Source organism: Salmo trutta, chromosome 18 (assembly GCF_901001165.1).
Source record: "Salmo trutta chromosome 18, fSalTru1.1, whole genome shotgun sequence".
NCBI classification, from domain to species: domain Eukaryota; kingdom Metazoa; phylum Chordata; class Actinopteri; order Salmoniformes; family Salmonidae; genus Salmo; species Salmo trutta.
In genome coordinates this window covers 28,604,104-28,675,405 of record NC_042974.1, presented here as the reverse complement: position 1 = coordinate 28,675,405, position 71,302 = coordinate 28,604,104, and the positions used below count along the sequence as shown (strand labels likewise).

Here is a 71,302-nt window from a genome sequence, read left to right as displayed (position 1 = left end):
AATTTGTATTTGGATATCAGCTTTTAGCCAATAAGTTAATAATGCGTAAGCAAGCAATTTAACACAGTCTAATTTTGTTAAACAATGTGCTAAAATCTAGGCTAATCATTATTGACTAAACGTGGTCAAATGAATCCAGAAGACATTCACTTTGTGTCAAAATGTGATGTAGGCCTCAAGGCCTGTACGTGTAGGCCTCAAGGCCTGTACGTATACGACGCAGCCTGTTTTGGATATCATTTCCCTCTGACGCCTCACAGTGTCTCTCTTGTGTCTCCGGTGTTCCAGGCGCCAGACAGCGGAAGAGAGAGAAGCAGAGCGACAGCAAGCCAACCGGATCCTCATGCAACTCCAACAGGAGGCTTTTCAGAAAACGATAAACCAACCGGCAAACCCGGACCCGCTCTGCCTGCATAACAGCTCCCTGTTTGCGCTTCAGAACCTCCAGCCGTGGACTGAAAACACCGCCAAAATCAGCAGCGTGTCCGCCTGCGAATAACAAACTCTGACCGCTTTTATTTTCTCTCATTAAAGTGATTGTAGTAATATAGTGAACAACTTTTTAAGATCATGAAGAGGACTTGAAAAAATATGACTCACGAGGACCGGATTAATCTGACACTGCCTCGAAAAAAGTGTAGGTTGATAGTGTCAGTGAATTTAAGCCACGACATGAGCTCAATAGCAACGGGCTTTTGAGTTTCAGTTTATCTGCCTGTTTTTACGTGATTTAATTTCAGAAGTTTTTATTTAAAATTTTCAGTAAAACATAATCCAGTCCTAATTATGGACTAAGCCTATATATATATATATATATATATATATACCTTGATATAAGTCAATAATAAGTGAGCACTTATTTTAGCACTTTCTCTAACAGGAAAACGTATAGATATTCATACCTGATCATTTGAGGAACAGGCCTAATTCAAGAAAAATGTATCGATTCGGTGGAATACATTCAGTAGCCTATCTGTGTCTCATAACAATGTTGATATTGATAACAATGGTTATAAATTAGGTTTTAGCAGTTGACTAGACGCAACCCCCTTCTCTCTGTGCAGGGAAGAAGAAGCAGTGACAATATTTGACAATTTACCATCTCATCAAGTTTCTCTCTTATAAATTAGTAATTATCTTTTACCACATCACTCAAGCACTTATTCATTTGGATGAAACGTTATTGCAGTCTGCTATTTACCTGGTATTTGCTTAGAAATTAGTTAGCTACATACTTTACTAATTAATTATCCAATATTAGTTCTTGTTTTTATCTTTCAAACAAGCACGATGGTAGAAATATTAATATTGCCTTGAGTTTGTTGAAGTGAAAATGTTTTATTTTTTGTTAGGTAGCCTATCCAGTGTTACTATTAGCCTATAATTTCTTAATAAAAATCAGGTAAACAGCTGAATTATGCCTGTAAAATAAGATGTTATTTGTTAAATTTTCTTGTACATTAGGCTATAGTCCTCTAATAATTTCAGTTCTGGTGATCCATTTATATATATGATGACAGGCTAGAATTATAAGGCCATATAAAATCTTTTAAAATAATTAATACAGCAGTGTTGTTCTTTGTGTTTTTGTCATATTTTGTTATAAACCAATGGTCATCATGCATTTTGGAGTGCATGGAAGCAACTACATTGCTGTGTCTGGGACAACTGATGGCCAGAACCTTCTTCGACTATAGGAACCATCCCTCGTATATCTGCCCTATTAGTCAATACCAGACCTTTATAATGGGTGTTTCCAGCAAGTGATTGACACTGGTTGCATGATAATGATGAATGTGAATCTACAGTATGGAGTATGCGGCTCTGTACTTGTGTGTTAGTGTAACACTCATATTGCAACTGTAAAGTGTGTGTGTGATGCTGATCTTATGCAGCTGTGTGTGTGTGTGTGTGTGTGTGTGTGTGTGTGAGTTAGTCCAGGGCCTCTCTCCCCATGGTCAAAAAGGAATGTAGGGTAGAATTTCACCATCTACTCAGAAATATCAGCACTGCAGCATCACTTAAGTGGCTTTTCCAAAACTCCTGAAATTCCTAAACCAAGCAAGCATGCTGGCTTTCAGTTGTTTCAAAGCCCTCAAGGGAAAAAGGTGGTCAAAATGGCTGATAAGTTAAAAGAAGTGGACAAGCCCAGTGAGCGGCAGATTAGAGTGAGGGCTTAGGCAACACCTTGCATTTCTTTTGTGTCCTCAGTCTTCTCATTTTTTTTTTTTTTTTATCAGTATTCTTATTTGTTTTTTTCATTAAATGAAAATTATTCAGGCTTGGTTTATGCAATCAAATACATTTCCTTTGTGCATTTCAGAACTGACTAACCATGTTATTGCATTTTGACCAAGTGAGCATTTACTGCTTGTTTTCTCTGCCACAATTCCACGTTGTAACTACAAACAAACAATACTAGAGACACAGCCACAAATATTCCTCAATTCTTATTTTGCTATTATTCTGCAACCTTTTTGTAACATACTGTATGAAGTATGGATATTTCTAAACATGTCCTCTGTTTGATTTTATTTTGCTTTGCTTCTCTATAATCTGTAATGTTGCAATGCATTCATCACTACACACTCCCAATGAGCGTTAACCCTGAGTTACAGCTTAGTCTCCTGTTTATACTACAGTAATGTATAACTCAGCCACAGTGAGTCACTGAAGCCCATGCATTTTTCATTCACCACCAGGGAAACAAAGCAGCATATCCTGAACATCATCAATTAAGAAGTTGAAACATAAATTGCAATAAACCGATCTGTGTCATGTCCTTCATGAACATTGCTACAATTCATTTGCAATAAATCCTATTGATTTATGAATAGGACTGTATGAGTCAAATTAGCTACAGTATAATCTCTTGTCGTCTAGACCCAGATGAATCACTGTACCATGCAAAGCCATAAATCATTGTGTAGCCTATGTCTCTGAATTTAAAATGTATGAATGGAGCAAGGTTCTTTTTCATTTCGAACTGCATGTAAAATAAGTAGTTTATTGCAGACGTTATCCTGCAATCATTGTTTAATCATAGTCATGAACAGAATAGGGCAATTTGTATGTTACAAATTTGTATTAAATGATTTTGTATCATTTGTAGTATTTGTCTTCATGGTTTTGTATTTGAAAAATGTTTGGATCTTCTAACCCATTAGTTTTTTTTTTAAATATAAGAAGAGACTAAATATTGTCCATAAAAGGATACCAAAGCTGTATCCCAATTTCTAACAAGGCTTTATTTTCTCATCTCCTCTGGACCACTAATTGGTGTAACCTATCAATCCACCATACTTCTTCCACACTTCACTGTTTTTAGTGATAAAGGATCCAAGGAAAGCAAGAAAACCCATGGGAAACATCAATCTGTGTGTGTCACAAATAGTCATGCCAACAAAAATATACTTTTTCCTCATATGCACACATGCATACAATTTATAAGGAGAAGAACATAGACCCATGACTTCTCCCACAGACATTCATAATGATGTTATATCCCGTTCTGCATCCAGAAGACATGATGATGAAAGCACTTACACAGGGACATACCGGTGGTGCTAGGTTGTGTTGTGTACAAGGCTGCATCTTATCCCAATGCCTGATTGATGGTTGGTGCTATCCGGGATCCTTAGGACGTCCCAACTCTGACCCAATTGAAGTTAACATTTTAAATGGTTAAGGTTAGAGTTAGGTAAGGGGTAGGGTAAGAGTAGAGGTCAAGGTTAGGATTTAGGGTATGGACGTCCCAAGGATTCTCATTTGCACTGCATCCTGATTGACTCACACCTTTTACTTTGGCTCGCCCTAGTGTCCATACGTAGTTACTGCAGAGTTCATTTTGTCGCAATATGATGACGTTCCAGACGTCATTAATGCTTGCCAAAACACCATAAAGTTGTGTAAAGGACTGTTTGACCTTTCTTAACAAGCCAGTGTATCTAGCTAACGGCAAGGAACATGTCTCTTCTACGCGTATGTGCTTCTACATCGATGTTTCGTGCGACCCAAGGGTTATTCATGGAGTCTGCTTTTACAGGTGCGTGTCTTAACTCGAAGAGTGTCGTTTCTCAAAGCGACTACCCACAATGTGCGCATGCTTGCTAGCTAGAAAGGTAAACAACATCAACGTTTATTTGTCACGTGCAAAATATACAGCAGGTGTAATTAGTACAGTGAAACGCTTATTTGCAAGCTCTTCCTCAGCAATGTAGGACAGTGTGTGTGCGTGAAGCGGCCTAAGGCACTGCATCTCAGTGCTAGAGGCGTCACTACAGACCTTCCCAATTTTGCCAGTGTAAGCACATGCGACCGACCGGCTCGATTCGGTCTTTTGTAGTAACATTTAAAACTTTTTTTTTTACATTGGATAAAAGTAGAGACTCAGAGCTAGAAAATAGTATATCATACACAACAGTTGAGCTACAATTGTTAAGTAATTCTGCTTTGAAAGCTGATCAAATTTTGAGAAAATGAAAAACTCACGTTTGAGAAAATGGCCCTTTAATGTTTTGGTATCTACTGGAGAGGTCTTTGTCTACACCCATTCAGCATCTTTCACACAAGTTTTCGCCCCACCAATTTCTTAACTAAAATCTGGTTTATACTACGGGTGGGTTTGTAAATTTAATCTGGAGTGTTCATAAACACAGAACGTTGTCAGCTTGACCACTTGTAAATTCAGAGCATTTCCCCCTCGGAACGTTTTGGACACTGGCTGAAAAGTAGGGTTGATCTGAGCGTTTTGACCTAACAGCAGACAAGTACCCAAGCTAATGTTGGCTAGCTACTTCCAGACACAAATGAGAGAACAGCTCACTCTGACCATTTTACTCACCCTAGCAGAGCTGGTTAGGCTGTTCTTTTATGTATCCAAAGCGTTGGTGACTGCAGTTGTGCTGCTGGCAACAATTTAATTATGCTTTTTTGCCAATGTTTACTGACACCGGGTGAAGCGTTCGTAAATTCGTCAGTTATTCTGCACTCTGGCACACTCAGACGAGAGTGCTCTGAAATTAGAGTAGATTGCCAGAGCAAATTTACCAGCTACATCTATCGATAATTGTCGCAGTGACATCATAACATTCTATTGAAATAGTTACTTGCACAGCGAAGTCTTTTGTTTAGACATGTAGCTAGCAAGCTTAACAATGAACCATAATCCCAACTCATAACGTTACTAACCTGCATGAATCTGCAGGTAGCTAACCAACCATGTTCAATGTTAGCTAGCTAACATTAGACTAACTAGAAATGCAAATGGCTCTTAGATACGAATAATATTACTACACAGATCATACACCTAACGTTAGCTAGCTAGCCAGCCGGCTAACATTAGCTAGCTAGCTAGCTAACAGTACACTTGAAATGGAAATTACTTTCTGACAAAATTAGAAATGTGTAATATCTAAAAATGTAGCTAGCTAGACTCTTACGGATGACATGGTTGCCCTTAGTTTGAAGATGTAATCTGGAGACAGGTGTTTTCAACAGCCTTCTGTGTGTTCTACTTTTGACTCAGTCTGCATATTTGCAATCAAATGTCAACATTTTCTCCATCTCCTTAGCTATCATATTCTAATTACACTGATTTCAAAAATCGGCCCTCTAGAAAGTGGAGAGCAACACTTATACAGATTTACTAGGTGATATCTTTAAAAAAAAGTGTTGGAAAGGATTACCTACACATACTGACCAGCTCATATTATAGCCAGAAGCATGCTACATGGCAGACCGATCCGAACTCATCTCTCGGCATGTCCAGCCCACTCATTATCTCAGCCAATCATAGCTAGAGGGATGGTTTCTTTCTTTTTCTTTGGCTAAACCAATTAGGCTCGTAATTTAACCATTTTATTTGTATTTACAGATGGCATACAAGTTTGTTATTAAGGCACATGAAAGCTCAAATGTTCCAGAAGGCATTTCTGTCAAAGAAGCATTTTGATTAAGAAAAAAGCGTTTACGTTCAAATGTCTCTCCTGTGAAGTAGTGATGCAAGACATGCATCTAGTTTCCTGAAAAAAGTCACATATTTAAAATCATATATGCCTACTTGGGGTCTTTGAAAATGAATTATGAGGCTATATATTTTTGCAGCCATTCATGGACAGTTTTGAATATCATACAAATAAGCATTGGATATTAAATATTGAAATATAGGAATCAAATATCATCTGACATTTCAGTATTGTGCACATGCTCGGCAGAGATGGTAGGGGTACTCACAACTCATAAATACATTATATTTTGTCTATGTAGAGTAGGGTTGCACATTTTGGGGAATATTCAGAGGTGGAAACTTTCCGTGGGAGTTAACGGGAATATATGGGAAATGTATGCAAATTAATATTAATACCATTTAAATGTAATGTTTTTTGCAATGGATATATTTACCATATCATATTGAGACTGAAACATAAACCTTTTACCTTATCATAAGTAGACATAATTGCAAATTATTAAATCCTTCCAATATCAATTTTAAAAAACAATTGAATTACGAATTTAACTTGAGTTGACTCTTCACATGGGATAATTCCACTGAACAACAAATGGGAATATTGAATGATCCCCAATGATCCATCGCATCTCCCAAAAACGTTTTCAACATACATCTGTAAAATGATAGTCTAGAAACTAAAGCTTTGGTTGTCTTCCTCTGAATTCCATGTCTTCTCCCTGGACTTCCACAATGTCCACCTCTTGAACATCAGATTCTGAGGCCTCATCTACACTGTCTCTTTCCAACCTTGTTGAGGATGGCTCGTTGTCAGGCTCAAAAAGCCAAAAATTTGCCCGGATGGTCACCAACTTTTCAAGCCTTGTATTGCTCAGCCTGTTGCGTGCTTTGGTGTGTGTGTTCCCAAACAAGGACCAGTTGCGCTCTGAGGCGACTGATGTTGGTGGGATTTGGAGGATGATGGAGGCAACAGGGGAAAGAGCCTCAGATCCACAAAGTCCCTTCCACCAGGTGGCTGATGAGATATGTTGGCATGACTGCCATTTTGTATCTCTATCCCAAAGCCCTTGCTTGGAAGTGTACTTTGCCAGACTGCCAAGAACCTTGCCCTCATCCAGGCCAAGGTGGTGAGACACGGTACTGATGACACCATTGTTGATCTCTGCACCAGACATGATGCTCTTGCCAGCATACTTGGGGTCCAACATGTACGCTGCAGTGTGTATGGACTTCAGGCAGAAGTCATCACGCTTTTTGATACATTTCAGAACTGCAGTTTCCTCTGCTTGGAGCAACAGTGAAGTGGGCAGGACAGTATGGATGTATTCTCTTACATCTGCAAGCAGAGTCTAACATCAGACAGGATGGCATTGTCTCCCTCAATCTGTGCATCGGTTTCAGGGTGCTTACCACTCTCTCCCAAAATACATCATCCAGGAGGATCCTCTTGATGGGGCTGTGCATGTCGGCAGACTGTGATATGGCCGTTTCTTGGAGAGACTCCTTTCCCCCAGGAGACTGATGACAACACCATCCCAACTGGTGTTGCTGGACAGCTTCAATGTGGTGCTCTTATGCTTCTCACTTTGCTTAGTGAGGTAGATTGCTGCGCTAACTTGATGACCCTTCACATACCTAACCTTTTCCTTGGCGCTCTTGTTTACAGTGCTATGATGTCCTTGAGGAGCAGATTCAATGCATGAGCAGCACAGCTAATGGGTGTGATGTGAGGGTAGGACTCCTCCACTTTAGACCAGCAGCCTTCGTGTTCGTAGCATTGTCTCTCACCAGTGCAAATACCTTCTGTGGTCCAAGGTCACTGACTGGCTTCAGCTCATCTGCAATGTAGAGACTGGTGTGTCTGTTGTCTCTTGTGTCTGTGCTCTTGTAGAATTATAATTATTTTTATTCTTATTTTTTTCACCTTTATTTATCCAGGTAGTTAAATAAATTGTTCTCATTTATAACTGCGACCTGGCCAAGATAAAGCAAAGCAGTGCAACACAAACAACAACACAGAGTTACACATGGAATAAACAAAACATACAGTCAAAAACACAATAGATAAAAAGTCTATATACAGTGTGGTTGAGAATACTGGTTGACCGGTGGAGATGATGTAGTTAATTATTCCTTGCACACGAACATTCGACCACCCATCAGAGATGATTGCAAAAGAGTCTGCTTTCTCTATGATTTACTTGACCTTCACTTGAACTCTGAACTCTGCATCCAGCAAATGAGTAGATAAAGCATGTCTGGTTGGAGGGGTGTATGCTGGGCGGAGAACATTCAGAAATCTCTTCCAATACACATTGCCTGTGAGCATCAGAGGTGTACCAGTTACATACACAGCTCGAGCAAGACATTCATCAGAATTTCTCTGACTACGTTCCTCCAATGAGTAAAAAAAAACTTTGATTCCAGGAGGACCGTGAGCTGTTAATATTGATAAGGTGTCTGCTTCATCATTTTCACCTCAAATAGAAGTAGAGGGACTTTTGTCAGAGGTTGTGAGTGCTGAGGGAACTTTATGCACTTGGCCAGATGATTCTGGATCTTTGTTGCATTCTTCACATATGATTTGGCACAGTATTTGCAAATGTACTCAGCTTTTCCTTCTACGTTAGCTGCAGTGAAATGTCTCCATACATCATATTGTGCCCATGGCAAAAATGAGTTTAAAAAATCCTAATACAATTCCATGTACAGGTAAATAGTTAAGCAGTTAGATTAAACAACTCCTTTGTAAGAAATATTTAAAAATTAAACATGTATGGAAACAGGTGGCAAAAACTAACTAGCAGAAATTGTTAACACGTTAGAAATGATTTAAACACACTTTGCTGTAGGCTACTATTTACTAGTTAACAAAAAATCATGTATGTTAAATGAAATATATTCACCCCAACCAGGTAGTAATCAAAACTTACCAGAAAGCAGGTAGTCCTTGGCTCAGACAATGTAGTAGTGTGGGCTCAATATTATCTCATTAGTGTGCAAGATCTTGAGAATCAGCTGTACATGTGATGGAAGAATGTACTGTGTATGCAGAGGGTTGCAATTCCATTGAATTGTGGATAGTTTAACCAAAATATGCCACGAGACCTATAATTGCCTTATGTGCATCCCACAAAAAAAGGTTCACTGTTATAAGCTAACTTTTTTTTGATGAATTTAAGCGAAATTACCCAAATTCCCTGGCTTAACATACCAAGGAAAATATTCTGAAAAATTCCCGGAAATTTACCGGAAGGTTTCCGACCCTTTGCAACCCTAATTTAGAGTAAGATAATGGCAAGGATCTTCAACTAGTAGGCATAAACCTTCTGAATATTGGTATTCATTGGATTTTTCTTGAAGGTTGGGTGCTTTTTGAGAAATGAATTGTTGTAACAAGGAGGATGCCAACCCTTCTGGAGAGCAAGCAGGATTTTCTTCCAGATCTATTTTTAAAGGGAGAGTTCACCCAAATTTTAAAAATTGTGTCCATACCTTGAAAGCAGTCTATGGACAAGGAGACTGCAATCTGATTTGGTTACCCACTGCCATTGACATTAAAATGTTACTTTAAATTTCATCCCCCAAAGATCTCAAAGTAGCAGTCATTGAATTGTGTGTGTTCATTTAATGTTCAAAGCATCCTGAATACACCTGACCTGTTTTTTATTTTTTTTAAATTCCACCCTGGTTCTGCGCCTAAGCCATGTCACAATACGTAGAATTGCAGGAAATTAGCTTTAAAACAGTAACATTTTCCATCTAGGGGTTGTGCCAGCGGGCAATGAAATTCACATGGCAAATCTCACTGCAAGCTTTTTTCAAAAGTAGTCAGCCCTGGTACAATGATTCTCTATGCTATACTTACTTGTTTTGTCACAAACTGAAATTAGGTAAACTGTTTTAAGTCAGGAAATGGTTCCTACACTCACATACATAATTTGTTTAGAAAATCTACACCAAGCGATTGATACCCTTCAAGCCACCTGTTACAAATGATCATCTCATCTTGATTTGTAAAAATATCAACACAAATGTATCTTCTAGGTTAGGTATGAAGTGGTTAATGCCTAAGCTGTAATGTGGTTCTCTTGTGTAAAGGATGCTTGCGGACAGCAAGTGGAGCAGCGAAGGACAAGGAGCCACTGCGCAAGGCCAAAACCCCCCAGGGCCGCTTTGACATGAACGATGAGAAGACAAAGGATCCCCTTGAAAGTAGGACAAATACACTGTTTTTGTGTATATTAATACAACAATTTCAAAGATTTTAATGAGTTACAGTTCATATAAGGAAAGCAGTCAATTGAAATGAATTCATTAGGTCCTAAACTATGGATTTCACATAACTAGGAATACAGGTATGCATCTGATGGTCACAGATACCTTAATACATTTTAAAAAAGGTAGGAGTGTGCATCAGTGAACAGTCAGAATCGGTGACCATCTGGTGTCACCACCACGTGGTCTGCGGTTATGAGGCTGGTTGGATGTATTGCCAAATTCTCTAAAATGACAGAGTCTAATGTTCGCTGGCAGCTTCATTAAATAGTACGTGCAAAACACCAGTCTCAACGTCAACAGTGAAGAGGCGACACCGGGATGCTGGCCTTCTAGGCCGAGTTGCAAAGAAAAAGCCATATCTCAGACTGCCCAATAAAAATGAAAGATTAAGATGGGCAAAAGAACAGACACTGGACAGAGGAACTCTGCTTAGAAGGCCAGCATCCTGGGGTCGCCTCTTCACTGTTGATGTTGAGACTGGTGTTTTGTGGGTACTTTTTAATGAAGCTGCCAGTTGAGGACTTGTGAGGTGTCTGTTTCTCAAACTAGACAGTCTAATGTACTTGTCCTCTTGCTCAGTTGTGCACCGGGGCCTCCCACTCCTCTTTCTATGCTGATGCTCCAGATACTCAACTAGTCTAAAGAAGGACAGTTTTATTGCTTCTTTAATCAGAATAACAGTTTTCATCTGTGCTAACATAATGGCAAAAGGGTTTTCTAATGATCAATTAGCCTTTTAAAATGATAAACTTGGATTAGATAACACAACGTGCCATTGGAACACAGGAGTGATGGTTGCTGATAATGGGCCTCTGTACGCCTATGTAGATTTTCCATTAGAAATCAGCCATTTCCAGCTACAATAGTCATTTACAACATTAACAATGTCTACACTGTATTTCTGATCAATTTGATGTTATTTTAATGGACAAGAAATGTGCTTTTCTTTCAAAAACAAGGACATTTCTAAGTGACCCCAAACTTTTGAACTTTTGAACGGTAGTGTATGTAAATGTGATATTTCAGTTTTTACAAAATGTGGAAAAAGTCAGGGGGTCTGAATACTTTCCGACTGCACTGTATATTCACTATGTCACAGATAAGGCAAAAGGTTGCAGATACCTTCTAGGATGCTAGCCTTACCTCTCACACTAATCGTTCCCCATTGATTTACCAGAGTTCCCTGATGATGTGAACCCAGCCACTAAGGAGCAGGGGGGGCCCCGAGGCCCAGAACCCACGCGCTACGGGGACTGGGAGAGGAAGGGCCGCTGTGTCGACTTCTAGTTTCCATTCCTGGTATATTACACATGCGATGTGGACATACCTTAGCTATAACTTATGCATTTATGTCTGAGGATTGTTGTGCAAGAGACCAGGAATAGTGCACCATACTGAATCAGGCTGGACTATTTCCACATGAACCATACAATCTGATTGGTATTTCACATTTATACACATGTAGTCTGTAGAAGAGTCTCGCTTACGTTTTATGGTGCAATACTCACTTTGCACACTGATATTGTCTTTGTTGACATTGATGATGATGATCTAGTGAACAGTAGAGGCTGCTGAGGGAGGATGGCTCATAATGGCTGAAATGAAGTGAATGGAATGACCCCCCCCCCCCCCCCCCCCCCCCCCCAAAAAAGCTGTTTGATTCCATTCTGAGCAATTTTATGAGCCGTCCTCCCCTCAGCAGACTCCACTGCAGTGGCGGTTCTAGACCATTTCAACTGGGGGGGGGCCAAGCTGGGGCCAGTTGTACTGTTAGAGGGGCCAGTTACATTAGACGTTATTGTTGTCATATCGTTTTCTTCACTGCATTGCAGGCATTAGCAGGTAAAAGACTATGTTCCGCGTTGCCACTGTCTAATAACGGATGTAAAAAAAGAATGATAGCAAAAATTTGTTATGTAAAAATGATTTCATACTCCACATTTAGGGGGGCCACAAGGGGGTCAAATTGTCACAGGGGCACTCCCTGGCCCCCCCCCCCCAGAACCGCTAGTGTTCCACTGATAGTGAACGATTGTCATGCAAGGTTATTGCTTCCTGTACAGAGATGTCAATGTTGTGAATAAATGCAATGTAAAAAATTCTGGAGATTACTCTGGCATGTTATCGCTTTTTGATGTATGCTCATGATATTGAGTCATCTACAATGCCTCTGATCGTCAGTATTCCTACATTAGGCCATGTCTCTTTTCACTCTACTCCCTTTCTCTTTCCTGTCTCTCGGTTGTTTGTTGATTCTATGCGTACTGTACAATGAAGGGAAGCGCTCCTGCTCAGCGACCCTCAACAGGCAACCACCTGACGTCCTGACCTGAACTGCTCTTCTACGTCTTATCTGACTGGCACGCCCTTACCCTGTAACATGTACTGAACAAATATATAAACGCAACATGCAACAATTTCAAAGATTTGAGTTACAGTTCATTGAAGGAAATCGGTCAATTGAAATTTTGTTATTTTGATTTCCGAGTCAAACCACAGAATGGAAAATTTAATCACATTTTCGTTTTTTGTTTTTGAATTGTAAAATCGGAAATTTACTTGTATCCTCATTTATTGTCAAAATTGGATATGGAATAACGGAAAACAAACGTTTATTCAATTTTATTTTTTCGTTTTGTTCATACTCTGAAGTACACACAAACTCATTATTCAGGGTGTTTAGGGGGTGTGTTTTACAGCCATGGTTGGCACAACAAAGAAAGGATTAGATTGTGCGAGTGTGATAGGAAGATAGAAAATACTGTTAGCTATGATGCAGAACTTAGCATATCAATATAACAAACTCAACCACAACTGAACGAAGTTGGCTAGCGCTGGCTACTGGTTTATAGTCATGCTAGCTAGTGGAAGTAAATTAGTCCCTCAACCTGTTACAAGATGAAGCTGCCCGGCCAGAGCTACCTGCCGCAGAAAGGTCAAATTTCTTAATTACTTTCTGTAGCTAACTTTGCTAGATCTTTTGACGGTTGCTGGTGTTTATTGACTGAGTAATAATGAACAGCAGTTACTTCAAATGGTTACCTAGCTATGGAAAGTGCCAGATAACTTAGCTATTGCTTACACATACAACAATATCCAGTTAAACTGTAGTCAGTGCTGATGTGTATCTATTTGTGTGTGAGTTCTGAATCTATGGCATCGCAGCAGATCATCAGCCATTACAGTAAGTTAAAATAAGCCTTTTTATTGGTATGAGTTTACTTCGCCAACATCCTTTCCTGCTCACTGAAGAAAGGCAGACATAGGCTAGACTCTTTAGTTGGTGGCACCAATCTCATGCTGCCAGGCCTTACTTTACCCACCCCATGCTAAACTTGTCTCACTCTTGTTCAGCTGCCCTTTGATTAAATCGGTTTCATTTAATGTTTATATTTGCTTCAAGTGTAGTTTTTAGTGAAAGTTGAAAGATGGAACTTGTATGGAGGGATATGGGTGTGGGACAAGAGTGGATAGATGGGTGTAGATGGGTTTGGTTGAAGAAACTCCCAATCCCCTACCTCCCTTCTCTTTTCAAGAAAATACAAGGGAATGTAATTGCTGCATTTTATCTCTGATATAAAATCAAATATTTTATAATAAGGTCTGTGGTAAAATATGAATAATAATATTTTACAGAATTATATTTCATGATATTACTTTGTCTTTACCAGGGTTGGGGAGTAACGGATTACAAAAAAATGGTACGTTACCAGCAAAAATACTGTGATCAGATACTTTTGAAAAACTAGATGATTACTTCTAGGATTACTTTTAAACTCAGGATGTTTCCGAAAAATCTTTGACACTTCTCTGTTTTCTCAATGACATTCAAATCAGCATTGAAAAAAGGAGCAAGTTTAAGTTTGTTCCACCTGAGCGAGTCTGACCACAAGTCAGAGACCACTATGATGACACAACAAATGTGTTTGATGGATCGCGGGAAAAGAGCAGGAATAGGCTTTTGTAGGCTACAGTCCAAGCTACAGTATGTCTACCAATGATGAGACTGCTGTCGACATGCAAAGATTATCCAACTTGAATAAACGCTTGGTAAGGAGGACAGCAATGGTTTAGTCTACGGTGATACAGATCTCACTTGTTATTGATATCCACATAGTGCATTGATGTGAATCACACTGCTGCTCTATCATTTAGCTATTTGCGCCTTACGGATTGTGGTTGTTGTGGATTGCTGTTCACAAATCTAAATGTGTATTTGAACCCAATAATGGTTGAATTCATGAAGTTTAAGCTGCCTATCAATCATTGTTTTGAAACCAGTGGACAGACAGTGAAAAATTTGCTTTTGCAACAGCTGCACAGTGCGGATCCAAGCCTATGGAATACAAGTGGGGCTTTTTTTTTCTTCAGTAGTGCTCAAAGCATGCCATTCCATGAGCGCAGCATTTATTTTTCAACTCGAATCAATGAGCCCAATCAGTCCTCCATGACAACAAAATCAGAAACAACAGACTAGGGCTGGCTAATACCTTAGTTTTGGGGTCATGCTCAGGTAAAACAATTTGGATAATCTATACTTCCATATTTCCAAGTTCTATTCTTGAAGATCAAGGGGTATAACATTTATTGGAATGACTGCAATTCTGATAGACTTTGGTTTTTAATGTAAAGATAGAATTCAATTGTATTACTATATGTAGTAGAAAGTGATGGGTTAGAAGAAGCCTACATAACCAACCCATAAAGTAAAATGTAACATCCATATATGGCCAGCTATGTAAAATTTGACATTGATTTATTCTGCAATAGATGTCGCGCCACAAAAGCCGCGGCCCTTGCAACGCAAGGGGAAACCCTACTTCAAGTCTCAGAGCGAGTGACGTCACTGATTGAAACGCTATTAGCACGCACCACCGCTAACTAACTAGCCATTTCACATCGGTTACACTAGCACTGCCTTAGACCACTGCGCCACCCGGGAGGCCTCCATTAAATATCTTAAACATATTCAGTTGGTGTGGTCTGTGACTTGTAAATATTTCCTTTTGATTGCACAAATATTCCCATTTGTTCTCTCTACTATAAAATATAAATGTGTTTTTCAGAATTACTGCCATAGACATATACTGTATGTTAAATACTCAGGCCTGGTCGGTCATTTGTTAGTGGGCTAGAGCCTCAGGTCTTTGCCTCTCAATTCTCTGACCCCTCCACTCTTTTCTAATATGCGAGTGTCTGACTATTTAACATATGTCTGTGGCAGTAATTCTGAAAAAACATCTTTATTTTAAATCTGAGAGAACAAATGGGAATATTTGTGCAATCAAAAGGGAATATTCACAAGGTACAGACCACACCTTCACATGTATATGTTTAAGATATGTAATTGATTCAGTGACAGGCAGGATTTGGGGGCTCAACATGACCCACTTTGTATGACACTTGAACTTTGCCAAGTCAACTGCTTGGCAATGATGTTGGTGCCAACAACAAAACAACTTCCCCTAATGTATCCTGGAGAGAGAGCGAGAGATTACCACACAACATGAGATAAATGGAGAGACACACTTTGAGAGCATCATGCCTTAAAGGAAGTGTAAAGAAGGGTTCTTTCCTTGAAGGACTGGGAAGGAGAGGAGGGTCTCAGCTGAAGTCCAAGAATTCTGATATGTTCTGTCCTGTTGTCCCTCAAACAGGCCTGCAGGTGGCGTCAACCAGCCTACATACCATACCATCTGAGAATGAACTGTAAAGATTGTCAAGCGAAAAGGGAGAGAGTTAACTGTTAATTTGTGATTGTTTATTCCACCTGCTTTGGCAATGTTAACATATGTTTCCCATGCCAATAAAGCCCCTTTGTATTGAATTGAGAGAGAGAGATAATCACTGTTGAGCATTCCATTTAAAATAGTGTAAATCTGTTCTAGAGTCATATTGTCTCAGCACAGTAGGTACAGCAGGGTTAGAGAGTTACGCACACTTATTGTACAGTCATGGGGCCAGGTTTATTGCTTCTCATTGGGGTTTTGTAGGAGGAGTAGTGCAGGACCTTGAGAGCATCATCCATAGGACTGAACTGTGTGAATGGTCCTATCGGTGTGTGAGCAAGAGAAAGAGGAAGATTGTGGGGGGAAGGGATCATTAACCAAGCAATATTAGACTGGTTCCGTATCATTGATCATCAACCCCCCTCCCCACAGGGTGTATGTATAGATGTAGGGTCATAATATTTACAATTTTCTCAAAGCAGGAAAATAATCCTGCAGCAACAGAAAATGTTAATTATTGTGTGGATTATAATTAATTGACATTTCTGAGAGGGTTGAAGCATTTTTAGTTAGGACAAATCAAGTCTGACATTTTAAAGTGGAAATTACAAACTATAGAAGCCACCTTAATCTTGTAGCAGGTTGAGGGACTATTTTAACTAGCCTGCTAGCTAGTCAATAGTCAGCTAGTGCAAGCCAACTTTGTTCAGTTGTTGAGTTTTTCTATTGGCATGCAAATTTCATAATAAGTTTATTTAGTTTATTATTATTATTTATTAAGATGATTTATTTCTGCTAATTTTCATAAGTCATGCATTTTAGCAAGCATGAGTATTTTTATACTCCTGTCACACTCATACAGTCTAAACCTTTCTTTGTGCTTCCAACCTAGGCTGTAAACACACACCCTAAGCCCAGTGAATATTCTACGATGAGACATGTACTTCCATGTATGAACAAAAACTACAATCAAAAATTGAATCCGTTTTATTTATTTTCTGTTATTCCATGTCCAATTTTGACACAATAAATTAGAAAACAAGTCGATTTCCGATTTTTCTTTTTCAAATTCAGAAATGAAAAACGGAACATTTACCGTTTTCCGTTTTTTTCATTCTCAGTTTTCAGTCAGAAATCTTAACTAAATGTACACAGACCCCCTCCACCCCCCAAGCCCTGCACTGGTATTTTTTTTCTCAATTGACTGATCTTTGACTTGTACTTTGTGTAGACCCATGCAATCATTTAAAGTTACTAGGACCTACGTAGCGAATCACAGTTAAAATATTAGGAACCATAAATTATTGTAAACTCGAGGCTATTTTGTTTGAGCCTGGCAACCATAGTTGTTTGTTTTTCACACAAAGATGGGATTTTTGAAAGACCTGGAAGGCTCTTAGGAATTTTATTTGACACATTAGATTGACAATGAAGAACTTTCTTTACAAACGAGATTAGGAAATGTAGGCCAAACTAACCAAGAAATAGGTGACGGGGACCATTTTGGACAGTGAGCAAGCTTTATTCACCCAGGATCGCTGCTTTGTTTTGTTCATTTGTTTGGAATCACTGGGTTTACCTTTGGCGCCCAGTGAGATCTGTGTATTTTTTCAGCCCCCTAAAAAACATTGCCTGTCAGAAGAGTAGTCAGCATCCTAAAACATTAGAGGGTTTTCTCACAGAGCAAAGCTTCTGTATCATTGTCCTCATTTAAAACTATGCTATTTAACTAAATGTGCGTATTAAGTCCATACTATAGTACAGTGTCACAGTGCACAACCCTAGTTAGTGTTGAGGTGTCAAATTACCTGCATATCTCTGAAAGTTAGGCTCTCTTAATAATATAAATACATATACAAGAAAACTAATCCTGTTCCCAGAAATGTCTGTAAGTCTGGCAAGCATGGTTACAAGAAGACTCATTGGCTCTTTAACAACAATATCAGTTATTCACTGTGCATTGCTCTGCCATGTGTGATTAAAGGCAAACGAGTTGTTGCTAAGCCAGTATTCACAACTGTTCTCCCTCAAATGAAAGTAACAAAGAAGCACCGGGGACCGAAATGATTTGATCACAGTGGCAGCTTCAACAGAGAGGTAAGAAATTAACTTAGATTAAATTGATGTGTATTTGTTTGTATTCAGACATAATACAGTAGGATATTTCAAGTCGGGTAAGCATAAAGGTAACAACTAAGGAAATGGGGCAGACTGAGTGTTCTGTCAGTCTTTGTTCTGTAGTAGGCTTTGATTGACAACGCCATAGAGATCCTATTAAATTACTAGAGGGTAGAGGGGCTATGTCATAAACCCTCAGTTCCATAATGGGGCAAAAATGGCAGCCATCTTGGTCTGGGAGAAATCCAAAACCAGTCTAATTGGATTGAATGACAGTAGAGGCAAAGGTGTTGCATTTCCTGCTTTTACTTATGCAGGAAAGTAAAAGTAAGGTATGCAATATACTGAACAAAAATATTAACGCAACATGCAACATTTCTACCATTTTACAGAGTTACAGTTCATATTTGGAAATCAGTCAATTTAAATAAATTCATAAGGCCCTAAACTATGGATTTCACAAAACTGGGAATACAGATATGCATCTGTTGGTCAGAGATAGCTTAAAAAAAGGTAGGGGCGTGGATCAGAAAACCAGTAAGTATTTGGTGGCACCACCATTTGCCCCATGCAGCGTGACACATTTCCTTCATTGTTGATTGTGGCCTGTGGAATGTTGTCCCACTCCTCTTCAATGGCTCTGCGAAGTTGCTGGATATTGGCGGGAACTGGAACACGCCATCGTACACATCAATCCAGAGCATCCCAAACATGCTTAATGGGTGACATGTCTGGTGATTATGCAGGCCATGGAAGAACTGGGACATTTTCAGCTTCCAGGAATTATTTACAGATCCTTGCGACATGAGGCCGTGCATTATCATGCTGAAACATGAGGTGATGGCGGAGGATGAATGGCACGACAATGGGCCTCAGGATCTCGTCTTGGTATTTCTGTGCATTCAAATTGCCATCGATAAAATGCAATTCGTTGTCTGTAGCTTATGCCTGCATACCATAACCCACTGCCAACATGGGGCACTCTGTTCACAATGTTGACATCAGCAAACCGCTCGCCCACACAACGCCATACGGTTGTGAGCCCGGTTGGACGTACTGCCAAATTTTCTAAAACAACGTTGAAGGCAGCTTATGGTAGAAAGATAAACATTCAATTCTCTGGCAACAGCTCTGGTGAACATTCCTGCAGTCAGCATTCCAATTGCACGTTCCCTCAACTTGAGACATCTGTGGCATTTTGTTGTGAGACACAACTGCACATTTTAGAGTGGCCTTTTATTGCCCCCAGCACAAGGTGCACCTGTGTAATGACCGTGCTGTTTAATCAGCTTCTTGATATGGAAACACCTGTCAGGTGGATGGATTATGTTGGCAAAGGACAAATTCTCACTAACAGATGTAAACACATTTGTGCACAAAATGTGAGATAAATAAGCTATTTGTGCGTATGTAAAATGTCTGGGATCTTTTACTTCATCTCATGAAACATGGGACCAACACTTTAAATGTTGCGTTTATATTTTTGTTCCGTGTATATCGGAAATGGTGTAATGGAATTATAGTCAAACTACGATATTGCCATATAATTACAAATACATTTTATACAGGTTTTATACACTTTCTGTATAAATAGCCTCTAAAATATATGTAAACAGACCATACATGTTCTTGGAAAGATGTGAGTCCCTATTATTTAATACAATATCAGTACCTGTTGCATTTACAACTTGTCTAAGTCCTATCATCAACTGATTTGAAACAGTGTACGGCTGTGGATTGACAGCATTGTTTGAACGGAATGTTTGCATATTGGCAGTTCATTATAAAAATGTATGGAATCATTCCTCTAAAACTGTCTGGCTAGTTAGCTAACACAGAAAATGCTGATAAATTCTTCATATTCCTTGTTTTAAACAGTATCTTATCACAGCACTGGCAAACCATGGTTGACCAACTCCCTGACCAACATGGCTGGCCTTGTTGGTCAGCCCACTCTAGCATAGGGCTGTTATGGTGACCGTATTACCGCCACACCGGCGTTCACAAGTCAAGATGGCAGTGAAATTTCACGTGAACATTTAGTCACGGTAATTAGGCTTCTCCATGCTCTGATGCTGCTGATGGTCATTAGTAGCCAGGTACTTAGCACTCTTACTAACTACTCAGCACTCTATTGTCTCTCTTATCACTCTGATGTCAATGCAAATGTATTGAAAATCAAACACTTCATGAGCTCATGTTACGCAACATTTCTATAGGCTATGCATTTGCGTGAGAGAACAGAGTGATGGCTTCTATTAAAAAGAGCAGGATCTCATCAGCTTTCTATAGGCTAGGCCTACTATATTTATTTCTCAACTTTCCTAATATTAAGTACTTTGTTTCTCTTTACAACAGGAGTATAGACTACCAGGCTGGCATGAAAATGAACCAGGGGAAAAGCGTCCTCCATTAGCTATTTAAGTGCATAGATGACGTGTATTGTTTTCCCCTGCCCCTGTTTAGAGACAGGTGCATGATAATGGTCCATTCTAAATCAAAACAAATGTCACACATATATTGTTTAGAATATGTAAAGACAAGATTAAATCAAGAATAGTCTGATGGGTGACAATATTAGCCTATCACTAGTGAATGATAAATGATCACTTGTGAATGCTGCCCAGCTTGTGTGCAGTATGGCTTTTTCCAATCATAGTTGCACACCTCATGTAGCCTAGCCCACAGGCCAATATGTTTGTATCACAACTAAAGTGGCCAAACAACTTCTTAAAATTAAGCACATGAATCCGTTTTTCAACGGGTGTGGAGCCTAACTGGCGTCCATAAGCAGCGTGTGAGTTTCAAGTTTTGGGAAGATTATTTTTACCATAAAAATGCACATTTTATAATAAAAGCATTACATGCATAATCACATTTGCGGTCATTTTTGAGAATGGTGTTTTCCCGCTAATTGATATTGGAACATTTGCGTTTATAGTCTACTGCCGTATGCGCAATGATGCGTTTATAATGTGAAGAAATAGCCTAAAAGTTTATCAACATTTTAAGATAAACGTTCTGATCTGTTGAATCAGCCTCATTGCTTAAATTTTTTTGATACTAGTAGTTGTATTAATTTGCAATTTATCACATCCCACAACTGTCCCAGACGGTTTAGAATATTTATTTATCGCAAAAATAGAATAGGTCAACTTTTGTACTATGGGGGATAGTAGATTGACATAGGCTAGTGCTTTTGCTGCTCATTAGGCCTACTCATCTCGTTGGCTGACAAAAAGTAAATGTGGACAGTTCTTCCAATATCTTCAATATGCGCCTCGGAATTGGATAAGGATGCACGCAGTTGCCTCCCCGATGTGTCTGTCTTCACTTGTAGCCTGTGAGAAAAATCTAATTACGTGATGGGCATTGGCTAATAAGAATTGAGATATCTGAGAGAGCCATGTGAGTGAGAGATGCTTCGGAGCACGCAGATGGGAGAAGGGAATAATTAATATTATATTCAGGGCATAACGGCCACTGGCCACTAAAGGCATGGATTTTTTTAGGGGGCATTACGGCCACACAAAGTGGATGCCGCCAGTAAATTGGAGGCATTATCAAGTGCTTGTCAAATTGTGAATGAGAGACTATTTGAGTGTGTACAGCCTGCACAAAAACAAAGCAGAGCCCATGCCTTTCATGTGACTTTTTTTCAAATCATCATTAGAGTCGCATCACGCAGCCTTACAATGTATTAAAAATCGTTTGGAGAAAATAACCTTTCTATTTTATTCAGCTTTGTTTAATTGTATTCTTCATACTATAAAATTATTTTAAATTATTGCCACAGAATTCTAAGAAAATCTTGTCTGCTAAATGAACTAGCGTAGCCCACAACCATTTGGCCTAGCCAGATCAGGGCCTAACATAAGGGCAACTCAGAGTATGCTATTCTGTACTTCTGAAATAGACATTTTCTTCATGTCATGTTTCTTTAGAAATAAATAATTGATTTATTGTGATGGTGTGGGCTATATATATTACATGGATTTATTAGACTTCAAATGTAGATGTTCGAAAGGTCTGCGTCAGTGGCTTGTAGGCTATGTGTGGAAGCCAGGAGATGCTACATATGTTAATATTCATTAACAGTCAATAACCGTGAGACCGGCAGTTATTTGCTGGACAATAATCAGCTGACAAAAATATTTGAATTCCTAATTCTATGGTCACCACCCTCATGATCTGCCTTCTAGAGAGCCACTCTTTAGTCGTTGCCATGGGAACAGGACATACTCACACCTGCAGGAAGGATGCTAGAGGGAGCGCAACACCCCAGACACAAAGAGCATTAGCTGTCTGTTTAAAGAAAAACTGACTGTGACGTGCTGTTGTATTTACAACAAAAATGTTGTGTTCCTAATGTGTGAGTCTAGAATGGATTCTTACTGTCATTAAATATAATGGAGCTTATCGGAGATATTCAACTTCCTGATGAATACAGATAGGGTAATTCTCAAGGAAACCACTTTGTCACCAACAGTGGTGTGTATTCATGTGTATTTAATCATTTTCCTTTAATTGGCAAGAGGCTGAATGTATCTCACTGGAGAAAGCATCTGAGCGGATGCTCTGTCTCGGTATGTGTAGCTCATCTATCTGATGCAGTCTGATCAAAAAGAGTATGACATTGTTGCCACCCGTAGCATAGAATGCAAAGCCAGCTAGTATTTGACCTCCCTACAATAATAGCCAATCAGCATTGAGCTAAACTGAGTGAGCTCAACTGTGAATGTTCCTGGCGAACCAAAAAAAAAGTGTCAAGTGAAACTAGTTTGGATTTTGCTTCTCACCAATCACATCACATCAAAATCAAAACTTCATTGACAGAAAACTTGAATTGTTGCATCTTGTTGTGTTGTCCACCGATCCCTAGCTAGCTAGCTAAAATAGTCCCTTTCCTAAATTTGTCATGGGTGGAGATAAGGATGTGGACTTGTGTTTTGACTTAATTCTCCCTACTGGCCAATGATTGTAACGACGATTTTTATACAACCATAAATTCATACATTGTGCACCTGACCTGAGAGGATGGAAGTTCAATACGTAGCTAGACGTAGACTAGTGAGCAAGCATTTTAGCCAAGTAAATCAAATCAAATCAAAATCAAATAACATTTTATTGGTTACATACACATGGTTAGCAAATGTTAATGCGAGTGTAGCGAAATGCTTGTAATTCTAGTTCCGACAATGCAGTGATATCTAACAATTCTAATACACACAAATCTAGGGGTGAATGAGAATATGTCCATATAAGTATATGGATGAGCGATGGCCGAGCGGCATAGGCAAGGTGCAATATAGATGGTATAAAATACAGTATATACATGTGACATGAGTAATGTAGGGTATGTAAACATTATTAAAGTGGCATTATTTAAAGCGGCATTTTTTAAAGGGACTAGTGATCCATTTATTAAAGTGTCCAGTGATTGGGTCTCAATGTAGGCAGCAGCCTCTCTGAGTTAGTGATTGCTATTTAGCAGTCTGATGGCCTTGAGATAGAAGCTGTTTCTCAATCTCTCGGTCCCAGCTTTGATGCACCAGTACTGACCTCGCCTTCTGGATGATAATGGTGTGAGCAGGCAGTGGCTCGGGTGGTTGTTGTCCTTGATGATCTTTTTGGCCTTCCTGTGACATCGGGTGCTGTTGGTGTCATGGAGGGCAGGTAGTTTGCCCCCGGTGATGCATTGTGCAGACCGCACCACCCTCTGGAGAGCCTTGCGGTTGAGGGCAGTGCAGTTGCCGTACCAGGCTGTGATACAGGCCGACAGGATGCTCTCGATTGTGCATCTGTAAAAGTTTGTCAGGGTTTTTTGGTGACAAGCCAAATTTCTTCAGCCTCCTGAGGTTGAACAGGTGCTGTTGTGCCTTCTTCACCACACTGTCTGTGTGGGTGGACCATTTCAGTTGGTTCAGGTGTTCTAGAACTTTTGACCGGTAGTGTACAGTCGTGGCCAAAAGTTTTGAGAATGACACAAATATACATTTTCACAAAGTTTGCTGCTTCAGTGTCTTTAGATATTTTTGTCAGATGTTACTATGGAATACTGAAGTATAATTACAAGCATTTCATAAGTGTCAAAGGCTTGTATTGACAATTACATTAAGTTGATGCAGAGTCAAAATTTGCAGTGTTGACCCTTCTTTTTCAAGACCTCTGCAATCCACCCTGGCATGCTGTCAATTAACTTCTGGGCCACATCCTGACTGATGGCAGCCCATTCTTGCATAATCCATGCTTGGAGTTTGTCAGAATTTGTGGGTTTTTGTTTGTCCACCCGCCTTGTTTGTTCACCCGAGGATTGACCACAAGTTCTCAATGGGATTAAGGTCTGGGGAGTTTCCTGGCCATGGACCCAAAATATCACCGTTTTGTTCCCCGAGCCACTTAGTTATCACTTTTGCCTTATGGCAAGGTGCTCCATCATGCTGGAAAAGGCATTGTTCGTCGCCAAACTGTTCCTGGATGGTTGGGAGAAGTTGCTCTCGGAGGATGTGTTGGTACCATTCTTTAATCATGGCTGTGTTCTTAGGCCAAATTGTGAGTGAGCCCACTCCCTTGGCTGAGAAGCAACCCCACACATGAATGGTCTCAGGATGCTTTACTGTTGGCATGACACAGAACTGATGGTAGCGCTCACCTTGTCTTCTCCGGACAAGCTTTTTCCGGATGCCCCAAACAATCAGAAAGAGGATTCATCAGAGAAAATGACTTTACCCCAATCCTCAGCAGTCCAATCCCTGCACCTTTTGCAGAATATCAGTCTGTCCCTGATGTTTTTCCTGGAGAGAAGTGGCTTCTTTGCTGCCCATCTTGACACCAGACCATCCTCCAAAAGTCTTCGCCTCACTGTGCGTGCAGATGCACTCACACCTGCCTGCTGCCATTCCTGAGCAAGCTCTGTACTGGTGGTGCCCCGATCCCGCAGCTGAATCAACTTTAGGAGATGGTCCTGGCGCTTGCTGGACTTTCTTGGGCGTCCTGAAGCCTTCTTCACAACAATTGAACCGCTCTCCTTGAAGATCTTGATGATCCGATAAATGGTTTGATTTAGGTGCAGTCTTACTGGCAGCAATATCCTTGCCTGTGAAGCCCGTTTTGTGCAAAGCAATGATGACGGCACGTGTTTCCTTTTAGGTAACCATGGTGACAGAGGAAGAACAATGATTCCAAGCACCACCCTCCTTTTGAAGTTTCCAGTCTGTTATTCAAACTCAATCAGCATGGCAGAGTGATCTCCAGCCTTGTCCTCATCAACACTCACACCTGTGTTAACGAGAGAATCACTGACATGATGTCAGCTGGTCCTTTTGTGGCAGGGCTGAAATGCAGTGGAAATGTTTTTTGGGGATTCAGTTCATATGCATGGCAAAGAGGGACTTTGCAATTAATTGCAATTCATCTGATCACTCTTCATAACATTCTGGAGTATATGAAAATTGCTATCATACAAACTGAGGCAGCAGACTTCGTGAAAATTAATATTTGTGTCATTCTCAAAACGTTTGGCCACGACTGTACACTACCTGTCAAAAGTTCTAGAACACCTACTCATTCAAGTGTTTTTCTTTATTTTTACTATTTTCTACATTGTAGTGACATCAAAACTATTAAATAACACATATGAAATAATATAGTAACCAAAAATGTGTTAAACAAATCAGAATATATGTTATATTTGAGATTCTTCAAAGTAGCCACCCTTTGCCTTGATGACAGCTTTGCACAATCTTGGCATTCTCTCAACCATCTTCAACTGGTTGAAATGCTCCGCATTTGTGGGAACTCCTTCAAGACTGTTGGAAAAGCATTCGAGTTGAAGAGTGTGCAAAGCTGTCATCAAGGCAAATGGTGGCTACTTTGAAAAATATCTGTGCCTCAACACAATCATGGCTTGGTTTTTGCTCTGATATGCACTGTAAACTGTGGGACCTTATATAGACAGGTGTGTGCCTTTCCATATCATGCCCAATCAATTGAATTTATCACAGGTGAACACCCATTCAAATGAGCGGATTTGGTTATTTCAGCCACACCCGTTACTGGCAGGTTTATAAAATCGAGCACACAGCCAAACAATCTCCATAGACAAACATTGCCAGTAGAATGGCCTTACTGAAGAGCTCAGTGACTTTCAACGAGGCACTGTCATAGGATGCCACTTTTCCAACAAGTCAGTTCATCAAAGAATGGCAGTCCGACAGACGAATCTGGGTTTGGCGGGTGCCAGGAGAACACTACCTGCTCGAATGCATAGAGCCAACTGTAAAGTTTGGTGAAGAAGGAATAATGGTCTGGGGCAGTTTTTCATGGTTCAGGATAGGCCCCTTAGTTCCAGTGAAGGGAAATCTTAAAACTTTTATCATACAATGACATTCTAGACGATTCTGTGCTTCAAACTTTGTGGGCAACAGTTTGGGGAAGGCCTGTCCTGTTCCAGCATGACAATGCCCCCTTGCACAAAGCGAGGTCCATTCAGAAATGGTTTGTCGCGATCAGTGGGATGAATTGGAACGCCGACTGCGAGCCAGGCCTAATCGCCCAACATCAGTGCCCAACCTCACTAATTATTTTGTGGCTGAATGGAAGCAAGTCCATGCAGCAATGTTCCAACATCTAGTGGAAAGCCTTCCCAGAAACGTGGAGACTGATATAACAGCAAAGGGGGGACCAACTCCATATTAATGCCCATTATTTTGGAATGAGATGTTCGACGAGCAGGTGTTCACATACTTTTGGTCTTTTAGTGTATATACCATTAGAGGAGCCTTACTACAAATAAACCACTTGTTACCGCACGTTACCCTAATATGGTGGTTTACATTGCCATATCAGCATGACCTGTCAGGCGGCTCTAGTTGGATGGATGCTAAATGTTTGTGTGTTTATATGGTTGGTCTGTCTGGTTGTAGCTACGTTACTGCAGGTACACTGCAGAAGTGGACAAAGGGCAGTGTTCTTTCTCCTGGTCCAGTGAACACTGGCAAGGCAAGCCTGAGCATGCAGACTTAATGAGCTCAGTGAGGCGAGTCAGGCAGGCAGGAGGAAACATATGATATCATTCCACTCACATGGACCCAATAAGCGCCCTCATACGTATCTGTGCTGCCAACCCTGACTATGCAACCAGTCTTTGTTTTACATCGCAACAACTGTTCACAGACTGAAATGTAAATTTGTTTGCTGTCAAATTCAGCGGTTGCCTTGGACACATGAGCGTCTCTGGGCCTTTCCTTGTAACCATGGAGCTGGGAGTTGACAGGGCCTTCCCAGCATACGTCTCTCCGATGGAGTCCAGGGGCTGCAGTGGGCGACAGAAGACCCGGATTCCAGAGTTTATCCAGAGGAGTGGGACATGCAGAACAACAACCCAACATTCCAAAGACAAAGACGAGGAGAGGAGGAAAGAGGACAGCGGTGGTTCCAGGAACAATGCTACCATGGCACCCACCTCCGGTTATATGAGTGACAGGAGGCAGTACTCTATAAGGGCACCGGTGGTCACCACCACAGAGCAGCAGACCTCCATCCTAAAGAAATCATACCTACAGGAGCACCCAGAAAACGTGAGATGGGAGCGTATATGCTTTGTAACATGCATTGACTGCTACAATTGTATGACTTCTGAGAAGTAGAAAGAACACGTTAAATTTAGATGACGTGATTTATTTTGCTTTGAAACTAATTACATTTACATTTACATTTAAGTCATTTAGCAGACGCTCTTATCCAGAGCGACTTACAAATTGGTGCATTCACCTATAATATCCAGTAGAACAACCACTTTACAATAGTGCATCTAAATATTTTAAAGGGGGGGTTAGAAGTAATTCTACTTCTACTATACAAATAATAACAATGAATTCTACAGTGTATGTTAGCTGTACCTACTCCTACTCTATCCCTCACCATAGGAGCGACAGTGGGAAGGTAGCAGTAATGAAGCAGACCATCACAGAGTGTTTGACTTCCAGCTCAGACGGGCTGAACAGGATTCCCCAGACAACCTCAACCCCTCTCAGGCTGACATCTCACCCTGCTCAGCTTCCAAAGAGGACCTCAACACCTCCCTGGGGGTGTCAGACCTCAGGACCAGGCTGTCACACGAAGAACCCACCTTCAGGTCATTATACCTGGGCAGCAGGCCCGGCCGACACAGCCTCTCCAGCCGACCCCTGGAGGTCCATAGCTTCTCTACTCCACTCAGACCCAAGTGGACCTCCACTCTGCTATCCTCCCTCTCGCCTTCCTACATCCCCCATTTGCGCCCCTCCAGACAGAGATGGACAGAGCTGAGAATGGATGCAGGTGAAGTTTATCAATCACGTGAAGGGGGAGGGGAAACGTATCTAAACGTAGGCCCTTCAGTGGGCGACTCCAAGGGTCGCTCCAACCCTGCGCTCCACACCATGTCCCCCCACCAGGCCAACTGCTGGCCCTGTATCATTTCCAGCTCCCTGCCCCACTCCCCAGACCGACACTCTTCAAGCTGGGACCCTGATAAGGAGTATCAGACCCTCCTGGACTACACCTACCCCCTCAGGCCAGGTAGGGTGGTGGATGGATGGGATACCTCAGAGCTCGGGGGTGGGTCTCTCATCCAGACAGACCCAGGCCTCCTGGATTCGGGGGTAGAACTGGACCGCCTCTGCAGCTCCATCAGCCTATCAGCTTTGGACTTTTCCCTAAGTGTCATGGCAGGGGTGGGCACTAGTAGGGCCAGGGAGATGGGAATGCTGGGTATAGGTCAGAGGTCATCTGAGCTGCGTGGGTTCTCACACTCCAAGTCCTCTGATGGTCGCCTCTCCACTAGCCCCTTCTTCTCTGCGGACCCTATTGGTCTATCAGTAGAGAGTCTGGACTATAGTGGAAGTGGTGGTGGTCTGAACCATTCACATCATAGCGGGGGAGGTCACTACCGCCAACATGGCAGCTCCTCCTCCTCTTCCACCACGTTCATCCGCACAACCAGTATCCTTCCCCGGCCAGGGTACCTCGGAGAGTGGGATTGGGACGAGGAGTTCTGGCCTCTCCCGGAGCAGTTGGAGGAGCTCCAGGGTTTGTCCCAGCAGGTCAGGGAGGTGACGGCCCAACTCAGCCAGTCTGTCACAGCCAATTGGGACTCCCTGGAGAGGGGGAACACCTCCGTCCAGTCCTGCATGACCATGGCAGAGAAACAGGAGGCAGAGGAGGAGAGAGAAGAACAGGAGCAGAATAAGGAGGAAGAAAGGAAGGATCAGAAGGAGAAAGAAAAAGTGTCCATTTCTGAAGCACTTCAATACTTCAATAAAGGTATGTGTTGGTGGCAGCATTTTAGTAGGCTCTATTATTTTATGGTATTTTATAGTATTTGTAATAGTTTTTAATTTAGCACGTGTTTGACTTCAAATACTTTCCGCCTCTGAAGCGATCCATTGTTGGGAGTCCTTCCAGGCAGCCAGAGGCTCTGGTTTTAGGATGGAGGCTGGGGTAGTAGGCAGGGGAGTGAGAAGGGCCAGTCTGAGGGAGGCGGCAGGCATGGTGGACCAGCTGAGTGGACTAACCCTGCCTGAGTTCCAGACGGGGAGCCAGGGGGAGCAGGAGCAAAGGGAGTCCCTCATGCAGCACATCCAGGTTCGGACAGAGAGCTACTGTAAGATGATCACTGTATTTTGTGGAATATAATAACAAGCATATGCCACTTCCAGCAATACAATGCCGCGTAATGCAATATGATACACGGCACAATGAGATACAATACACATTACACAATCAGTGCAAGGTGTTGATAATGGTATATTGCATAATACATGTGCAGTACATAGGTACATCTCTCTTAAAGGTGCTACACACAGGATATATATATACATTTTTTCATTGCCAATTTTGTCATTTCAGAACATTTCCATAATAGATTGAGTGTATAAAACATTAGGAACACCTTAATATTGAGTGGCATCTCCTTTTTGCTCTCAGAACAGCCTCAATTTGTCGGGGCATGGACTCTACAAGGTATCGAAAGCGTTCCACAGTTGGCTGGATTTCCTTTGTGTGGTGGACCGTTCTTGATACACACGGGAAACTGTTGAGCATGAAAAACCCAGCAGCGTTGCAATTCTTGACACAAACCGGTGTGCCTGGCACCTACTACCATACCCCGTTCAAAGGCACTTAAATCTTTCGTCTTGATCATTCACCCTCTGAATGGTACACATACACAATCCATGTCTCAATTGTCTCAAGGCTTACAAATCCTTCTTTAACCTGTCCTCTCCCCTTCATCTACACTGATTTAAGTGGATTTAATAGGTGACATCAATAAAGGATCATAGCTTTCACCTGGATTCACCTGGTCAGTCTATGTCATGGAAAGAGCAGGTGTTCCTAATGTTTTGTACACTCAGTGTATCTGGCGCTAATAGCTGAATGATGGTGTTTCACAGTATTACTGTGATTGGCTGTGATATTTGCAAAAATTCTATACTGTTCGATCAATTTCAGTTTATGTGAGAAAACTAGCACTGAATAGCGTAGGGAGTCATTGTACCATCTAAATCGCTGTGAAACATCTTTTCAATACGAAAAAATATTCTTACTTTCGGTTTTAGTTCACCAGCTTCAAACAGCCGTAAAAACAATTTTTTTTGTGGCTGGAAATATATTTCTCAGCGATTTAGATGATACAATGATTCCCTACACTATTCAGTACTTGTTCTCTCACAGAAACTAAAACACATTGAAACACAGCCACAAAGTCAGAACAGCTGCCGCTCCGGCGGGAGAAATCAATTGGCGAATATCACAGCCAATCACAACACTGGCTGTCACGTTTGTCGTATGATGGAGACCAAGGCGCAGCATGTGTATCGTTCCACATTTTATTTAAACTGTGAAACTATGCAAGACATCCAAATAAACTACTAAACAAAATCACAAACCGTGACAAAGAGGTGCAACATACACTACCTCAAAATAATCTCCCACACAACCTAGTGGGAAAAACAACAACTTAAATATGATCCCCAATTAGAGACAACGATAACCAGCTGCCTCTAATTGGGAATCATACAAAAACCCCAACATAGAAAAAAGAAACTAGAACAACATAGAAATACATAAACTAGACAAAACCCAACATAGAAAAAAGAAACTAGAACCAACATAGAAATACATAAACTAGACAAAACCCCCAACATAGAAAAAAGAAACTAGAACCAACATAGAAATAAATAAACTAGACAAAACCCCCTGTCACGCCCTGACCTACTCTACCATAGAAAATAAAAGCTTTCTATGGTCAGGACGTGACACTGGCGGGTAAGTAATACTGTGAAACACTACCATTCCACTATTACTACAGATATATTATGATCATTTTCTGAAATTACAATGCACAAATTCAACAACAACACAAATCCTATGTGTAGCACCTTTAAATATTACTATATTCAAATCCACAAACAAGCTGTTGTGGGGCAATTTGATATTAATTCTGCGACTTACGACCTGTTTACCCATCAGACCTTCTGTTCTAACCTGGAGGAGCTCATCCAATGGCTGTACACGGTGGTGGAGAGGATGGAGGTGTTGGAGCCGCCCACTGTGGACATCAAGAGTGTCAAGTCATCCCTGGCGAATTATAAGGTCATTGGTGCACATACACAGACACTTTAAATTATCATATAAATCAATTCTATATTTAATTATTTGGGTGTACACTACGCGTCTTCTCAGCTTTATAGCTTGGGGAAATTGATTAATCAACCCACTCTGCCCCCTTCTCTCTCTCTCTTAATATTTCTATATGCCTCTTTCTCCCCACTCCCTCTGTTTTTCCCTTTGTCTTCTTCACCCCATCTCTCTTTCCTCCCCCCTCCCTTTCTCCCTCCACAGAGGTTTCAGAGAGAAGTAAACGCCCACCAGCCGCTGACCACCTCTGTTCTGCAAACTGGAGAGCTTCTCCTGGGTTGTTTGACCTCCACTTCTCCCGGTGAACCTTCCATCACTGACAAGTTACTCTTTGCCTGCAGCTATTTAATTGATACCTACTGTATCTCAGGTGTCACCCACCACCTGATAATTAGGACAGGTTTAGAAATTAGGCTGCCTTCAAACAGGAATGATCCTGCTCTCAACTCAAGCGGATCAGCCTGTCAGACCAGACTTCTTCTTCTTAGTAAAGGGTGTGGAAGTGTTTTACCGGAAGAAGATGTCGTGTCTTTGGCTATGCCGGATTAAGTGATATGACATGCTAATTTATAAAATTATTTCTCTGTAATTAATATTACCTGATTAAGCTAATCATGTAAATGTAATTAACTAGAAAGTCGGGGCACCGCAGAAGAACGTTTATAGAGCTGTTATCTTCCGAATAAACTCTTAAAATACTTTGTAATATTTTACATCGATAGCAGTCAATATTAACCCTTATCTTATTTTCAGTCTCATAATGAAAGTTGTCAATTCTTGGTTATCTTCACTAACCCTGGCTAACAAGTTGAATCAGCAATACAAAATTGGGTTTAATTATTTATTTACTAAATACCTAACTAATCACACAGAATTACAAATACACAGAATACAAATGATGTCATACAGAAAACGCCCTGGTGAACGGAGCCTGTATCATGGCTGGTTACACAAAGGAAAGGGGGTTGGGCTTGAATGAAAGGGCGGGAAGACTTAGGAACACAGAAACAGCAGCTATGCTATCGTAAATACATTATCTTATGCATTCTAAATTACCGCCCATTTGGAAAAGGAAAATGCAATAAATATTTACTCTGAGCTGCGCTTCGGTAGATTGGTCGTAGATGCTGGCCGGGTTGGCCAACAGATCTTCCTGTAGTGGAAGAATGTCTCTAGTGGTAATTGATACGTGGTGGTATCTTCGTCTGGTTGTTAGACTGGATCCGTCGTCCGTCCTTTCCTAGCCCACGTTAGCAGCGGCTAACTCAATGGCTAGGAAGTATCACTTCTGTAGTGAATAAGCTCAAAGTTCATACCAGTTCATACCATAGCTCACGCCGAGGTTGGCTTAGTTCTGTCCTTGATATGTGTCTGTCCTTCTAACGTAGGGGCTGCAGACCTCCCGTACTGGAACATACTGGTTATCTTTTCGTCAAAGGCTTATATAGTGGAGAGGGGGAAAGGAGGTGTTTCATCGTTTATAACCCCATGTCTCTTCACAGGGTTGGGCCACTGATCGGGCAGGGCACTTTCCTTATGAAAACCCAATTCTCTCATTCGGAAGCTAAAATTACATTTAATCTCCTAACAAACAATTTCAATATCAAACATTTCAATTGCATAACAATTCCATGTGACTCTGATAACTAGAGGGTGTATACTTTCTCAGGTACAGTTTATGTCGTCCTGTCATCAATCATAATGTCCCAGATAACAATGAAATGACATACATACTCATTACATTATCAAGCATATTTCCAACTGGTTTTATTATCAAAAGATGGTTCCTTTCCCCATTTGTTTGATGTTCCCAGACTCTCTATATTTAACAGGACAGCAGTCCTTCAGTAGGGTCAGTAAGAGAGGGGAAGGGAGAAAGGTATTTATGGGGGGGTCATAAACCTTACCCACAGGCCAACGTCATGACAGTCCCCCCATGTTGGGTTCAATCTTGCGATTAAACTGCATGTTGTAAACCAACATAAAAATGAACGTGGGTTGTCCTGGTTGTGGATCATCGTTGTGGTCCCCATCTGGCGGTCGACCCGGGTAGGGTATCTGCAAATGAAGAAGTCCGCTCCAAGGCTGGGCAGCAGATGTCCAGTTGGTGGTTGCTATTGCAGTCCCCCCTCTGGTGGTCGACCCGGGTAGGGTCTCTGCAAATGAAGATGTCCGTTCCATGACTCGGCAGCGGATGTCCGGATTGGGATCGCCGTTCCGGACCCGTCGTCTGGTCGTCCAGACTGGAATATCTGGGCAGTAACTTAGGCAGAGGTTAACAACGCACACACACTCATGAAATATATCATTACATTTCCTCCCAAATGAGCGGCGTTGTGGCACTAACTGATGGTTGTATGGGGGAGTTGTTTATGGCTCTATCACTTTCTATGTGCCAAAGAAAATGAAACAAAATTAATGAAAGCATAAACAAAACAAAATAGTTATGCCACCTTAATCATCTAATTGGACTGTATTCTATCTACGTCCATGGTCTTGGCAAAATGACCCTATCATGGCATTGTCTAATGTCATATCTAGGGCTTTCCTAATTTGCGGGGTGGCGCTTAGGGTACTATCCTAAGTTGACAACTATATGATAAGTCTACAGCTGTAAGGCACTAGTTTTGGGCAGTCTACAGTGATGACCTATGGACTTCTGGTTAGAAAACTGGTGAGTGCTGTAGAGTCAAAGGCATAGAAGTAAATGTTCAACTTTACTAAGGCTGGTATTTTGCTTGGACCCTTAAGTGATCCTAGCATAAATCCTAATTGGATGTTCCGTTGTGCATGTGCGTTTATGCTTACACAATCGCGCATGTCAAGGGAAGAAAACCAAGTATCCTGGCAGATTACAACTTGTTCAGAATGAGTCTGACGTAGTCAGGTAATTTTCAGGTCAATGCCTGGAGGTCAGTCAGAATTGGTGTCAAGGGAGTCTGTAGTAGTTTTCTACAAGTCACGGTGTCTTCCACTATTGTAGTGGCGGTAGATATGAAGTCTATTTCATAGCTATGTTATCCACGGAGGAGCTAACCTCACGACGGAAGTACTCTAAGTATTAGACCAGTCGTATGTGGTGTGATCATGGTTCATGACTTCTAATAACTTTTCTCCTGAACGGAGGGTTCTATTTATTAGTGGCATGTGTTAACCATTGGAAGAGTGCAATGGAGATTCCCTTCCCCGTGTTGCACTCTGAGTGACTCCTATGTCGCTATTATCAATAGCAATTTAACTTGTGAGGTTACTAATCCTCTTACTGAGTGTTGCTGGACTGACTGTGGTATTGGTACTGGTATTCAAGGGGTCCAGTTGTCCTACCGATTTATTCTGAAATATTATCTACCGGAACACATGATTGGAGCATATTACTAGTTGTATTGTAGTTGAACCTACACATGGCAAGGAATGATTATTGTTGCCTTTTGTTTTGGAGGTGGACAAGTCCACTGGACTTCCTTTACGACCAGTGTGGTACACCTCAGAACTATCTTAGATGTGTTCTAAGATAATCCCCGTCTAGGGGCCTGTCTGCTCCTCACTGTTCTCATAGGGGAGTTTACAACTAGATTTGATTTATGCTCTGGCGGTCTCGTACGGTGTTGTCTGTAGTCTCGACCCCCCCACCGGCCTCGATGAGGCTCATCATGGGTCTGGGCTACTATTCCCCCCCTTTGTTTCTCGGGACCCCCCCACCAGCGGGTGGTGTTGGTGTCCGAGGCGCAAACGAAAAGGTTGGACCCTATGTACGAGTTGTCAGTGGCCGCGTTATTATGAGAATGGCTGTAACCTTTCAACCAAATCTCCTGGTGTTTGTGCTTCAACACCCTCAGTGGCTGTCGAGGTCTGTCAGTCACCACCGCGTCCGCGTGTGGCAACCTCTTCAGTACCTGCAAACTGAGACGAGGATATCGGTCTGTGATATCGCAAAGTGTTTCACCAGTGGGAGTCATCGGGTCAGTTGCTGGACTGACGCCATTAGTGTCATTGTAAGGGGTGACAGTCCCCAACAAAGCAGAAGGTGTATCATCGGAAGCAGAGTGTACTCTGCGCATCAATGTTTTTCTTGCTGAGACGGCCGCAGTGCTTGCGGAAGTGTCCGAAGAGCAAGAGAAGTTCATCTCAACTACCGTATTGCACAACTGCAAGGAGGAGGGAAGTTGCTCATTCACAGAGACAGCTGGCTCGAAATCATGAAAAGAATGGTCAATCAGATTGGCTGATGGAATGTGTCGAGATATCGTAATATCTCCTTGGATCGGATTCTGCACCAAGAGGTTTCTAAACGTCTTTTTCCCAAGGGGTGCTTTCGACAGATACCCCTCGTGAATGACTGCGTTGCAGCTAGCGTTAGGGGAAGACAGTGTGGTCAGTGGAGAAGGCACTGTGGCCTGTGACCATACCTGGTTGGTTTTCCAATCCATCAATGGGAGTAACCGATCCATCAAGTCTGCTCCAAGTAGCAGGGTTACAGTTTTGAGGCTGGTAACATACACAGGGTGAACGAGCGATACGTCCTGGAAGTGTAGTTTCAGCATGACTCTCAATGTGAGAGGCGAGGTAGTCTGAGTGACCCCTCGAAGTGTAGTGTCGCATCGTTCCACTTTTAACCAACGTTTAGTTGGCTTCAAAGCCCTTTTGAGATCATCAAACAATGTTTGAGAGATGAGTGATATTGTCGCACCCGAATCAATTAGCGCATGACAAGCTAAGCAGTCCTCCAGGACTGTTTCCAGGTATGGCCGTTTAGATTCGTGGTTAGTGGACATATTCCCCACAAAGTGGAGTGGTCGTTCGCCACGACGTGATGTGCCATGTCTGTTCAAGATGGAAGCAGATTGACTTTTCCGATTTTGAGTGGGCTTGGCTTTAACGAAGCGTTTGACCTTTTTCTTCACAACTTTTGTATCAGAGTCTATAGACAGAGCCCGGGGGCTTGTTTCTTGATCAAGCGGGCCCTGGATAGGGTCTTGAATGAGAGCGGGAGAAATTTGAACTTTAACGTCCTTGCTATGGGTGTTAATTCCTGCGGACCTGGTGTCCGGTAATTCCCCATCTAGTCCTTGTGACTTATCTTTTACCCTTTTCTCAAATTGTTCTCGCTTAAGTTCTTCCCATAGTGGGACTTCTGGAGAACATTGGTCTACGTTTTGATCGTCCTTCAACCCTTTGTTACCCTTGTGCTCTGACACTTTTTGTGGGTTGGGTGCAGGAACGTAGCGAACGGGTCGATTGTAGCGGTAGTCATGTTGATGGCTACGTACTTTACAGTTATTTCGACCGTGGAGGTTATTGGAATCATGGTTTCGTGGTAGAAACTGTTGTTGTGCGTCATCTCTCGACGCTCCAATACCTGATAATGCACCCTCTAACTGGAGTGAGTGCTCCTGGTTAAACTTCAAAACCGAGTGGTCAGGGCTCTTAGCGTTGTGAACTTTTAATGCCTCAAAAGCTGTGCTTGCAAGCTCTCTGAGTTGTAAGATAGGCAAGCCAACGTGGGCTGCAGGGCCCAAGTAGGTAATGAAGGTGGGATACATGTTCGACAGGAACATTTGTTTGAATGGTAACAGCTCTTCCATTCCTGTTTCCGTGAGTAGGCCAAAGTAAGCTGAACGAAGCCTATGATAGAAAGCTTGTGGGTGTTCGTTTCAAGCCAGTGAGCTATCGTGTTTGCGAGTCGCAGAACCACTGAATTCTAATTTCAAAGCTGTGGCAAGTTTAGCGTAGTCATTTAGCACGTGTTGCTATTGTAGGCGAATGAACCTCGTCACGTGTCTATTCGACGTTCGCTTCAACAGGTAAACCCTGTCAGAACCCGTAGCGTTCGGGTAGCCACCCAACGCGTCCTCTATGTCAGCTAGGAACGTCTCAGTATCGTTTGGCTGACCTGGAACGGGGTCAAAGGTGGGGAAATTCTTGACGAGTTTGTCAAGGTATTCCGCGCCAAGCGGGCGGAGAGGGTTGGCTTCATCCTGTGGAGAAATTGGGGCCGAAAGGCCAAGAGGAGAAGCCAAGCTTTGGCTTTGTTGGCCAAGAGGCTCCATATTACTCAGTGCCGAATGGCCAAGAGGAGAAGACTGAGGGACACATGATGGATGCAATGTCTGAAACCTATCGTCTTCACTCCTTTGAGTACCGGACTCCGGTTGCTTGGATGGGTAGTCATGCTGTAGAGCGTGACCATTCTGCATTTCCTCCAGATGGTACCTAAGGGTGGTCTTCTGCTGCATTGCAGAGTCCACTTGAGCGCTTAGAGTACCAATTTTGGACACGTGAGTGTCACACCTCCTCCTTTCGGTCTCAAACTTATCTGTCATGGTTTGCAGATAGAGGTCTCGAGTACGGAGCGAGAGATTCAGTGATAAGATTTCCTCTGCTTGCTTAGAAATCAATATTTCCATCCTCATCACCTGAGTTCTCTCATCATTCATTTGGTCAGCAACTTCAATAAGTTCTGCTGATTTATCATCCAACTTTGTCACTGTGTTCATTAACTGATCGTCTTTGGTCTGCAGCGCTTTGAGGAGCACCGTGTTATTTTGAGTAACATTCAACAAAACAGCATGCATGTTGTCCAGTTGAGCGCTCCTGTTTGTAGATAACTCTTCAGATTTATCTAGTTTGGCGAGGACATCATCGTATTTAGTTTTGGCTAAATCGAGTTGTTCCTGCAGATGACGATTTTGTTCAAGAGTTTGTGCTCGTTCATCGTCATAAGTATTTGCAATTACTTTTAATTGTTCCGATTTCAAACGCAGTTCCTCGACTAGCAGAATGTTTTCATTTCCTGCTTTTGTCAATAGTTGCTCAGTTCTCTCCACCTGTGCCCTCATGTTAGCCATGTCTTGCGCATGCTTCAGCTGTGCACTGTGGTATTGGACCGATGCCAACCTTTGATGGCGATACATAAGTGCTAAAGTGGAGAGAACCGTCACAAAGCCTGTGTTTGATGGTTGATTTTGGACAGTGTTCGCAATTTTGGCTGTTGTTTTTCTAATGGCATAATTAGGGTTGGTATCGCTGCTGAGGTCAGAGATCAATCCTTTTATGGGTGGAGGTTCACTAATTAGCGGAGGAGTGGTGACCACCTCCTTTGGTAGCTTGCACATTATTAGAAAAATTTAGAGGAAAGATTTTCCTATTTTTTTTTCAATGTTTGGGTTTGGAATTCATTGGAAGCTGCAAAGACAAGTTTAATCTATTTATAGATGTTGACGAACCATCAGTACTGTACCAGTAATGTGGAAGTTGGATGTGAATGAATTTGCAAAAGCAAATTGAATGAATTAATCAATGCCAATGATTACTCATACCTGGGTAGGCTATCTGGGTATTAAACTTGAATTAACCTGAGATTGCTTCATCCAGGTTAATATGGGAAGTTTAAAAGTGTCTCATTTGATTGCAAGAACATTAAGGTATGTTCAACAATTTAACTTATTAAATTGAATGAGATGATAATCCATACAATCTCCAGTGATTGGATATCATAAGTGTTAACAGTAGATCAAATGTTGGGAACACTCCCCCCTATGGTACACTTCTTCCTTGGGATTCCCGCTGGGGCGGGACTTCTGTCAGTACTGGATTACTGAATGGGTTTTGCAAAAACCAAATTTTACTGATTGATCAATTTTAATGATAAATCAAACCTGTATAGGCTATTTGGGATTTAAACTTTAATTAACCTGAGAGGTTTATTCATCTAGGTTAATGTGGAAAAAAAGATTACAATGTCTCATTTAGAAAACTCATCAATTTGGATATTTTTTTTAAAAAGATCCACTTGAGAATGTAAATCTGGCAATTTCACTTATTAGTTCAATTGAATAAGACATCGATATCCGTCTGGATATCATGAGTAACGACTTGAGTGTCACCTGACTAATTATTTGAAGTACAGTACTGGAGACTCTTCAGAGGTCCCTACTGGCACACACTGAAATCAACCGGAAGTACCCAGGGCAGGACTTTCGTTTCGCAAGTCGGATGAATTACAATGTGGCACAAACAAAATGGCTGTTTTCCCTTTTGTTAGCTTAGCATCTCAAGCAAGCTAATGCTACTTGATGCCTGAAAAATGCTCACATAGGATTCCCTTGGCAAGGGAAAGGTTTTACTTATAACGTATTATGTTCAAACCCTTTTCGGCGATATTTGACGATGTTTTAACCGGAACTCGCGGTAAACAACAAAATGCACCGTGGTCTCCTCGCATCGAAACGCGAGAGACAGACAGAGAGATACTTATAAACTGGTCAAGCTAATCTCTCCTAAATTTCAATCGGCTGGCTCTTTGTCCTCGCTCGAGAAATTAATAATGACCTAGCCAACACGCGTCTGAAACGCGCGAGGCAGAAATAGCCCAGCGTTTGGCCAAACGCGCTATTTATCAGATAGCTTTATCAGTCCTCCTACAGAACTGTATAGCTTATGCTCGCCACTGACTACCTCAGAGCACAACACGGAGGCGATTCTCCAGAGCACACACGCACCAATAATTCCTATCTACAATTCCCATAATGTATATAATCAACTTGGTATATTATGTAATCTGCTTTTCAATTTTATATAGGCTGAATCAAAATGAAAGCTCCATCCTATTTTAGATTCCTCGCACGGGGGCTCCATTATGTTATTATCACATTGACCCAACGTGCGTCTTAGTTTTAGAGTCCTCTCAGGGGGCGCCATAAATGTCTGTTCAGACCCTTTTCGGATCATTGAACAATGTTAAATTCTTAGGAAGCAGAGTATACTCTGGGCTAACAGTGGAGAAGGCACTGTAAAATTTGGTTTAATTATTTATTTACTAAATTCCTAACTAATCACACAGAATTACAAATACACAGAATACAATGATGTCATACAGAATTCACCCCTGGTGAACAGAACCTGTATGAAAGCTGGTTACACAAAGAAAGGGGGTTGGGCTTGAATGAAAGGGCGGGAAGACTTAGGAACAAAGAAACAGCAGCTATGCTATCGTAAATACATTATCTTATGCATTCTAAATTACCGCCCATTTGGAAAAGGAAAATGCAATAAATATTTACTCTGAGCTGCGCTTCGGTAGATTGGTCGTAGATGCTGGCCGGGTTGGCCAACAGATCTTCCTGTAGTGGAAGAATGTCAATGGTGGTAAATTGGATACGTGGTGGTATCTTCGTCTGGTTGTTAGACTGGATCCGTCGTCCGTCCTTTCCTAGCCCACGTTAGCAGCGGCTAACTCAACGGCTAGGAATTATCACTTCTGTAGTGAATAAGCTCAAAGTTCATACCAGTTCATACCATAGCTCACGCCGAGGTTGGCTTAGTTCTGTCCTTGATATGTGTCTGTCCTTCTAACGTAGAGGCTGCAGACCTCCCGTACTGGAACATACTGGTTATCTTTTCGTCAAAGGCTTATATAGTGGAGAGGGGGAAAGGAGGTGTTTCATCGTTTATAACCCCATGTCTCTTCACAGGGTTGGGCCACTGATCGGGCAGGGCACTTTCCTTATGAAAACCCAATTCTCTCATTCGGAAGCTAAAATTACATTTAATCTCCTAACAAACAATTTCAATATCAAACATTTCAATTGCATAACAATTCCATGTGACTCTGATAACTAGAGGGTGTATACTTTCTCAGGTACAGTTTATGTCGTCCTGTCATCAATCATAATGTCTCAGATGACAATGAACTGACATACATACTCATTACGTTATCAAGCATATTTCCAACTGGTTTTATTATCAAAAGATGGTTCCTTTCCCCATTTGTTTGATGTTCCCAGACTCTCTATATTTAACAGGACAGCAGTCCTTTAGTAGGGTCAGTAAGAGAGGGGAAGGGAGAAAGGTATTTATGGGGGGGGTCATAAACCTTACCCACAGGCCAACGTCATGACAAAGACGATGAGGCCAACACACCACCCTACACTATTTCCCTATGTGAATTCTGAAATACACTTGTGCTCCTTTACTAACTGAAGCGTAAAATGAATTGCATGACACAGCAACAACATCTGAGACTATTGAAGTGGGCCCTGCCTGTGTTTTAAAGGGCTCCAAATTACAAATGACAAATGAGTTTACTTGTTTGTGTGAAAGCTACCTTGATCAAAGGGTAGAATTTCTTGTCTGCTAACAGTGGTGAGCTTGACTATTTGTTTCAGGTCCCATATAGTTCAGTTCAACATCTAACACTGGCATACTGTCGATTTGTTCTGGTGGTCAGGCGTAATTCTATACACACAGTCCTCTCCTCTGACAGAAGCAGGAAATGCTGTGTGAGGAGAATGCGGCCATGCATGACTAAGAGTTTTGGGGCTCTGTTTTCTTCTCTTTCTCTTAATCCAAGTTGTTACATGTCACAGGCAAACAAAAAGGAATCTTAGTGAGTTGAATGTGAAATGTACCACTACAGTTTCCCATTTCTCTTCTGTTTTCTATACTCATCTCTATACTACTCTCTCTTCTCTCTTCCCCTGTCTCTCCTCCCTCTCTCTCTTCCTCTTCTTATGTCCCCCAGTTCTGAAAGAGACCCTCTGTCTTATTGAGAGGCAGTCCAAGGCGCTGGAGACCCACTCAGAGCACCTCTTCTCCTCTATTATCTCGGCCATGGACAGACTGACCCAGCCCAGGGAGCCCAGTGGGAGAGAGGAGACCCAGGCATGGGTCCCGGATAGGATGGCGGTCCAGAGGACAGCTCAGTGAAGGCTCCATTCAAGGCACGGATAGTATGTTTCTACGGTTATGTAGAGATTGGGATATGCTTACTCTATAGCACCCTCTAGTGACATGTTATCAGTTTTATTATTTAATCATCATAAGAAGTCAGTTTTCTCCTATTGTCTTTCAGTAATGAAGAATGAGTGTGGATTGGTGGAGCAGGCTTGATGAGGGGGAGGAGCTTCTTCCCTTTGACATGCCTTAAAGGATTGGTTCACACTTTTTTTCACCAAATGTCAATTTATTTTTATGTCAATGGCATGTTTTGAGAAACTTAGACCACTCGCAATAGACTTCCTCGTTGCTTGTTCTGCAGTATGGGGGCTATGGAAAAACATTAACAAAGGCTAGTAGGGGAAACTGATCGAGTTGCGCCAAAATGGAATAATATAATGTTGCGGATAAAGTTTGGAATTTCATGTGTACAACATCTAATGACCTGTATCACTAAAATAACGTATTTGGGTGTTTTTGGAGTCTTTGTCTTTCCGTAGCCCCCATACTGCAGAGCATGCAATGAGGAAGTCTATTGCGGGTGGTCGAAGTTTCTCAAAACCAAGTGAAATCGCCAAAAAAGTGTCTGCACCCTTCTGTAGCATGCAATTTATATCACAAATAGACATTTGGTTAAAAAAATAGTGGAATGGACCTTGTTGTGTTGGAAAGAGACCACCTGACTGTTGTCATGCTTTTGATTCATTATTTTGTTAAGTGCTTTTTAAATTTACTGTGCCTTCAGAAAGAATTCTCACCCCTTGACTTTTTCCACATTTTTGTTGTTACAGCCTGAATTGAAAATTGATTAAATTTATATTTTGTGTCACTGATCTACACACGATACCTCACAATGTGAAAGTGGAATTAATTTTTCAGAAATGTTTACATATTAATTAAAAATGAAAAGCTAGGGCCTCCCAAGCGGCGCAGCAATCTAAGGCACTGCATCGAAGTGCTTGAGGTGTCACTACAGACCCGGGTTCGATCCTAGGTTGTGTTACAGCCAGACGCAACCGGGAGACCCATGAAGCGGCGTTTAATTGGCCCAGCGTTGTCCGGGTTTGGGAGGGTTTTGCTGGCCATGATGTCCTTGTCCCATTGTGCTCTAGCGTTTCCTTGTGATGGGCCGGGCGCATGCACACTGACTTCGGTCGGCAGTTAGTTGTACGGTGTTTCCTCTGACACATTGGTGCGGCTGGCTTCTGGGTTAAGTGAGCAGTGTGTCAAGAAGCAGTGCAGCTTGGCAGGGTTGTTTTTCGGAGGACGCATGGCTCTCGACCTTTGCCTCTCCCGAATCCGTATGGGAGTTGCAGCGATGGAAAAGACTGTAACTACCAATTTGATATCACAAAATTGGGGAGAAAAGCTGAAATAAGTATTCAACCCCTTTGTTATGACACGCCTAAATAAGTTTAGGAGTAAAGATTTGCTTAACAAATCACATAAGTTGCATGGACTCATTCTGTGTTCAATAATAGTAGGTAACATTATTTTTGACTGACTACTCCATCTCTGTACCCAACACATACAATTATCTGTAAGATCCCTCAATCAACTAGTGCAGTTCAAGCACAGATTCAATCACAAAGACCAGATGTTTTTCAATGCCTCATAAAGGGCACCGATTGGTAGTGTACAAATATAAAAAAGTAGACGCTGAATCTCCCTTTGAGCATGGTGAAGTTATTAATTAGGCTCAATACACCCAGTCACAACAAAGATACAGGTGTCCTTCCTAATTCGGTTACCGGAGAGGAAAGAAACTGCTCAGGGATTTCACCATGAGGCCAATGGTGATTTTAAAACAGTTACAGACTTTGGTTGTGATATGAGAAAACAACATTGTAGTTACTCCACATTACTAACCTAAATGACAGAGGGAAAAAATGTAAGCCTGTACAGAACAAAAATATTCAAAAAAATGCATCCTGCACCCTTTCTACTGACTCTGAAAAACACCAAAAGAAAGATGCCCAGGGTCCCTGCTCATCTGCGTGAACTTGCCTTAGGCATGCTGCAAGGAGGCATGAGGACTGCAGATGTGGCCAGGGCAATAAATTGCAATGTTCGTACTGTGAGACGCCTAAGACAGTGCTACAGGGAGACAGGACGGACAGCTGATTGTCCTCACAGTGGCAGACCACGTGTAACAACACCTGTACAGGATCGGTACATCCGAATATCACACCTGCGGGACAGGTACAGGACGGCAACAACAACTGCCCAAGTTACACCAGGAACGCACAATCCCTCCATCAGTGCTCAGACTGTCCGCAATAGACAGAGAGGCTGGATTGAGGTCTTATAGGCCTGTTGTAAGGCAGGTCCTTACCAGACATCACCGGCAACAACGCCACCTATGGGCACAAACCCACCGTCACTGGACCAAACAGGACTGGCAAAAAGTGCTTTCACTGATGAGTCGCGGTTCTGTCTCACCAGGGGTGATGGTCGGATTAGCATTTACCGTTGAAGGAATGAGCGTTACACCGAGGCCTGTACTCTGGAGAGGGATCGGTTTGGAGGTAGAGGGTCCGTCGTGGTCTGGGGTGGTGTGCTACAGCGTCATAGGACTGAGCTTGTTGTCATTGCAGGCAATCTCAACGCTGTGCGTTACAGGAAAGACATCCTCCTCCCTCATGTGGTACCCTTCCTGCAGGCTCCTCCTGACATGACCCTCCAGCATGGCAATGCCACCAGCCATACTGCTCGTTCTGTGCGTGATTTCCTGCAAGACAGGAATGTCAGTGTTCTGCCATGGCCAGCGAAGAGCCCGGATCTCAATGCCATTGAGCACGTCTGGGACCTGTTGGATCGGAGGGTGAGGGCTAGGGCCATTCCCCCCTGAAATGTCTGGGAACTTGCAGGTGCCTTGGTGGAAGAGTGGGGTAACATCTCACAGCAAGAACTGGCAAATCTGGTGCAGGGACACATTATTCCATTTCTGTTAGTCACATGTCTGTGGAACTTGTTCAGTTTATATCTCAGTTGTTGAATCTTATGTTCATGCAGATATTTACACATGTTAAGTTTGCTGAAAATCAACGCAGTTGACAGTGAGAGGACGTTTCTTTTTTTGCTAAGTTGATGTGCATTCAAATTGCCATCTATAAAAAATGCAGGTGTGTTCGTTGTCCGTAGCTTAAGCCTGCCCATACCATAACCCCACCACCACCATGGGGCACTCTGTTCACAACGACGCCACACACGTGGTCTGCAGTTGTGAGGCCAGTTGGATGTTCTGCTAAATTCTCTAAAACTACATTGTAGATGGCTCATGGTAGAGAAATTAACATTCAATGCTCTGGCAACAGCTCTGGTGGACATTCCTGCAGTCAGCATGCCAATTACATGCTCCCTCAACTTGAGACATCTGTGGCATTGTGTTATGTGACAAAACTGCACATTTTAGAGTGGCCTTGTCCCCAGCACAAGGTGCACCTGTGTAATGATCATGCTGTTTAATCAGCTTATTGATATGCACACTAGCAGGGATGTAAACAACTGTGTGCTCAGAATTTGAGAGAAATAAGCTTTTGTGCGTATGGAACATTTGTGGGATCTTTTATTTCAGCTCATGAAACATGGGAGCATCCCTTTGCATGTTGTATTCATATTTTTGTTCAGGGTTGCAATGATAAACAACCAACTTGACAGAGCTTGAAGAATAAAAAAAACAATTATGGGCAAATTTTGTTCATCCAGGTGTGCAAAGCTCTTAGAGACTTACACAAAAAGACTCACAGCTGTAATCGCTGCCAAAGCTGTTTCTAACATGTATTTTGTCAGGGGGGTGAATACTTATCTAATCAAGGTACAGAACATGACCAAAAGTATGCGGGGACACCTGCTCGTTGAACCTCTCATTCCAAAATCATTGGCATTAATATGGAGTTGCTCCCCCCTTTGCTGCTATAACAGCCTCCATTCTTATGGGAAGGCTTTTCACTAGATGTTGGAACATTGCTGTGGGGAATTGCTTCCATTCAGCCATAAGAGCATTAGTGAGGTTGGACACTGATGTTGGGCGATTAGGCCTGGTTCGCAATCGGTGTGCCAATTCATCTATAAGGTGTTCGATGGGGTTGAGGTCAGGGCTTTGTGCAGGCAGTCAAATTCTTCCACACGATCTCGACAAACCATTTCTGTATGGACCTCGCTTTGAGCAATGGGGCATTGTTATGCTGAAACAGGACCTTCTCCAAACTGTTGCCACAAAGTTGGAACCACAGAATCGTCTAGAATGTCATTGTATGCTGTAGAGTTAAGATTTCCCTTCACTGGAACTAAGGGACCTAGACTAAACTATGAAAAAAGCTCCAGACCATTATTTCTCATCCACCAGAATTTACAGTTAGCACTATGCATTCGGGCAGGTAGTGTTCTCCTGGCATCCACCAAAGCCAGATTCATCCATCGGACTGCCAGATGGTGAAGCGTTACTCATCACTCTATATTAGAATGTGGTCTGCACTAATCATTGTAGATTTGTAATGTAGGATGTTGGACCATTCAGTGGCCTTAGGGCTGCAGGTAGCCTAGCATGGAAAACCTGGATGAAAAGTGCATTAAGACATACAGTACCTAAAGCCTTTAATGTGCAACATGTTTTTAACCAGCGTCTTTGTTACTGTAGTAATCAATTGTGAATGTTATGAGGGTAATGTGCACTTCAAACAATAACTTTTTAATGCCATGGAAAACTTTGTTCTTCCCACTGTTGTAATCCTCTTTCACAGAATAAACCTGGTGAAAACTACACTACTTGTTCCTACTGAGTAAACCTCATACTGTATGGCCACTAGATTTTTATGTATAATCAGTGTAGAGCTCAAGTGTAATAATTAGAATGTGTCTGAATTTAGCAGTAGGTGTACTGTGGGGACTCCAGAGGAAAACTCATGAGAATGGGATACAGTGGGTTAGGGTTTGACTTTAGTTTGATTTTACCACAGAATGCTATCTGGACATACAACAGACCACTGTGCTATAGCACAAATCTAGCTGGACACACCTATCCATATAGCAAACACATCGAACTAGGTAAACAGTGCTAGAGAAATGGTTGAGCTCTTTTAAAACTGTATTCAGTTGCCTTTATTATGAAAAAAGAACATAGTGTTTTATATATGCAATTCTGTACTGAGATATTCCACAGGTAATGGCTAATTTGCATACAGAGTCTAAGTTACTGGTACAATATATTTGCCATATAAATGTAGAATAAATTATTAAAAACAAAATGTTCCTACATACCCACCAAGAATCGCAGACAGATCTTTCCGTATCATACAGTCTGGAAGTACAACATTTATTTATTTTTCAGTTTAAATGTGACATGTTGAGACAAATTTAATGCAGAGATTAAGTCAAGACTACTCCGATAATGTACTGAAGTCTACAGAACGAGCAAATCAGATCTTACATATATACACACACACACCATGTATATGTACATATTTGTCATTAGACTTTTTTGCGAGACAGTGAGACACTGTTGTGCAGTTGGCTGACCGCATATTGGCGAATAAACGCCTTCGAAAGGGGACAGAGATCTACACTGATACAAACAGAAAAATAACCGAGAAGAAAAGAGGGGGACAGAAGAAGATAACATCATTGAATTTGACTACAGACCAACCCTGCAGTAGGAATGCAGTGAGATAGACACGCACACATTCTCATTAACCTTCACACAGATGGGGGTGGGGGTTCAAACAGAATCCATTGTTTCTGATGAGGTTCGGGTAAGGGTGGGGGGGGTAAAGCCACTCCAGGAGGGGGCCAGGGGAGGTCCAGTGAGTGACTGACTGCTAACAGATAGCCTGGAAAGTACTACTAATCATCAACTACCAGGGCATAAAGGGAGGGTGATTACCATACGTTTTTGTTGGTAGTACGGCTACAGTACAAATTCAGGCAACTTAATTTTGTTTTCGCTCTCACACTCTCGCTCAGTTACTGTTAAGCTGGGTGGGTGAGGCATGGTGCAGAATGGGGCCAGGTGGAGGGGGGGTGGTTGAGGTGAGGGTAGAGGTGTTGGTGGGGTTCTCCCTCTCAGCAGCAGCCCCCCGAGGCAGGTTTGACAGGCGTACTGTCGATCTTGACATTGGACCTCTCGTTGCCTCCGGTCGTAGCCCCAGGGCCCATCCTCTTCTTTATCTCAGCAGCCATGGTCATGAAGGCCTGCTCCACATTGGTGGCGTTCTTGGCACTCGTTTCCAAGAACGGGATGCCCAGGGAGTCTGCAAACTCCTGCAAAGAAAGGAGTGGAGAGACTGGGTTAGAGAAGCTGCTGCATTCGTGACAGTACTGTACACTATTACTGTTACTATTTTACTACTGGGTTGCAGACAAAGATCCGATTGTGTCCAGAAACATTTGGTTTGTTTGGGGGCCTCAACAAAATATCAAATTTGAAAGTTTGGAAACCACAGCTGTAGACTATTTTTTCAAATAGTTAAATAGAAAAATGCATTACTCCTGCACCATCTGATAACCCATTGACTTTGATGGAAGCCCTTACCTTTGCTGTTGTGTAATCCACCACTTTCTTTGTTGTCAGGTCACACTTGTTCCCTACCAATAGCTTGTTGACGTTTTCACTGGCGTAACGGTCGATTTCCTGTAGCCACTGCTTGACATTATTGAAGGACTCCTAGAATAAGAAAGAGAATCAAAACCAGCATGTCAGGGTAGGCAAGATATTTGTAAAGGGCTCTATTCAATCAGATCCACTTTAGCCGTCATCCGCATAGTGGTTGTGTTGGCGGTGTCGGAGGTGAAAATGCGTTAAGAGCTTTCAAATCCACAAGCAGCACCTGGCATTAAACCTAAAGCAGACGTTGCCATTGGCTGCATAGAGTCGCATTACGAGAAACCCCATGCAGCCATGTTAACAAATTCAAACAATGGAACGTGTGATGTAATCAAGACCTCGATTTGGCTGACAGAAATCCTCATTATTTTGTTTAGTGATTTTCTATTTGAGCATCATTATTTCTCTATAACCTACACTTTCTCATTCTGAACTTCTAACGTGAGTGGGACAGATGTGGCTTCGGGACAATGATCAAGAGCAGCTGCTCACCGATTTGACAGCGCCAACGCAGCTACACTTTTGACACCGCGAAAACATCAGCTATGCGTTTTCGGCGATCACCGGTTAATGCTTGCTCTGATTGAATCTAGGCCTTAGTCTTTCAAAATACTAGTTAACCTGCACTCCGGAATTTCAATTAAAAACAACTAATAGTGGAAAATAATCTAGAAAACCCAAACACAGTGAAAAGGTAAAGATGTGCTGTGCTAAAGAGGCAGACTGACCTGGTCTGTGACGTCATAGACTACGATGATGCCGTGGGCTCCTCTATAGTAGCTGGATGTGATTGTGCGAAACCTCTCCTGCCCTGCCGTGTCCCACTGTCAGTATCAACACACAGCAGAGACGCTCAGTCACCGTCACAAACGCGGGAAGGCCAAACACACACACACCTCTGCCAAATAGATGCTGCTTCATAGCACATTCAACTGTGACAAATAAGACCAAAACACACAAATGAGAGAAGGGTATTTCTAACTGATATTTCACCATTTTGTAGTCAACCGTGATAGTCTTAATAATATAGGCCTCTGCCTTTGGATATTTGGTTAGGTTCTAAAATACCTACAATGGCATTTTTTTGGTCCAAATGTGGCCAGATGCTGAAATACATACTTGTTAGTATAACGTGGAGCTTCCCCTTTACACAGTAGAGGACAATAGAGATGTGGTCGGGGGGAAGCACTTACGATTTGAAGTTTAATAGTCTTTCCGTCTAATTCTATAGTTCGTATTTTGAAGTCCACTCCGATTGTGCTAATGTAGCTTTCTGTGTATGTGTCATCCTGGGGAGAAAGGAAAGGGGAGGAGTCGGTGTGGGAACATGCAGATGTCCTGCTCAAAGTACAAATCCTTAACCTTTTATACATTCTTAGTCTAGAGAAAAAAAGGAATCAAAATGTAGGATCATTCGCCGCAATAGGAGAGTAAACCAGAGAATGTTGATTTAACATAAAGGAGTATTAATACTATAATATAAATACTATTCTGTGATCGATTTGACCTTTTCACATTACAGGGCATCCAGTTCTTACCTTCTGAATTTAGTCCAATATTACATTATTAAGAGGACTACAATTATTAATATGACTAGGTCAGCCTTTGAACAACTAATGAGTGACTACGAGCACCTTATGAATGGCTATGAGACACTACGGAACATGGACGGATTAACAGGACACTTACTGCAAATCGGAGTAGAAGACAAGACTTTCCGACACCAGAGTCACCGATCAGGAGCAGCTTGAATAAATAGTCACTGTGGAGAGTAGAGAGATGTTTTAAAACAACAGGATTCCAGGTTTCCCCACACGGTTTCAACAAAAGTAGCTATAAAAAAAAATAAAAACGCTAGCCTTGTCAGAAACCATTGGAAGCTTGCCTCTAAACTCTGTAGACAGCATTAGCTCTGATGGCTTCCTCAGACAGAACAGTTTCTTCTCGCTTCACCGTCTCTCAAGGAGAGATTTCATTGTGGTGTTGCGTCGGACAATTCAAAAGATGCCATTGCGGTTATATTGCTTTCAGTGCCTTGGGCAAGATACTGTGTTGGGTTAACTCTCAGCGGAACTACTTTGGTCACACAACCATACCATCAACAGAGAGGATGAGTCTGATGTGTTATAATGCTTGCCTAACGCCTTTCACGCTGACCCCTTTATAGACAATCACACCCAAGTTGAAACCAGGCTAATTCAAGCCTGAGTCCAAACACAAAGAGATGCAATCCTGCATACCTTTTAGGTACAGAAAAGAAGAGATTTCAAAGGACGTCTATTGTCTGCAATTTCAGCAGACAGTGAAACATTGGGTTTGGCAGGGAAATGAAACCTCACGCTGCTATGACCATACAGATCTGTGCGCGATCAGCAAAACTAAATATCAGTGGGGGAGCTCAACGTTTCAGTGCTCACGTGATACACACTAAACAATGGCATTTTAAAAAAAGGATGAAGACTGCACTGTGAATGCCGACAGCATAGTATGTTAAGTGGAACACAGTAGGAACTCAGTAGGCCTATGCTCAACTTCACTAAGAAGCCTTCTTTAACTGAGCTCATGTCATATCAGCCTGATGCGTGTTCAATGATTTGTTACAAACAGAGCTGCTGTTGAATTTGCCAAAGCTCTCTGTAGTTCATCAGCTCAGGTTTCAGAGTGCTGCTAACCTTGATCCGGTGTGATACACATCACACAACACGCAGACTAACACTTGCACAAAAAAAGCCTACATAAAAAACGCACACAACAGAAACAGTCAGACACACGTAGGGACATGCACACTGGGTGGAACGAGGCAGGGGTACCTGTGCAGCAACTCACAGTGAGGAGGAAGAGGTGTGGGCTGAGGTGTGAACTTAAGATTGGGTTGACATGGGGCTGTGAGCTCTGGTGATGCTCACCAATATCAATGTGTGACAGACAGTTGTAGCCTTGATGATGATGTTCTTAGATTCAAAAATTGGACATCTTATCACACTGGCTTTCACAGCGTAACAACTGCTTATGAGCTTGCCAAAAACTGATCTTGAAACGATCTGTAAAACACTAAAACACCATTCCTTGGCCCACTGATGCTTGCTAAAATACACCAATTCAGGCTATGGTCATTTACAGTTGAAGTCGGACGATTACATACACCTTAGCAGATACATTTAAACTCAGTTTCACAATTCCTGACATTTAATCCAAGTAAAAATTCCCTGTCTTAGGTCAGTTAGGATCACCACTTTATTTTTTACTTCTCCTTTATTTAACCAGGTAGGCCAGTTGAGAACAAGTTCTCATTTACAACTGCGACCTGGCCAAGATAAAGCAAAGCAGTGCGACAAACACAGAGTTACACATGGAATAAACAAACGTACAGTCAATAACACAATAGAAAGAAAGTCTATATACAGTGTGTGCAAATGGCGTGAGGTGGTAAGGCAATAAATAGGCCATAGTAGCAAAGTAATGACAATTTAGCAAATTAACAATGGAGTGATAGATGTGCAGAGGATGATGTGCAAGTAGAAATACTGGTGTGCAAAAGAGCAAAAAAGTAAATAAAAACAATATGGGGACGAGGAAGGTAGATTGGATGGGCTATTTACAGATGGGCTGTGTACAGCTGCAGCGATCGATTAGCTGCTCAGATAGCTGATGTTTAAAGTTAGTGAGGGAGATATAAGTCTCCAACTTCAGTGATTTCTGCAATTCGTTCCAGTCATTGGCAGCAGAGAACTGGAAGGAAAGTCGGCCAAAGGAGGTGTTGGCTTAGGGGATGACCAGTGAGATATACCTGCTGGAGCGCGTGCTACAGGTGGGTGCTGTTATCGTGACCAGTGAGCTGAGATAAGGCGGGGCTTTACCTAGCAAAGACTTATAGATGACCTGGAGCCAGTGGGTCTGGCGACGAATATGTAGCGAGGGCCAGCCGACGAGAGCATACAGGTCGCAGTGGTGGGTGGTATATGGGGTAACAAAATGGTTAGCACTGTGATAGCAAACTGGATGCAGTCTGAGCAGAGTGTTGGAGGCTATTTTGTAAATGACATCGCCGAAGTCATGGATCGGTAGGATAGTCAGTTTTACGAGGGTATGTTTGGCGGTGTGAGTGAAGGAGGCTTTGTTGCGAAATAGGAAGCCGATTCTACATTTAATTTTGGATTGGAGATGTTTAACACGAGTCTGGAAGGAGAGTTTACAGTCTAGCCAGACACCTAGGTATTTGTAGTTGTCCACATATTTTAAGTCAGAACCGTCCAGAGTAGTGATTTGGAGGTTTGTTAGCACAGTGTCCAAAGAAGGGGCAGATGTATACAGAATGGTGTCGTCTGCGTAGAGCTGGATCAGGGAATCACCCGCAGCAAGAGCGACATCATTGATATATACAGAGAAAAGAGTCGGCCCGAGAATTGAACCCTGTGGTTCCCCCATAGACTGCCAGAGGTCCAGAAAACAGGCCCTCCGATTTGACACACTGAACTCAGAAGTAGTTGGTGAACCAGGCGAGGCAGTCATTAGAGAAAACAAGGCTGTTGAGTCTGCCGATAAGAATACGGTGATTGACAGAGTCGAAAGCCTTGGCCAGGTCGATGAAGATGGCTGCACAGTACTGTTTTTTTTTTAATTAATTATTATTATTATTTTTTTTTTTTAATCGATGGCGGTTATGATATCGTTTAATATCTTGAGCGTGGCTAAGGTGCACCCGTGACCAGCTCGGATTTCACAGCGGAGAAGGTACGGTGGGATTCAAAATGGTCAGTGATCTGTTCATTAACTTGGCTTTCGAAGACTTTAAAAAAAGGCAGGGCAGGATGGATATAGGTCTGTAACATTTTGGGTCTAGAGTGTCACCCCCTTTGAAGAGGGGGATGACCGTGGCTTTCCAATCTTTAGGGATCTTGGACGATACGAAAAAGAGGTTGAACAGACTAGTAATAGAGCATGCAAAAATGGCGGTGGATAATTTTAGAAATAGAGGGTCCAGATTGTCTCGCCCAGCTGATTTGTACAGGTTCAGGTTTTGCAGCTCTTTCAGAACATCTGTTTTCTGGATTTGGGTGAAGGAGAAGCTGGGGAGGCTTGGGCAAATAGCTGCGGAGGGTGGAGCTGTTGGCCGGAGTTGGGGTAGCCAGGAGGAAAGCATGGCCAGCCGTAGAGAAATGCATGTTGAAATTCTCGATTATCGTGGATTTATCAGTGGTAACAGTGTTTCCTAGCCTAAGTGCAGTGGGGAGGAGGTGCTCTTATTCTCCATGGACTTTACAGTGTCCCAAAACTTTTTGGAGTTAGTGCTGCAGGATGCAAATTTCTGTTTGAAAAAGCTAGCCGTTGCTTTTCCTTTTCTGGAGTGAACCAAGGGCAATATCTGTTCTTAGTTATGAATGTAAAATGTCAGCATAATTAGTAGAGAGAATGATATATTTCAGCTTTTATTTCTTTCATCACATTCCCAGTGGGTCAGAAGTTTACATACACTCAATTAGTATTTGGTAGCATTGCCTAACTTGGTTAACCATTGTTTAACTTGGGTCAAACGTTTCGGGTAGCCTTCTACAAGCTTCCCACATTAAGTTGAGTGAATTTTGGCCCATTCCTCCTGACAGAGCTGGTGTAACCGAGTCAGGTTTGTAGGCCTCCTTGTTCGCACACGCTTTTTCAGTTCTGTCCACAAACTTTCTATAGGATTGAGGTCAGGGCTTTGTGATGGCCACTCCAGTACCTTGACTTTGTTGTCCTTAAGCCATTTTGCCACAACCTTGGAAGTATGCTTGGGGTCATTGGCCATTTGGAAGACCCATTTGCGACCAAGCTTTAACTGCCTGACTAATGTCTTGAGATGTTACTTCAATATATCCACATAATTTTCCTTCCTCATGACGCAATCCATTATGTGAAGTGCACCAGTCCATCCTGCAGCAAAGCACCCCCACAGCATGATGCATCCCCATGCTTCACGGTTGGGATGGTGTTCTTCGGCTTGCAAGTCTCCCCCTTTTTCCTCTAAATATAACAATGGTCATTATGACCAAACAGTTCTATTTGTTTCTTCAGACCAGAGGACATTTCTCCAAAAAGTACAATCTTTGTCCACATGTGCAGTTGCAAACCGTAATCTGGCTTTTTTTAAATGGCGGTTTTGGAACAGTGGCTTCTTCCTTGCGGAGCAGCTTTTCAGGTTAAGTCGATATAGAACTCGTTTTACTGTGGATACAGATACTTTTGTACCTGTTTCCTCCAGCATCTTCACAAGTTCCTTTGCTGTTTTTCTGGGACTGATTTGCACTTTTCGCACCAACATACGTTCATCTCTATTAGACAGAACGCGTCTCCTTCCTGAGCGGTATGACGGCTGCGTGGTCCCATGGTGTTTATACTTACGTACTATTGTTTGTACAGATGAACGTAGTACCTTCAGGCATTTGGAAATTGCTCCCAAGGATTAACCAGACTTGTGGAGGTCTACAAATTTTTTTCTGAGGGCTTGGCAGATTTTTTGGGATTTTCTCATGATGTCAAGCAAAGAGGCACCGAGTTTGAAAGTAGGCCTTGAAATACATCCACAGGTAGACCTCCAATTGACTCAAATTATGTCAATTAGCCTATCAGAAGCTTCTTGAGCCATGACATAATTTTCTGGAATTTTCCAAGCTGTTTAAAGGCACAGTCAACCTAGTGTATGTAAACTTCTGCCCCAGTGGAATTGTGATACAGTGAATTATAAGTGAAATAATCTGTCTGTAAACAATTGTTGGAGAAGTTACTTGTGTCATGCACAAAGTAGATGTCCTAACCGACTTGCCAAAACTATAGTTTGTTAACAAGACATTTGTGGAGTGGTTGAAAAACGAGTTTTAATGACTCCAACCTAAGTGTATGTAAACTTCCGACTTCAACTGTATATGAGCTGAAACCCCAGTAGGATGGACCCATGAAGACAACAAAATGCTGAGCATTACCAGTCCATACATCCTGTCCCACTCCCAACCGTGTGAATTAGGGAAGCATGATCAGCATAGCCTATCAAAATAGGTCAGACCAGCAAAAGACAAACCTCTAGCAAACTATACAGCTGTTGTCCACTCATGCTCAGTTCTAACTGAGGCACACACAGAGTTCTCTCAACCCCCTCCACTCGGTATGCTGTATTTATTTAACAGGGGCATGTGCTACGCAATGTGCCATACAACTAGGCTACACACAGAAAGGTACGGAAACTCCATTAAGCTGATTAAGCATTCCACAGTAGAAGGGAATTCAGCTGGACTTCAGATCGGACCCTCCTCCACTCTCTCCAGTAGTCCAAGGAAGGCAGGCAGGCTCGGATGAACCTGGGCGACGCTCTAGTCTGACCCAGCACCAAGGCTAAGAAACTCAGAGACAGCCCTGTTTCCTGCCTCCCTGTCCTTTTCCCCCCCTCGCCCATTGTTATGAATTACAGTCATGCAGTCTTCGTTAAGCAGATGGTTGAGGACAACAATGACAGGCCCTGTGAAAGGCTAGTAGTACCGCTGACTAGTCTTGAAAGAGAGGGGGAAATAGAATACAGCAAACATCTGTCCGCCCCACTATCACAGTCAGCGTTTTAAGTGGGATTGGATGATACTTTGTATGCTGCAAAGACAGACACCAAACACGATACCGCCCACCATTATTCGACTTCCACATCAGCTGCTCAGCTCCGGCAGACAAAAGATGGGCTAGAGCAAGGCAAAAGATAATGAAAGCAAGCGCTCTGCAAAAAAACACACTAGGGCAGGGAATTTCCTGGGATCTGATGAGACGATATTATCGCGATACTTAAGTGCCGATACGGTATCTATTGCGATTCTCACGATTATATGTATTGCGATTTGATACTGCGATTTGATATTCCAAACATATTGCTCACTATACACTAAGTGTACAACCATTATGAACACTTTCCTAATATTGAGTTTGCATCCCAAATAATATTACGATATTTAACTATCGATTTCCCCCCCCCCCCATCACTAAAACACACTGCATCAGATATAGCCTGTTTTCTGCAGGGTTCTAACTGGGAACTCAGAGAACCCCAAAGACAGTTTTTCTGGTTGACCAGGTGCATTTGAGTCCATGGAAGTAGTGTGGGGATGGATAAGTAGCCTACCTCTTGCGAGGACTTTAGTGTAGCAAAAGATGCTGAGGGAGATGTTAAGGGCTGGGGACAATACCCTATGAAAGTCCAGCCTACTTCCTGGTACATTATACTGAGCCATGAGTGCATAGAACTCCCTTCCATCTCAAATAACGCAAGTGAAAAGCAAACCTGGTTTCAAAAAACAAATAAAGCAACGCCTCTCCCCCATGTGGCCTACTTGTTGTGTGTTTGTACTGACATGTATGTGTAACTGATAGTTGCAAACACATGTTAATTAAATAAAATGTAAATTGTAAAGTCTTGTTTTTCGTTTTTTTTCTCGTTGTGTCAGACCTCAGTAAGACTAGCTGTTGCCATTGGAGTCGGCTAACGGGGATCCTAATAAATCTAGTCCCGTACTGTTTTTGAATGGGCTTCAAAATTATATCATCAAAGTCATGAAAACATGGTCATTTAAGATGCGGCAATTTCCTGTACGTGGACAGTATGTGTTACTACATTACACAACCTCACGTTGACTACATCGAATTGAGGGTAATTACACATCCTTTCTACCTCTGATTAGTGATGTTAGTATACAAGCTTATAGTAAAAACAATGACAAAATCAACTTAAAATAGATCAATATCATTGGTTTTGTACAGTTGATTTTGTCATACGCGCTGGCCGTCTTAGGATGTTTCAAAGTCAAATGGCAGGGAAAATTCAAGACGCTCTCCGTATAAAAGTAGCTGATCTCACACCAATACATGGATCTGCGAGTCAAACTATCACTCAAATAGAAGCCAACCCTAGTCACTGTTGATATCCTACAGCGGGTGGTGATTTGTTTAAGTTGAATAACAAAGCAACTGATTTGTTTCCTTCCCCGTTTCGGCAACCTCGCAAAACTTCCATCCGATATTCTGGATGAAGGTCTTCAGCAAATTCTCTTCTAACCAGTGATATAAAAAGTATTCTCAGATTCTTTGTGGCCTTTGAATAGTGTTAGTTTAAAACAGCGCATACACCCCAAACATTTGCCCTCGCTCTATTGACTTCAAATGTAAGTGTGTGTGTGTGTATATATATATATATATATATATAACATTAGTCAACGGGAAGCAGCAACAGCATTATTTCCAACTTATGTTTTAGGAATATAAATTTACTTTTCACATTCATTTCCAATAGTATTCTACTTAATTAAACGTTAGGTAAAAACTGCTGAATGAGTCCAAAAATGTTATGATTTATTTATTTTGATGATCTAGAGTGATAAGGGGCATACAACTAGATTTCCTTCACAGAAAATACATAAGTGCAACACATTCAGCAGAAAATAGCTTCATTTTCATCAGATGTGCAACGCTATTTGGCTAGCAGCCACACAAGTAAATGAGCATACAATGAAAAAGCAAGGTATTTTCGGCAAAAACGATGCATCGCCATCATATTTCTAATGTTTATCATAGAAAGAATGCTGCCAGCTACATTTCCTAAATGTTTTGCTTGAAGTTAATCTGAATTTTAATTGAATAAAAGTAGGCTACACTGAGAAAAGTACCAGAGAAAGTAGCTACACATCAGTCAAGAGCGCCATCTGCTGATACAATGCCCGTTTTGCGACCCCTGTTATGTCAATACCAAATCATTTCTGAGTAACAAATAAGTACGTTACCGTGATTGTTTTCAATAAAAATTGTCAAAAATAGCTTCTTAGCAAAGGTCAATTTCTCAGCTAGGACTGTTTAAGATAGGTCTGAGTGGGGAGGGGAAAAATGTGCTGTTATTGGCAAAGAGGTTTGGAACTCTCTCTCATTGGTTTATTAACTAATTTACCGCATGGTGATGTCACCATGGGAGGCCAAAAGTCCATCCCACCAAACAGGTTGAAATTTCAGGCACTCTTTTCAAACAGCTCTTACACTAAAAGGTAATCGATTTCACAGTATTATTCCAACTGCATAATGTAGATATGTATAACACAGGAAAATACCATTTTGGACTGCACTGGGCCTTTAAAAGTTCAATAACAACTTATGAATAATATACCCCTTGAGGTCTCAAAGAAATAACTGATCAAAAGAGAACCATCGCGCTCTCCCATTAGCAAGGGCTGGATATATCGATAAAATTCTGTATTTCCACACGGTTTAAACTAAGAATTAGATTTCACCTTGTTCCTATAAGCCACATTTAGACTGTACAAGAACAATGTTCTTATCAGATTTTGCATATCGTTTATGAGTTGGCCCCACATATTTATGAACGGCTTTGCCTGATGTCCTTCACGGTGGGCTGGCTCATGAATTGATGTGATGTATTTAGGTGAGCAGACACCTGGGGCAGTTGATTTGTGAGTTGCCCTTCGTGCCCGCTCCCATACCCTATAATTGTTTCTTTTTGTGACAAATTTGTATACAGTTAGACCAGAGGGGCCAATGATTGGCAGATGAGTGGCAACCCTGATTAGAAGCACCTGCTCCTCATCTGTTGTTCTTTAGAAATACTTTTTGATTGAAAGAGAATTGTACCTACACAGTGAAGGCTGTAAAGCCGAAATGTCTGTACGCTATCCTTGATGCAGTAAAAAATGTATAACATTGAATAATGAAGTAAGCTTTATGCAACATCTTTGAGTGCGAACCCATTAAACCTCTGTCTCAAATAAATGTTATGCCTTCTCTAAATGGGGGTAACAGCCCAGTGTGCCTGTCAAAAAAGGAAATGGCTACCCTTGCAATGCAAAAGCATATTCACCATCTTGTGTAATCAGAATAGATTCTGAAGAACATTTCAAATCAGATGTTCACAGCCATGCCATGCAGTGGGACTGTTGAATAGATTAGATTTTGATTTTTAACTGAGCTAAAATACATACTAAATATGTATCATAAAACACCAACCTATATGTCTAAACCACAGGATTCCGGTAATTGCCAACATGTTTAGTGGGATGCTAGACAAACCCGTGGCTTGCCCAACAACCCAATGAGTGTGTTGAAAGAGGCATGTCATATCGCATGTGACCTACACATGACTGACTCAGGATGTAGAGTCGGTGGGTGCCACTGACTCCTATCATATTGCTTAGTTGCTTTCCACTTGAGGGCCAAATTCACAGAATAACATGGATATAACGTTATAGAATCAATCACAATGCTTAGTTCACAAATTTGGTTTATTGTCAATGTAGTTAACTAGCATCAACCAGTGTACTAGCTAGCTACATTGCCTAACCAGCAAGGAGTTGTTACCACTGTGTGGTATAGCCACAGATGAAATCGTTATAGATATAACTAGCTAGCTAATATTAATTATTGACCACAAGTGCGCAAAAGGCTGCAGTAATGTAACGTTACACATTGGGATATTGACTTGACTGGCTAATGTTAACTAGTTAGATAACGTTAACGTTAGCGATAATCACAACATATCTAATGACATGTACAGTAGCTAGTTGACATGCCCTTTGCCAGCCTACTATAATAAAAAGGTAACTAGCTAAGTAACTTACATTAGTTAGTACTACGTTACCAACTAAACTTAACTACTCTGCCCTAGCAGTTAACGTTAGCTAATTAATTTTGAATAACTATGCCGGTGCTAGTTAGCAACTAAGTTAACTAGCTGACTGTAAACACATTTATTGACATTGATTAACTTGTGTGAAACGTTAACATGACCTCAACAAAACAACACAGTGACTAATGGTAGCTAACTAACTAGTTTGCACTTTTTAAATGGACAGAACACAAAGAGGTCAGATAATGTTAGCTGTGTAGCTAGCAGAACAGCTAGGCTAGCCAACGTTCAGTTAGCTACTGTACTTACTATTCGGGATTCATCTTGGACTCGTCACAGTAAATCCCCTTTTCTTATAAAACGGCACTCCCTTTCGCTCTGAAAAATGTAAATAAATAGTTAGCTAGCTAATTCCTTTGGAGAAAAAAAAGTAACTAACTAGCTGGCAAGGTATTCCTCCAAACCCAGGCTAGTTGTCTTAAAACCAAAATGGCTGCTAGTATCAACCAGGAAATAGCAACTCAAACACTGAACTGAGAAGCCCTAGAGCAAGATCAGCGATTCTCAGAAATCGTAGTTTGTTCCCAAAGGCACGTCTTATATTGAGTATGTTCTGCCGTGCCGAATATGACTACACTACCCTAATGACAATGTAGCTAGGAAACTAGGCTGGTCGATGTTTCGTTTGCCCCTTGCGCCTGCAGTCAAAGCTTACGTCATTACTAGTGAAACGTGGCATAATTTTGGCGTGAATCACTCTGGCCTGGGGAAATCAATTACATGCACCCCGTCTAGATTAATCAAGTCTATCATATGTTATTAAATGAATCATAAAATGAGTGCTCAAAAAACAAATTGTTCCTCTGTCAATAGGTTCTCAAAATGTACAGTATGATGGTCTGTTGGATGAGTAAATGAATGACAAGGACCACATGGAGGATACAATGGCAAAACTAACGGAAGGCACAGTCCAGTTCCCTCATGAAATTGACCAGCCACTTCTGCTCATACATCGACAAAGGTTAGCTAAATGTTTACATTCAGAAGGATCTTCCATCCTGAAATGTTGAGTCATAGTTAGTGTGAGTGACATCATGTCAGCCTAGGATGGTCACCTGTCAGACCTGTCAGCACCTGCACAGGTATGAGTCAGTTAGCCCATAAACTGTGCATGTTAAAGGCGTTCACAATTTCACAAGTAGGCTAAAGCTAGAAACTTCCTTTCCACAGATTGGGGAAAATAATTATGCTACATACCATTATTACATTATTTTCATACCTGTGTGTAGGCCTACTTTAAAATATAATTTCAGACAGCACTATTAGACCCTTATAGTAAACATACAATCGTTTTATTATCAATTACTATCAATACAATTCAAGACATCACTGATAACAATGACACACCCTTTATTTTACTGTACATGTGTCACATTTTTCTGTGCCCTCCATTTCTGTGGAATTTGGAAGCTGAGTACTTGTTTCCACATAGTCCTTCCCCTGGACCCAGAATGTGTAGGGAAACTCCACTGAAGAGGCAGCCCCTACTTCACCCTAGAGGATAGGTTTCAATCTAGTGTTAGGGAGTCGAGGAGACAGAAAGACCCAATCTGGTTTTTGTGCAACTTAATTTATTTATATAACAATGACTACTCTTTTTATTTATTTATTTATTTCACCTTTATTTAACCAGATAGGCAAGTTGAGAACAAGTTCTCATTTACAATTGCGACCTGGCCAAGATAAAGCAAAGCAGTTCGACAACATACAAAAACACAGAGTTACACATGGAGTAAAACAACATACAATCAATGATGCAGTAGAAAAAAATAAGACTATATACAATGTGAGCAAATGATGTGAGATAATGGAGGTAAAGGCAAAAAAAATGCCATGGTGGCAAAGTAAATAAAGTATGGCAAGAAAAAACACTGGAATGGTAGATTTGTAGTTTGAAGAAAGTTAAAAGTTAAAATATAAATAATATGGTGCAAAGGAGCAAAATAAATAAAATAAATAAATACAGTAGGGGAAAAGGTAGTAGTTTGGGCTCAATTAAAGATGGGCTATGTACAGGTGCAGAGATCTGTGAGCTGCTCTGACAGCTGGTGCTTAAAGCTAGTGAGGGAGATAAGTGTTTCCAGTTTTAGAGATTTTTGTAGTTCGTTCCAATCATTGGCAGCTGAGAACTGGAAGGAGAGACGACCAAAGGAGGAGTTGGCTTTAGGGGTGACCAGAGAGATATACCTGCTGGAGCGCGTGCTACAGGTGGGTGCTGCTATGGTGACCAGTGAGCGGAGATAAGGGGGGACTTTACCTAGCAGGGTCTTGTAGATGACCTGGAGCCAATGTGTTTGGCGACGATGATGAAGTGAAGGCCAGCCAACGAGAGCATACAGGTCGCAGTGGTGGGTTGTATATGGGGCTTTGGTGACAAAACGGATGGCACTGTGATAGACTGCATCCAGCTTGTTGAGTAGGGTATTGGAGGCTATTTTGTAAATGACATCGCCGAAGTCGAGGATTGGTAGGATGGTCAGTTTTACGAGGGTATGTTTGGCAGCATGAGTGAAGGATGCTTTGTTGCGAAATAGGAAGCCAATTCTAGATTTCACTTTGGATTGGAGATGATTGATGTGAGTCTGGAAGGAGAGTTTACAGTCTAACCAGACACCTAGGTATTTGTAGTTGTCCACAAATTCTAAGTTAGAACCGTCCAGAGAAGTTATGCTGGATGGGCGGGCAGGTGCAGGCAGCGATCGGTTGAAGAGCATGCATTTAGTTTTACTTGTGTTTAGGAGCAGTTGGAGACCACGGAAGGAGAGTTGAATGGCATTGAAGCTCGTCTGGAGGGTTGTTAACACAGTGTCCAAAGAAGGGCCAGAAGTATACAGAATGGTGTCGTCTGCGTAGAGGTGGATCAGAGATTCACCAGCAGCAAGAGCGACATCATTTATGTATACAGAGAAAAGAGTTGGCCCAAGAATTGAACCCTGTGGTACCCCCATAGAGACTGCCAGAGGTCCAGACAGTAGGCCCTCCGATTTGACACACTGAACTCTGTCAGAGAAGTAGTTGGTGAACCAGGCGACGCAATCGTTTGAGAAACCAAGGCTACTAAGTCTGCCGATGAGGATGTGGTGATTAACAGAGTCAAAAGCTTTGGCCAGGTCAATGAATACGGCAGCACAGTAATGTTTCTTATCGATGGCGGTTACGATGTCGTTTAGGACCTTGAGCGTGGCTGAGGTGCACCCATGACCAGCTCTGAAACCAGATTGCATAGCGGAGAGGGTGCGGTGGGATTCAAAATAGTCGGTAATCTGTTTGTTGACTTGGCTTTCGAAGACCTTAGAAAGGCAGGGTAGGATGGATATAGGTCTGTAGCAACTTGGGTCAAGAGTGTCACCTCCTTTGAAGAGGGGGATGACAGCAGCTGCTTTCCAATCTATGGGAATCTCAGATGACACGAAAGAGAGGTTGAACAGGCTAGTAATAGGGGTTGCAATAATTTCGGCAGATAATTTTAGAAAGAAAGGGTCCAGATTGTCAAGCCCAGCTGATTTGTAGGGGTCCAGATTTTGCAGCTCTTTCAGAACATCAGCTGAATGGATTTGGGAGAAGGAGAAATGGGGGAGGCTTGGGCGAGTAGCTGTGGGGGGTGCAGTGCTGTTGAATGCAGTAGGGGTAGTTAGGTGGAAAGCATGGCCAGCCGTAGAAAAATGCTTATTGAAATTCTCAATTATAGTGGGCTTATCGGTGGTGACAGAGTTTCCTATCCTCAGTGCAGTGGGCAGTTGGGAGGAGGTGTTCTTATTCTCCATGGACTTTACAATGTCCCAGAACTTTTTAGAGTTGGAGTTGCACGAAGCAAATTTCTGTTTGAAAAAGCTAGCCTTGGCGTTTCTAACTGCCTGTGTGTATTGGTTTCTAACTTCCCTAAAAAGTTGCATATCGCGGGGGCAGTTCGATGCTAATGCAGAACGCCACAGGATATTTTTGTGTTGGTTAAGGGCAGTCAGGTCTGGGGAGAACCAAGGGCTATATCTGTTCCTGGTTCTAAATTTCTTGAAAGGGGCATGCTTATTTAAGATGGAGAGGAAGGCATTTAAAAAAAATAACCAGGCATCCTCTACTGACGGGATGAGGTCAATATCCTTCCAGGATACCAGGGCCAGGTCGATTAGAAAGGCTTGCTCGTTGAAATGTTTCAGGGAGCGTTTGACAGTGATGAGTGGAGGTCGTTTGACCGCTGACCCATTACGGATGCAGGCAATGAGGCAGTGATCGCTGAGATCTTGGTTGAAAACAGCAGAGGTGTAATTAGAGGGCACATTGGTTAGGATGATATCTATGAGGGTGCCAGTGTTTGCGGCTTTGGGGTTGTACCTGGTGGGTTCATTAATAATTTGTGTGAGATTGAGGGCATCAAGCTTGGATTGTAGAATGGCTGGGGTGTTAAGCATGTCCCAGTTAAGGTCGCCTAGTAGCACGAGCTCTGAAGATAGATGGGGGGCAATCAGTTCACATATGGTGTCCAGAGCACAGCTAGGGGCCGAGGGGGGTCTATAGCAGGCGGCAACGGTGAGAGACTTGTTTTTGGAGAGGTGGATTTTTAAAAGTAGAAGTTCAAATTGTTTGGGTACAGACCTGGATAGCAGGACAGAACTCTGCAAGCTATCTCTGCAGTAGATTGCAACACCGCCCCCTTTGGTCGTTCTATCTTGTCTGAAAACGTTGTAGTTAGGGATGAAGATTTCACAGTTTTTAGTGGACTTCCTAAGCCAAGATTCAGACACAGCTAGGACATCCGGGTTGGCAGAGTGTGCTAAAGCAGTGAATAAAACAAACTTAGGGAGGAGGCTTCTAATGTTAACATGCATGAAACCAAGGCTATTACGGTTACAGAAGTCATCAAAAGAGAGCGCCTGGGGAGTAGGTGTGGAGCCAGGCACTGAAGGGCCTGGATTCACCTCTACATCCCCAGCGGAGCAGAGAAGGATAAGTATGAGGGTACGGCTAAAAGCTATAAGAATTGGTCGTCTGTGACGTCCAGAATAGAGAGAAAAAGGAGCAGGTATCTGGGGGCGATAAAATAGCTTCAAGGTATAATGTACAGACAAAGGTATGGTGGGATGTGAGTACAGAGGAGGTAAACCTAGGCATTTAGTGATTATGAGAGAGATATTGTCTCTAGAAATATCATGGAAACCAGAAGATGTCATAGCATGTGTGGGTGGAGGAACTGAGAGGTTGGATAAGGTATAATGAGCAGGGCTAGAGACTCTACAGTGAAATAAGCCAATAAACACTAACCAGAACAGCAATGGACAAGGCATATTGACATTAAGGAGAGGCATGCTTAGCCGAGTGATCTGAGGGTCCAGTGAGAATCAGACAGCTAGCCGGGCCATAGGTAGCAAGCTGGTGGAAGATGGGAGGGAGGTCTGTTTTTAGCCGCCTCGTGCATTTCCGTCTGTGGGTTAGTGGGGTTCCGTGTGGAAGGGGGGACCTGTCCAAGTTGGCAAAATAGTTAGTTATAGTGGCCCAAGAAAAGTGTCCGACAGACCTATTCAGATCGCAGCCGAAAAGACAGCTAACGATTAGCTGGCCGCAGATGGGCGATCAGGTTACGTCGCGACGGAGGGGCCAGTTGGACAACTCCCTCGGGCAGATAACGTCGGTGATCCAGTCGTGAAGACCCAATGGGGCTCCGCATCGGCAGTAAAACGGGTCAGGATAGGTGAGTTGTAGCCCAGGAGACACTTCAGCTGGCTAGCTCAGGAGTAGCCCACGAGTGGCTGACGGAATTCTTCAGCTGGCTAGCTAGCTAGCTCCGTAATAGTGTGTGTTAATTCCGAGACCGACGTTGCCAATAGTCACTCAGGTAGCAGCTAGTTAGCTGCAAGATCCAGGTGTAAATGTCCAGAGCCTGCGGTAGAAATCGAGGAAAGGAGAGAGAATAGGTCCGATATGCTCTGGTCTGAGTCGCGCTGTACAAAAACTGGCGATAGCTTTTCGAGCTAATGGATAGCTGAGGACAGCTAACCGTAGCTAGCTGAACTTCAACGTTAGCCAGTGAAAATGGCTAACCTCTGGCTAGCTTCTGTCGTGGAATTCAGATGAGGTAAATAATACTTTTTTTTTTTTTTTTAATTGATGAGGCGGGTTGCAGGAGAGTGCTTTGAGGTTGAGTATTTAGAATAAAAAAATGTAAAAAGATAAGTGAAGAAAAAATAGGTAAATATATATATATATACACGGGACACGACAGGACGTCTGAACTGCTACGCCATCTTGGATAGTTGGCTAGTTGGCTATACTCTGTATCGCTATAATATAGTACTAAGAGTAGAAAAGATACCTTCACGTTCAAGGCGATGAGTCCAATCTCAAAGCACTTGTCTGGGGCAGTCCTCCTGATGATGTCATCCAGGACAGTGTAACAGGCCCTGTTGGGTGATAACCCCTGGGGGATAGACAGAGAGTCAGTTGAGGTAAAGTTGGCCAAAGGTTCCAGGCAGGCTAATGCTGTGTGAATTATAGCTGGCTAGTTAGATTTCATGGGACAGTGTGGCTGCTCAAACATCTCAACCACAGGGCACATCAAACCTACACCTGACTCAGTATAAGGTTGACAAAGCAAAATGATTTATGACTTGATAATCTCATAACACTACCTGTTTCATCAGTTGAACAGCGTGGAAGCTTGGGCAATGACACATTATTTTATCACCATCACCTGTGACTGATAAGAGAAGTCATTAGAAAATATAATAAAAAATATATTTGAGCATTCAAAGAAAAGATCATCCAAATAGTTCACATACCTGCCGCAGCTCCCACCTGAAAAAAGTGAGCGGGGTTATACAATGACAGAGATGACAGTCATAGAAAAATGTGCCTGTTACACTTAGTGTGAACCTGCAATCTGACTGTTACTTCAGTTGGAATATTTTAAACCACTTTCAATTCAACATGCGTTTCCCTTGCTCTCGTGTTTTTTTATTGATCATAAGGATGTTAAACTGTGGTGAATTGGCAATGAATGAGATTCCCTTTAAGCGTACTGAAACCGAGACATTAACATAACAATAGTGTATTAAAACTTTACATAAACCTGCAATCTTTGTAGGATTAACAAACATGCAGTAAAATGGATTCATTGTGTAGTATGTCACATAACACAATTATCCAGAAAAGGCTTCTAAAACACAGAGGGAAAGAAGTTCATCAGTGTGTACAGTTCTTTGATTGAGTTGATTTTGGTAGCTGTAAACTTACCATGTGTTCAGCGTATAGGCCACATCCAGGTAGGGGCGAGTCTCCCACCCTCCCTGGTGATTTGAAGGGGGCCCCTGAAGTAGAAACTCCTGAAAAACAAGACATGAGCAAAATCAGCTGAATCATAATACTTCAACCTAACCTCATACTGTAGCTACTGTGGAAGTATCTCTAGATTCTGAAAAGAAATACTCAACGACTGGAGCTTGCAATATGTCGTTTACATAATAAATAAGAAAGAGCAAGAGAAAAAACAGAAGACACCAACTTCCTCACCAACAGTTATGTTCCCCATGTTGTCTAACGCTATAAGTCCTGTTGAGAAAGGGAAGAAGTGGTTAGACCTGATACTAAATATGTAACCTGCACTTTTAGACCTTGTTCCACAGATGTATTGTACCAACTTGTCTTGCAGGAATGGTCAGTAATTTAAAAAAGGGAAAGTGGGGTTATTTAACTTAGATGAGAAACTTTGATTTTGGAGATGGGGGGAATCGAGACTATTGTAAAGAGATTCCAGATTAAAAACAGTAGGTGTCTGGTTAGAGATCCATAAATAATGTAATATACAACCCAGACTAATGTGATTATATGGATTAGGACTCCCCCTAGAGGACCAAACAATTTAATGCACAAGTATCAGTCACATTTATCAGTCATTTTCAGTTGTTACAGTAGGTGTTCTACTGTCACTCAATGCTCTACAATGAGCAGGAAGATCATGATAAATCAACATTTTTAAAAAGAAAGCAGTTCAGTTCTCACCAAGTGTGTCATGTCCACTGACACTTTGCTTCTGTTCCAGAAATTCCTGCAAGAATGAATACGAGTTATAATTTGTAGTTTTCCAATATCTGTAATTTATATTTAAAATGGTTAGCCATGCCATTTTCCTCCAGGGAGTATTGGTACCTGGTAAGCCTTGGCTGAGTGTGCACTCAGCATGTTGTCATTGGGCTCTATAGTAAATCCCTGCTCTCGGGCAAAAGCTACTGCTCCCTCCCCAACAAGCAGACTGTGGGGGCTTCTGTCCATCACCCTACGAGCCACCCGCACCGGAGCCCCAACCCTGGAAACCATAGTTTCATACCGGTACATTTATTAATGAGCTTCCCGATGACTATTCATTTTCACAGACATCTCTTTCCCATGCCATGGCAGTGGTTTTAGCAGGTGGTTCTCTCACCCTCGTAGCGCTGCGACTGCCCCGAACCTGCCAGTGATGCCCTCCATGATGGCAGCATCACACTCCAACACTCCCCCACTGTTAGGGAATCCTCCCCTGCCCACAATGTGAAGCCCAGTCTTTGGATCATCTTCAACCTCTAGAAGAAATACAAGAGTTTCACAATGGACATAAGACATGCTGCACTGCGGAACTGTAGTAGGTGAGTCACCCATGCCAACTCATGCCAACCTGCCATGGCCTCCTCTACAGCATCTGTGGCGTGTCCTCCAGCGGTAATCAGGGACCGTATTCTCTCCACGGAAGGCTGAGAGAAACCCCATGTCCCCACAGCTGCCATGGTTCCGCTGTCTGAAGAACTCTACTGGGTCTAGGAGGACAAAATGCAGGGTTATAGTCCCAATCCATATGCTAATTCAAGTCCCCACATCCAAGGTCTGGGATAAACAAACGAGTAGATAAACAAATAGATTAACGATGCACTACTAGCACTTTCCTCTCATCATCTTCTTTCCTTCATGAGTCATCACCATCGGAAATGCTGGATTGGTGAAAGCAAGAGATCCCTACATATGCATTTACTGAGCAAAATAAAAGGGGTTTTAGAATATGGACATGACCAAGGATTAAACCCACTGATTTCACCACAACCGGTATTAGATCTCTATATGACTCTGGATACAACAACTAGGCTACAAATCATCATTAGATTCTGAGAGGATCCTTGGTGTAAGTAATGCAACTGCCATGCTTGTAATGATTATTGCATGTTTGTTTACATCAGTACTTGGGAGAGGGTAGCTGCTTTTATCAACGGGGTGTATTTACATACACTAGCGTTGCTCTGCCCAATTGTATTGGGTTGCACAAAAACAGGGAATTAGAGACCTTCCAAACGCGGGTCTGTTATAGACCCATTTCTTCTCTGCTTACCCCATGTCAAAATAAAAGTCCCCCACAAGTTGTTCATTTTTTGACCACATGACGCATTTGCTTAACTTTTATTTATTTATATTAATCGTCATAGTGACCAACTGACCGGCACAGTAAGTCGAAATGGAATTGTATTTAACTGGCTTCCTACGCACTGTTTTTGTGCAACCCAATACAATTGGGCTCAAAGCTAGTGTATGCATTGTAAATACACCCGCGTTGCTAAAAGCAGCTAGAGAGACTGGGTCCAAAGGCTACACATCGCCTACCTTAGTTCTCTTTCAGCTTCCCTGTACAGTACAACTCACATATATTATTTATGCTTATTTATGTTAAACTAAGCTGCCAATATCCCCAAACAGAAAAAAAAAAAAATAGAACCACTGCAGAATGTTGTCTACTACTAGCCAACGAAAGTGATTTTCTTCTTCGAGGAGGTTTAACTGTGGTTGGCATCCAATAAACTTTGCATTACCGCCACCTACTAGACTGGAGTTTAACTCCCTTATACATTGTTTTAAAAAAAATAACCCTACCATCTAACACTACACTCACAAATAAAATAAAAAATATTAATAAATTAAACCACCCTACTCCACTATTTAAATCTATTTAGTCCTACTTCAGGCCAACAGCCTGAAAGGATGGAACACCACCACTTAACACACATTATTTTACATTTTAGTCATTTAGCAGACGCTCTTATCCAGAGCGACTTACAGTAGTGAATGCATACATTTAATTTCATACATTTATTTTATTTTTTTCTGTGCTGGCCCCCCGTGGGAACCGAACCCACAACACTGGCGTTGTAAACACCATGCTCTACCAACTGAGCAACAGGGAAGGCTGTAACTCTTCTGACGTCAAGCCTCACACACCCAAATACCTCTCTGCAGCTACCGCCACAACCTCAATTTTCTGCAACTTACGTTCCATCCCTGCAGTACAGTTGATACTCATTGCTATAAATGCTAAAAATCCAATCTTACTGAAACATATCACTTGTTGGCTTATTTCTTTGTACTGGTACAGCTCTACTACTCACACCACTGCTCTCAGGATCCCTCCCTCCTGACCCATCTTCCTCTACTTCCTTCACTGCCTCAGCATATGACAACATGGTTAACATGGTTAATAAAACAATCATTTTTATATAATGGATGGTCAGTCCTTGCATCCA

General features: G+C 42.0%; 5 protein-coding genes across 7 annotated transcripts in view; 3 read left to right on the top strand and 2 right to left on the bottom strand.

Annotated features, from left to right (window-relative positions):
• LOC115153143 (T-cell leukemia homeobox protein 1-like) overlaps positions 1-3,105 on the top strand; it is a 6,452-nt gene extending 3,347 nt beyond the window's left edge. For both annotated transcript variants that reach the window (XM_029698235.1, XM_029698234.1), the window contains exon 3: positions 289-3,105. In XM_029698235.1, the coding sequence (XP_029554095.1) occupies positions 289-499 (211 nt within the window). In that variant the 3' untranslated portion in view covers positions 500-3,105. The remainder of the gene's footprint in view (positions 1-288) is intronic.
• Positions 3,106-3,866: 761 nt separating this feature from the next.
• Positions 3,867-11,886, top strand: LOC115153144 (succinate dehydrogenase assembly factor 4, mitochondrial). Its single transcript, XM_029698236.1, has 3 exons — positions 3,867-4,045; positions 10,070-10,183; positions 11,427-11,886. The coding sequence occupies exons 1-3, from the start codon at positions 3,967-3,969 to the stop codon at positions 11,534-11,536; spliced, it is 303 nt and encodes a 100-aa protein (XP_029554096.1). The 5' UTR covers positions 3,867-3,966; the 3' UTR covers positions 11,537-11,886.
• A 15,464-nt stretch (positions 11,887-27,350) lies between these two features.
• LOC115152660 (uncharacterized) lies at positions 27,351-42,563 on the top strand. Its single transcript, XM_029697408.1, has 6 exons — positions 27,351-27,674; positions 28,023-29,400; positions 29,516-29,721; positions 31,609-31,731; positions 31,981-32,077; positions 42,296-42,563. The coding sequence occupies exons 1-6, from the start codon at positions 27,351-27,353 to the stop codon at positions 42,478-42,480; spliced, it is 2,313 nt and encodes a 770-aa protein (XP_029553268.1). The 3' UTR covers positions 42,481-42,563.
• A 4,999-nt stretch (positions 42,564-47,562) lies between these two features.
• Positions 47,563-67,141, bottom strand: LOC115153142 (ras-related protein ORAB-1-like). Its single transcript, XM_029698232.1, has 7 exons — positions 67,081-67,141; positions 61,026-61,094; positions 50,780-50,852; positions 50,284-50,379; positions 49,819-49,914; positions 49,019-49,150; positions 47,563-48,747 (listed from the first exon to the last, which is right to left on the bottom strand). Exons 2-7 carry the CDS (start codon positions 61,037-61,039, stop codon positions 48,550-48,552), a joined length of 609 nt encoding a protein of 202 aa, XP_029554092.1. The 5' UTR covers positions 61,040-61,094; positions 67,081-67,141; the 3' UTR covers positions 47,563-48,549.
• zgc:153169 (N(4)-(beta-N-acetylglucosaminyl)-L-asparaginase) lies at positions 62,046-70,541 on the bottom strand. 2 transcript variants are annotated; one of them, XM_029698231.1, is made up of 12 exons: positions 70,389-70,541; positions 69,683-69,767; positions 69,418-69,556; positions 69,187-69,325; positions 68,913-69,069; positions 68,766-68,811; positions 68,277-68,315; positions 68,001-68,089; positions 67,547-67,562; positions 67,397-67,464; positions 67,081-67,185; positions 62,046-62,270 (listed from the first exon to the last, which is right to left on the bottom strand). In XM_029698231.1, exons 3-12 carry the CDS (start codon positions 69,524-69,526, stop codon positions 62,127-62,129), a joined length of 912 nt encoding a protein of 303 aa, XP_029554091.1. In that variant the 5' UTR covers positions 69,527-69,556; positions 69,683-69,767; positions 70,389-70,541; the 3' UTR covers positions 62,046-62,126. The 2 variants fall into 2 exon arrangements, with proteins under 2 accessions (XP_029554091.1, XP_029554090.1); XM_029698230.1 differs by lacking the exon at positions 69,683-69,767.
• Between the last annotated feature and the right edge of the window lie 761 nt (positions 70,542-71,302).

What these genes read in the sequence shown, in the direction of transcription:
- zgc:153169 (XM_029698231.1), bottom strand. Translation starts at nt 69,526, where the DNA reads ATGGCAGCTGTGGGGACATGGGGTTTCTCTCAGCCTTCCGTGGAGAGA. An exon ending in CAGTGGACATGACACACTTG is followed by an intron (nt 68,316 to 68,765) that starts GTGAGAACTGAA and finishes CTTTCTCAACAG; the next exon opens with GACTTATAGCGTTAGACAAC. An exon ending in CTGTTCAACTGATGAAACAG is followed by an intron (nt 67,186 to 67,396) that starts GTAGTGTTATGA and finishes TCTATCCCCCAG; the next exon opens with GGGTTATCACCCAACAGGGC.
- LOC115153144 (XM_029698236.1), top strand. Translation starts at nt 3,967, where the DNA reads ATGTCTCTTCTACGCGTATGTGCTTCTACATCGATGTTTCGTGCGACC. An exon ending in CATGGAGTCTGCTTTTACAG is followed by an intron (nt 4,046 to 10,069) that starts GTGCGTGTCTTA and finishes TCTTGTGTAAAG; the next exon opens with GATGCTTGCGGACAGCAAGT. An exon ending in GACAAAGGATCCCCTTGAAA is followed by an intron (nt 10,184 to 11,426) that starts GTAGGACAAATA and finishes TTGATTTACCAG; the next exon opens with AGTTCCCTGATGATGTGAAC.
- LOC115152660 (XM_029697408.1), top strand. Translation starts at nt 27,351, where the DNA reads ATGGAGCTGGGAGTTGACAGGGCCTTCCCAGCATACGTCTCTCCGATG. An exon ending in TACAGGAGCACCCAGAAAAC is followed by an intron (nt 27,675 to 28,022) that starts GTGAGATGGGAG and finishes CCCTCACCATAG; the next exon opens with GAGCGACAGTGGGAAGGTAG. An exon ending in ACTTCAATACTTCAATAAAG is followed by an intron (nt 29,401 to 29,515) that starts GTATGTGTTGGT and finishes CCGCCTCTGAAG; the next exon opens with CGATCCATTGTTGGGAGTCC.
- LOC115153142 (XM_029698232.1), bottom strand. An exon ending in GTCTTCTACTCCGATTTGCA is followed by an intron (nt 50,380 to 50,779) that starts GTAAGTGTCCTG and finishes CTTTCTCCCCAG; the next exon opens with GATGACACATACACAGAAAG. An exon ending in TGGATTACACAACAGCAAAG is followed by an intron (nt 48,748 to 49,018) that starts GTAAGGGCTTCC and finishes CTTTCTTTGCAG; the next exon opens with GAGTTTGCAGACTCCCTGGG.